The sequence below is a fragment of the Protopterus annectens genome, chromosome 12.part0 (assembly GCF_019279795.1).
Source record: "Protopterus annectens isolate FY-2018-M chromosome 12.part0, PAN1.0, whole genome shotgun sequence".
NCBI lineage: Eukaryota > Metazoa > Chordata > Ceratodontiformes > Protopteridae > Protopterus > Protopterus annectens.
Window position 1 is genome coordinate 973,367,069 of NC_056746.1, and position 72,089 is coordinate 973,439,157.

The 72,089-nt window shown below is 44.5% G+C and overlaps 1 protein-coding gene across 1 annotated transcript; it reads left to right on the forward strand.

The window, feature by feature from the left end:
* Positions 1 to 9,770: 9,770 nt before the first annotated feature.
* Positions 9,771 to 57,906, forward strand: LOC122816915 (14-3-3 protein beta/alpha-1-like). Its single transcript, XM_044089996.1, has 2 exons — positions 9,771 to 10,080; positions 57,775 to 57,906. Exons 1-2 carry the CDS (start codon positions 9,787 to 9,789, stop codon positions 57,904 to 57,906), a joined length of 426 nt encoding a protein of 141 aa, XP_043945931.1. The 5' UTR covers positions 9,771 to 9,786.
* The last annotated feature ends 14,183 nt before the right edge of the window (positions 57,907 to 72,089 follow it).

Below are 72,089 nucleotides of genomic sequence, written 5' to 3' on the forward strand. Positions count from 1 at the left end.
AGATGGGTTCTCCAACTGTGGGGGACTATGACCGCGACGATTGTTAGTTCCTGTAGCAAGGTTACATATGAGACTCCTTCAGTGGCTTCTCTTTGCCTAGTGGTCTCCAACGTCTTCCTCTCTCACCCTATTCTACTTATGGACAGGTGCAAACAGGATCTCAGTTGGTGGCTTCGCACCAACAATCTGGACACAGGAAAGCCCTTCGTTTTGGCGCCCCCAATTGCCACGATTACCACGGATGCCTCCCAGATGGGGTGGGGGGACATTATTTAGGCAGGACACAGTCCAAGGCACGTGGCAAGAGCACAAGATGCATCTGCATATCAATGTCCTGGAGATGAGAGCTGTGCTACTTGCATTGCAGGGACTTCAGAGCTTTCTTCCTCTCGGGACTATTGCAATCCACTCTGACAATGTCAGTGGTGGGATATCTGAACAAGCAGGGAGGAACCAAGTCGTATCCCCTGTGCAGTGAGGCCATGCGAGTGTGGCAGTGGGCAGTGTCTTCCCCGGAATGTGCATTGCCACAACGTTGCGAAGTCCAATGTGATCGCAGGCAGGCTAAGCAGAGCTATTCTGATGCCTTATGAGTGGTCCCTGAACTGTCAAGTTGGGGAACGGATCTTCTGCAGGTGGGGTCAGCCTTGTTTTGACCTTTTTGCCAGCCCCTTCAATGCCAAATGCAGCAGTTACTTCACGTTGATCCCCCCTCAGGGGGAGACACCCAGGGACGCTGTAGTCCATGACTGGCCCTCCAGTCTACTATATGCCTTCCTTCCGGTCCCCTTGCTGTCAAAGATTATTCAGAAAGCGCAATCCTTGGGAAGCAGAATGATTCTGATTGCCCCACACTGGCCTCATCAGATTTAGTTCCCTTTTCTCCATCCGTACATCATGGGCACTCTTTGGATTCTGGACCCACAACCAGACTTACTGACGCATGTCAGGACAGCTCCATTCCTCTCTGCGGACCCTCCGGTTGACAGCCTGGCTACTCCACTTCCGTCATTAGCTAGGCTTCATTTCTTGCCGGAGGTAGTTCATATTTTATTTTACTCTCATAAGCCCTTGACCAGGAAGATTTATTATTTTCAGTTTGGGCTCATGCCCAAAGGATTGACCCCTTACATGGCTCCAATTTCATTTGTTTTGGAGTTCTTGTCTATGCTTTTTCACCAGGGCTCTGTGGCTGCCATAATTAAAGCCCATTTGGTGGCGATTTCTACCTTTCATGTCGCAAATGAGCCTAGTCTGATGGCTCTCACTCTGTAAGGCTTTCCAGAAGGGCACTCTGTTATTTCGTCCTCCGATATCGGAACCTGTCATGCCTTGGGATTTTAACTTTGTTCTACAGGCTCTTACTTCATCCCCCTTTGAACCTGCAGCTACTTGTGATTTAAAATTCTTGACCTGGAAGACTGTCTTTCTAGTAGCCATCACGTCCGCCAGATGCATTTCAGAGATTCTAGTAGCCATCATGTCAGCCAGATGCATTTCAGAGATTCAAGCTCTGTCAATCAAACCCCCATACTTGATTTTTCATAAGGACAGGGTTTCTCTTGGACCGAACCCCTCTTCTCCCCAAAGTGGCATCAGTCAGTAACCTTAATCAATCCATTGAATTGCCAGTGTTTTTTCCCCAGTTCTGAAACAAGGCAGAATCCAAATTCCATCAATTGGATCTACACAGAAGTACGTTTTTATCTGCATAGAACGAAAAACCTCAAATCTCAATTGTTTTCCTTTTCGGAAAACTGAATGGGGTCTCCTGTTTCCCAAGCCACTCTGTGCAGGTGGATCTCCAGCTGTATTTCCTTTGTTTATTCCTCTGGGGGTAAAGATTTACCATTTCCGGTGAAGGCTATCTACATCTACAGCCTGTCAGGCCAGATTGTCTCTGGATGATATTTGTGCTGCGGCTACTTGGGCATCTCCTCATGCCTTTGTTACTCCTTAAAAGTTGGATGTGGTATCCAGGGGCAGGTCTTCCTTTGGTTCCACAGTGCTCAGGAGTATTTTCCACTGAGCCTCCCAGGATTTAGGTGCTAGGGACGCTGTCCCACGGGTAAGAATGTAGGCGAGATTGGACTACATAACGTCAAGTTATGTACTCACCATAACGTTCGATGTATGTAGTCCATCTCGCCTCACATTCTTTCTTACCCCCCCTCCTTCCCCCTTCCTGGAGGATCTGGAGGTTAGGTCTGGTTTCAGAGATCCCGTCATTCTTGGTTTGTACCTTTCTTTGGGTGTTATGTATGGAGAATGAGTGCTGTGTTCGCAGCAAACTAGATCTGGGGATATAGAGCAGTGCAGCATGGGATACCATCTTAGCCCAGCCAATAAGACTTCGTGCTAGAAACATTTTGGCAGAGTCTGAGCAGACATTCTGCTCCGAACCCATGAGGTGAGATGGACTACACACATCGAACGTTATGGTGAGTACATAACTTGTTCTATTCTTAATTCCTGTTCTATTTTGGTTGCTCGTAGATGTTCATGTTTCTGTTGCAATCCTGACTTGTGGGATTTCCTGCCGTGGAAGCTCTTGGTCATCCCAACTACCAGAGACTTTTTTCCTCCTTCAGGAGCCAGCAGATGCCCTATCTTATGTCACTATGGGTGTTAGTCTGCTGGCACCGTGATCTCCATTAGTTCTTGCCATTGGAGCCCAAAGCAGAGTACCAGTCATTGCGGTAGTCTGTCCACACCAACAAAGTATCCCATAGGGAACCTTTAATGTGCCTGAGTAATGTTGGAGAATCCCCCTTGGCAAGCAGATACCACACTGGGACTTGCACACTGTTACTTGTTTGTGGCTGGTACACAATGTCCCCAACTGTCAATTTTGTGTTGGCTTTAATATCGGAACTGGAAAGCATATGGTCCAGGTTCTGGTAGACATTTTGAGGGGTAAGGTATTCGCACACTGTGCTGGTCAACCTGAAGTTGATCTCCCTAGGCAGAAAAAGTGCTTCATATTTAAGTCCTCAGATGACACTTGCTTGCCATTTGTCAGGCCTTCTAGGCTTGTCATTGTTGAAGGTAAGGTGCCTCGCAGCTTTCTGTCAAGACCCGTCCAGAGTCAGATATGCCTTTGGGTCCCTCATCTTTCAAGCTCACGGACACAGTTCATTGGTTGGGTCTGGAACTACTATGCAGGCTGTGGTTTCCAGCCCTTCCGCCAAATTTCATCACGCTTGCTGTTGGGAGTCTGGGTGAGAAGGCTGGGCTTAAACCAAAACCGAAGGGCACTCTCAAAGCTATTCCTGCCTTGTCTCAGCATAAGCCTACCAGCTCCCACTTACAGGCCTGCCCACAAGACCTTGAGGCTCTCTGAGGATTTGATCTTTGTTAGATCCAGATGCTTTCCTAGAGTCCTCCCCAGCTAAAAAAAAAAGGGACATCCATCCATATCCAGAAGTTTTCTGATTTTTTGGACTTTGACTAATGTGATCATGAGGAATCTACCTTTTGAATAGTGGTCATCCATTGATTCCCATTGGGGATTCGGATTGAGAGAACTTTTCTCAGCACCCCCCCCCGCACCCCCCCCTCAACAGTATTTCCTTTTGGGGAACTTTGTGTACCTTGAGGGAACACTTCAAATGAGAAGCCCATGACTATCCCCAAAGCGCAAGCCCGTAGCCATACCCTCTTATCTTAGAGGTGGTAGACTGGTTGCAAGGAAGAATCCAATAAGACAGTGCCCCATACCCCTCAAACTTGATAAATTTTTACAGGGTTCTAGATTCCTACAAGCACCTAAAGAACCCTATGGCAGACTCTGAAGTTGCGACTACAAACCCCAAGGGAGTAAAAGCTAGCTCTACCAAAAATCCCTTGCCTACTGACAAAGCAAATCCAAAGGTCTTCACCTGCTGCCCTCACCATGAGGGCTTTGAACTGCCAGTTTCATTTTGTTGGGTACTAAACTGTTCTTGAGCAAGTGAAACAAATGAGGGTATTGAAAACAAGGGTCTGTCAATGGAATGAATGGATCTATGCAACTCCTGCTCCCAGATGCTAAAAACTGTCCACTGCAACTATGATGCCTTGAAAACAGCCACAGGACCAGTCATCAGAAGACCTGTTTGGCTAAGGGAGCAGTCCCTTCCAGAACATGTCCAATCTAGTCATCTTTACCCCATTAGCCAAAGGTTTTTCTCTTTGGTACTAAGGCTGAAGCTGTCCTTAAAAAAAAAAAAAAAAAAAAAAAAAAAAAAATGGAAGTCAAGACTAAATACATGCAGGTCCAAACTCCTCCTTTTAGCAGAAATTGCCCTGCCAAGCATTGGTCCTTTAACTCCCACCCCCAGTCCAAGACTAGACAAAGGAAAACCTGTAGGGAAAAGAGCCAGAGACAGCATTAATGCCCCAAACAATGGCTAGCCTACTCCAACAGAGCCGAAGGATAGTGTTCCCAGTGGGGAAAAACCCTGACTTTTGCATGGCACTCCCTTTCCCATCCCCCACATGGGCTGGGGGAGACTCGCTATCCTGCAGGAACTGGGCTGTCGTCACCAGGGACCAGTGGCTGCTAAACATCATTCTAAAGGGTTACAAACTCAACTTTAAACAATCCTTGGTTCACTCAGGCCTCCCAAATATTCCTACAAACTAACGATCCAAGGCCTTGACCCAAATAGACCTACTGTGTGCTCAAGGTTAGGTGGAGCCTGTACCAGTACACTTGCAAGGAAAAGGTTTTTACTCCAGGCTCTTGTGCCTAGAAAAGAAGGTACCTGGAAACCAGCTGTGAACCCATTTGTGTTCAACCAGTTCTTGTAGGTTCTGAAATTCAAGATGCTTACTCTTCAAAAACCTCTTCCTGTGATTTCCCTCAATTCCTTCATGGTTGCCCTGCACCTCAAATATGCTTATTATCCATATTCCCATAGAGAATTCGCACAGAAGCTTTCTAAGCTTCAGAGGAGGTGTCTGGCACTAGCACTTGTGTGCTCTGCCTTTGGCTTGGTTACTAATCCTATGGTCTTCACAAAATGCCTAGCCCCAGTGGTAGCCTTCTACAGGACAAAGAATTCATATTTACCATTTTCCTCTTTAAGGTAGCAAGCTTGGAAAAACTGAGTGGACTTGCCTTTCATACAAAATATTCTAATCGCTGTGGGGTTCACAATCAGTACACAAATCTCAGACCCCATAAGTAGGATTGCATTTCTGGGGCCCTTGCTGGACTTTGACAGGTCCTGGATATTCTAAGAGGCCAGGAGACCAAGCAGTAAGTTTTCCCTTCCCCAATTGGAAAACATTTTGGTACAGATGAAAGGGACCAAATCCTCTAATTCCCTTCATCCTGTCATTTGTCCATCCTTTTTGAAAAAAAGGTCTCATCCTCCTTGCAAATCCATGCTTCAGCTGCATCGGTCTCCTCTTTTTCACACACCCTCATAAAACAGTTTGAGAGGAGTTGTCCATATTAGACCTCCCAAAAAGCCTGTGGTCCTTCCCTGGGTCCTCACTTTCGTTCTGGAGAAACTTTCCCTTCCACCCTTTGAACCAGCGGCTTCCACTTGGATGAAAATTTTGACCTGGAAGTCTGCCTTACTATTGGCCATTACCTCAGTGAGAAGGGTGTCTTGACCTTCAGGTACTTGTGTGGAGCCATTTATCATCCACCCAGTGTCACTCGAGACGAACCCTTTATGCCCAGAGTGGTGAGAAACCTCTTTTTAAATCAAACTTTACACTTGTCTACTTTCTTCCATAACCCCCAAAACAAGGGCAAAAGGATCCTTCATTTATTTGGACATGTATAGACAACTGCACCACTACTAGGATAAAACCAGCAGTGTCAAAGTCAGACCAACTGTTTGTGGCTTTTGCTAATTCCTCTGAGGGGAAACCAGTTTGCAAGTAAGCCATCTCCAAATGGATCTCTCTGCATCTCCTTTTGCTGCAGCCATCATGGTAAGAAGCCTCCCAGTGCTGTAAGGACACATTCAAGTAGGGCCACTGCTACCTTTGCTACCTTTCTTAAAGGGGTGGCCACTAAGGACATTTTGGAAGTGGCTACTTTTGTCCGCTGTGCATATCTTGAGAAAACAGTACCATATTCCTATCTCCAAAATCCAGAACACTATTTGCTAGTGCTATTTTGCAGGGCATCCTTACCTCTCCCTAATTCTTCCATTTTTTTCTGTTTTGGGAATTGTCCCACAAGTGAGTACTGCAACAGTTGTGTACACTTAACATAAATGTAGATGTTTATGCATTCACTGTTGCTGTATTTCTTCCCCCCTCCTCCTCTACTGGATGGGTTAGGATACTGTAATACTGTAAGTCTGGGTAATCCCTTCAACTATTCTAGAATCCAGGGTCTCTGACCCCTGACCTTGGAGACATGCTGGGGGGGGGGGAGAAAGTACCGAGGTCATGGCACCAGTCTACTCCCTTTTATACCTAAACTTAGTGATACCTGATGGGGCGTATGACGTCTGGCTATATCCCCTGGACTTCCAACAATTTAAATGACATCCCTTAAAAGTAATATTTCACAATTTTCCCCGAAGAGCACAATAGGGACACTCATTTTCCTGGGACTGGACTATATATACCTCTGTCCACTCAAATGTTTTTTTCTTGTACACTTCAGAGCAGTGTGTCCCAGTTTAAGACCTCTGATACTCGCACTCAAATTTAAATCTCGCACATACAAACACTTCTGGAAATCTGTCAGGCTTTTCCGGATGTGTCCTTTCCCCAGGATAATATGGTAACGCTGCCACCAATCAATGTGTCTTCATGCCCTTCTAAAGGGGTGTCCAATTATGAAAATATCAAAATAAATGATGGCTATGACCATAAGCGACCAGGCCTTCAAGGTGACCTGGGGAGTATCAAATGGGTATAAACACACACTAAAGAAAAACAGGTTTCCAGCCACAATGTAAAGTAGTAAAAGAACATGTAATAATGGGTAAACTGAATGTAAATCAGTAGCTTTTAATAAACACTATAGACTTCACTCAGCAGAAATGTAAAATGAAACTGTAAGATAAGGAGTCTGATATTCTAGTAAAACTCTTAATATCAAAGGTTTCCTAATTTAACTAAAGAGTACTGTCTGTATCTAATCTAACACACAACAGCAAGGCAAAAGGCAAGCTTGCAGTTTTTTGGGGGAGTTCTTTCATTAGTGTCCACTGACTGCACAGCACTGTAACTGACAGTACTTCAACTGCTCAGCACTTGACAAACTGCAGTCTTTTTTGTCTTATTTTAAAAAAAGTCAGCTGTTTGAAAAAGTTTTGGTCAATCTGTGTAAATAATCACTTGGCAACCAGGAATATTCTAATGATGCCACTCACTGTTCTGATTCTCCACAGTACTTTAGAATGTCTCTCTCTACCATGCACAGTTAGAAATGGATCAAAACACTGACAGATTCTTAATGTTGAGTATTCCCCCGTATAAACAGTGTTTAAAGACTTAAATTTGTACAGGCATGCGCTGGCCTCAAGTACAGTTAGGCATGCGCTGGTAGTTGGGCCTGCCAACAGCTTCCACGGTGGGAAATCCCACGAGTCAGGATTGTAACACTGAATACACCGTTAACCTCTACATTTGTGGTAATTGTATGCAACTACTTTTTCTTGGGGCAGTTTGAGAGTTTGGCACTGGTACGTCACTTATGGACCCTTCTGCCTCAGATGTAGGACATGCACTTGAAGGGGCCTAAGGCTTTGTTATGCTAACCAGATGTATGATTATCCTCTGCAGGACATTCTTTTGTAAGGAATACTGCAGCAACAAAAAGTAGGACGACTGCTGTGTAAGTCCTTCCATAAATGTACATTTTCATTTGACCATCTTCTAGTGAATCCCAGCCTACATATAAAGGTCAACCCTCTACGGTCCCCCTCCCCTGACAGGCCTTAAAATGTAGGCTGGGGCTGGCTGAGAGGGCAGTGGACCTTGCTGGTTTCCCAATATTTATTATCCTTTGACCTTTCTTACTACTCCAAGGTTAATTTTATCTGCCATTTCAGCCTTTATGCCCATAGATTCTACTTTTTCAGTGCTTTTGTCATGTCAATGTTTTTGAAAAGGGTTTTGAGCAATGGGTCTCCCAGTAAACCAGTAGCCCCTCCTTAATCTTAATTTTGTTTTGGAGAACCTAATTGCTCCATTTGAACCAGCTCATCTGGCTGACTTGATTTTTCTCTGCAGTAAGAGTATACATTGGGTTGAACCACCATAAGGGTTTCCAATCTCATTTTGCACATACAAGGTTTCCTTGAACTAATTTTATGCCTAAATTGGTATTCAAGTTTACTTTAAACCAGGTTATCCATCTTCCTGTTTTCCCCCCTCATTCTTGGGTTAAAGAAAGTAAGGATACTGTATACCTTGGATATCCCTCTTTCTTCACACCATCGGATCAATTATTAATATCTTGGGAAGGTAAGAGGGCTAAACCTGTGCCAAAACAAGCTATTTCCAAATGGTTTTCTTGGGCTGTTAGTTTTCTTGTGGTGGGCATAATAAAAGGTATTTCAGGTAGGGTCAAGGCCCACTCTACTAGAGCCTTAGATCATATATGGCTTTTTGGAAAGGGTTGGATTCTGGAAGTATTCTAGAAGCAGCAACTTGGTTCTCTATACTTGCGTTTACATATGTACATACAGATCTAGCTCAACTAGGACTGTTCTCCAGAGGCTTCTCATTTCCACCTGTAGCAGCAGTTGTCAATATGACTAATGTAGACCAGCTGTATGTTAGTAGTAGTAGATGCTTAATTGCTGCTGCAGGAGCCACTCCCTCCCTCCATCCTTCCTTGTTTTTTGGTGTGCGGATTGTGTTAGGGTGTGGACACTTTCTATGACATGTTTTTTTGCTCCTAGCATTGTTCTATCCAGCCTCATTCTCTTGGTATGAAAAAAACTGAAGGGCTTTGTGCTCAAAGCTCAGCTCTGTTTGAGCTGACTAATGGTTTGGGCATGTGCAAGATGCCTTGAAGCTTTGGAAGCTAGACGGCTGTTGTATCGTTGGCAGGGTATAATCCGTATAGCTAAGCTGTTCATTAGCGCATCTACTGCTGCAGTTTTGAGCATTTATTGTAGCAGTAATCTTTCAGGTGTCTAGTATGGTAAGCTTACTTGCACTGCTTTACTTTCCCTTTCATATGGGTGTCTGTAGGTTGAGATGGGTACAGTCACCCCTATACTTTGGCTAGTACCCTGAACATTTGCCTACCATTTGCCGAGTTGTCCTGTATCCTGATGTGTTGGTGTTAAGGTTTTCAGGTTGGGTTTACTTATGATCTTTTTCTTCAGGGCAGTTTAATGGGTTTGCCTTCCCTTTGGATTGTGTGTGGGTTGGGGGGGGGGGTGCACAAAAGAAAGATTGTATGGGTTGATCTCTTATAACACTTATATTTGGTAGAGAGCCCATCTGGCCTGAAGGGAGAGCGCTCTGGTAGCCTGTCCAGTTGTAGGTTCTTTAGTGACTGAAGTCCCAAGTTTTTTCTTACTGCAATAGTTAACATGTCTACAGTTGCGATAAGTTATTGCATAACTACTTTCTTGCTTTATTTTTATCGAGTTTGTGGTTGAGAAGGGTCTCTCTCTGCCAGTTCTAAATTAAAGGAAAAATTCTAGACAAGGGTGATGGCTACCCTTCCAGTTCAATTACAAATTTTAATTTCCAGTTTGTGGTGTGTTTAAGTACTTTGCCAGTTTTGTTTTCACTTTAATTTTTAAAAGGTGAACTGTAGTGAATTGTCATCTATTTTGACTTTTCATTCTGTAGGCTTAAAATATGGATAAGAACGAGCTGGTACAGAAAGCTAAACTGGCAGAGCAGGCTGAGCGATATGATGACATGGCAAATGCTATGAAAGCAGTCACTGAAGATGGGAATGAGCTGTCTAATGAAGAGCGAAACCTACTTTCTGTGGCATACAAAAATGTGGTGGGCGCCCGACGCTCCTCCTGGCGTGTCATATCTAGCATCGAACAGAAAACTGAGAGCAATGAAAAGAAACGACAGCTGGCTCGTGAATATCGTGAGAAAATAGAGGGTGAATTGCATGACATCTGCAAAGATGTTCTGGTATATTTGGTTTTGATTTCATTAACATAAAATGATGCACTTCATTGAGAGAGTTTTCATGTCGGTGTTCGTTTGCTGTATTTGCATAGAAATTTCAAAATTTAGTAGTAGCAGTTGATCACTAGTCCGTACAATTTGTAGTGTGGCCAGTATTTCTATCCATTGTGCACCAATTTCCACCATAAAAGCCAAGTGCTGTTGGTAGCAGTTGCTGTTAGAGCTGCTAGTACAGCAGGAATGCAGCTTACTACTGAGCAACTTGCATAGTTTTTTACCTTTTTCCCAAATTCTTTACTTTGTATATACTGAACTGGATTTTTAGTTACCTAATTTTAAGAAGTTGGGTTGACTTGCACAATGGGAGCCTTTTATCAGCCAGAGACTTAAATGTGAGCAGCCACATTCTTTTAATATTTTTGTTTCACATTATAAATGTGAGTAGTGGTCTTTAAGCCAGGAGAGTTATGTAAGGAATCTGCTCACGCAACAGTTTTGAGCAAAATATTTGTGTAGTAGGCAGTCAAGTTCATGTACAAGATTAACAGATATTGGTGTAATGCAGCAAGAGAAATCACTACGTTAGACTTCTCTTTTCCCCTTTAGTACAGGACAACACCAAAAGGGAAGCTAATGCAGCAAGAGAAATCACTACGTTAGACTTCTCTTTTCCCCTTTAGTACAGGACAACACCAAAAGGGAAGCCAATGAAAGTTTGGCATAAACAATGCGTACCATACCTCTCAACCTCTTAGAGCAAGAAATCTGGACAAGGCCATACAAAAAGGGGGGGGACAAAGGCCCAAAAAATAGACTTAAGTATTCCAAACTTAGGAAGTTGATAGAATAACGCGTTGCATTAGCATGGATTTTCTGAAGGGTATCAAGTCTGAATCCGCAAATGTCTGTCATTGTTTTGCAACTGCAGTACTCAGATTTGGCACTGATTTGCCAGAAAAACCACAATTTTGAGTAACAGGCCAAAAATGAGGTGGAAATCTGGACATTCTTGAAAAAATCATGGTTGAGTGGTATGGTGAGTAATGACCAAGTGTCTGTTGTACAAACAGATGTGTTTAAGGTAAAAAACTTGTTAAGACTTTAAGAAAACCCCAGTCAAATCACTAAATGTCTCTGATAGTAAATGGAGGCTTATTTTTAGCACAGAAATCAAAACCTGTCCGAGACCAGGGAATATGCAGCACTCATTCAAAAAATTGTGCTACGTGTGTAGCTCCTGAGTAACATATTGCACTTGCCTCTGTCTAAAGAATTAGCATTTTGGTTTTACACACAATGCAGGAGACTTTTTTTCATATGGAAAAATGTTGTGGCATGTAGTGTTTTTTACAGGTGGCATTTTGGCTGTACATAGCTTCATTTCATTGGAAATGTTTGAGAAATTAGTTGACCTGGTAGCTGAAGTAGATTGTGAGCCAAAGTTGGCTTACTGACATAATGGCACATTAAAGGATTTTACTGTGCACAGTTTTGGTCATTGCAGTACTGAATGTGTTGGAGCAGGAAATCTTCCTTTTTGGAAGATGGAGAAAACTAAGCAGGACCAAGGTCATTGTGTAGAGTTAGAATGCTGAATGAGTGCATTAAATTGAAATCTTTGGTTTGAGTTGAGCAGATATGCGTAACAGGCTTATATTTGGAAGGCATATCACAAAATTTGTTGAATGCAATGTCTCCCCTGACTTAAGTGAGAGGCTGGCTTTCCTATTTTGAAATGCAAACTGCTTATTTAATTACCAGCTTCAGGTTAATTTATGGGCATCATTAAAGTACTACACAAGTCCTTTTTATTTGTACTTTTGTTTTACCTGAAGTGCACCATTTTCTTGTGCACAATGTACGTTTTTTAGAAGGAACATAGAAAAGTACAAACATTACAAGAAAACTGATTAAAAAGGAAATTGTTTCACCACTAAGACTAAGGTGGATAAAGAGTTTAGTTCGGTTGGGTACGTTTGTAAGCTTGATTTGCTAGCTGCTGCAGCTTCACTGAAGTAGTGAACAGATGGAGAATTGTTTTGCTATCTGCTGGAATGTTGGGGCCTTAGCTTTTCTACCAGATTTGAGGAAAGAATAATTGGGTTTTGGGACTCTACACTAATGGAGCAAGCATTTTGGAGAACTGTGTCAATCTAGAAGGTTTTGTTCATATTGATCACTGCCACAGTAGCCTAAGCTATATGGGTTATATTTTGTAAGGCTATACCAGCTGGCCAGCTTCCAAAGTGTCAGGGCACCTTTCAGCCACCCAAGCCATTGGTCGACGCAAGCTGCACGGATTGAAAAGGAAGGTTTGGGTACCAAGCCCTCCAGAGCTTTCATACTGAAGTACACTCCTCTGAGCAGGGGAGCCCGCAGGATTTTTTGCAGGGGGGTGCAAACCCAAACCCTTCCCATGTGGCCCCCCCACACAGCCATTCCAGTGTCTCATTACTTGGCTGTTACTCCCTAGTTGCCATAAACACTGTTCAGTTTAGTTTGCATACTGTTTTATGCTTTACTTCTACAATGATTACAGATGTTTGGGTTTAACTTATAACCTTTGAAAATTTTATAGCACAAACACAGAGACATTTTGTAAACAAAGAAATAGTCTTACAATGAAAACAGACTATGCATTAAAACATCTACCTTTTGAAACTCAAATTCACTGAAACGGTATTCAAAGAAAATGCATCTGGCCATTGGCGGGTTAAGTTTACCTTTAGGCTGTTTTCAAATCAAATGCCCCTTGCGCACATTTTTAAGACCATGCAAAAATTCTTTTCACCTTCCTGATTGTATTAATTATAATATATAATTGAATTATATTCCTTGTATAATACAGCACCACTAGTGTGTTTTTAAATTTATAGGTTTGAACATTTTTCCAGTAGCAATGAAACAACATGTGAACCATTAATGACAAACAACCCAATTCAGAACTTTTCAACCATAAGGCCACTCAGACTTCTGTCATTACAATCCACCAGTGTCAGTATGCATAATCTCTGCAGAAGTCATCTGAATAATTCCACATTTAGAGATCTGAAACTAATGAGGTTGTTAGACAACTTTATATTTCAGTGTTTAATCTACAAATTCAGTGCCTGCTGCCCTTGAATAAATTGCCCATGTTACGTTAAAATGGTAAGCTGGTATATTGCAATAGGGAATGGGTGGCAAGCTGAAAAACAGGTTCACAATTACTTGGAATCTCAAAGGAGGACATAATCAGGACTGCAGGACCCCACCCCCTTGAAATACGAATCTACATGCTGTGGGAGTAGAACCTACAGCTCTCTGCATCAAGATGCGAGTATGCTACCTGCTGTGCACTAACACTGCTGTTAAAATTCTGTACAGTAGTAGTGATACCATTTGCTAAACAAAACAGTTGCACATTTGAAGCAGACTTGGCATGAGCTGCAGTAAACTTTGCTTCCCTTGAAGCTCACACTTCCTTGAAAATGCACTTGAAAGTAAATTCCACCTGCTAACTCTCCCTCGAATATCTGGCAAAAATGTGGACATTCTGCAAAAACCTGGACAGCTGAGGTGCATGCTACCTCCCTCTTTTACATACGTGTACACCCCACGTACATCTGTCTCTTAGCGCAAGAAATATGAACAAAGCCTGTGAAATGTTTGGGACAAAGGCCTAAAACAAGGGACACATTTAGAAAGTTGCTAGAATAGCAAAATGTCCTCCTATTCTGATGTTGCAGTATTCATAACAGTAGGCGAGATGCTACTTGCAGTGCTACTGTCCAGCTAATATACCAAAGTCTCTAGTCCAGGAGGGTATGTGTGACATCTGTTACCAGGGCTGTAAACTGACATTGGGTATAAAAGTGACGTCTGCACGTACCCTCATCAGAATTTTTCTGCTGCAGTGATCGGATGCCCGTTTGCCAGTTCCACTTCTGCATCACACTTCAGACTACCACATTCCAGATCGTTAAAGACCAAACTACCATTTTTGACACTTACAGATAAGTGTCCAGTGGGGTTTTATTTCTTATTTTGCTTACTGTTTAGACCTGCATATCAGCTAGGAAAGGGAAGTGTGCTTGTGGGAGACAGATTCCTCACAAGGACACACACGATAAGTGTGTTTTTTTTTTTTTTTTTTTTGTCTAGGCGAGACCCATGACCATACATCCTGTTCAGTCTGTAAGTCGTTAGTCCCCAAGACCCTACGTAGCCTGTTAGCAGCTTTGAATCTTTATCTTGAGAGCCAAGGACACTTGGCATTAGGCATGGAGGGAGGAGTAGGCCCTTCTGACTAGCAGTCTTGGAACAATGTGAAAAAAGTTGGGCCCGAATCCCAGGCTGCACCTCAGGCATCCGAACAGGCTCTAGAGGCGATTGGAAGACCTGGAGTCCGTTCAGACTACTGTTACCAAAGCAATCCTGAGAACCTTAATGAAGTCCCAGGGTGCGGGATACAAAAGGTACGTCCGCTGACGTAATTCAGCCATCGGAGTCTGATGGCGTCGGGAACCACAGCTCGTGTTCTCTGAAGCCCCTGCTCCTCCTGTTTATGCTAGACCGACGTCTGCTTCTCTTCAGACTGCTCCTGCAACCCCCTTGAAAAGGAAACTAATCCAAGCATTCTGAACCCCCACAGAGGTGCCTGGCTGGGAATCCCTCTCTCAAAGCCTGATGTTCATCGTGTTTCACTGTTGCAGTCCTTACTCTTGGGTTATCCTGCTGGCTGGCAGGCTACCGTCAGTCGGCCAGAATTCCAAAGTCTAGGTCCGGTGTTGGTTGCTGTTGCCTCTTCCCTGACATCAGTGCACCAGGGGTATAAAAGATGCAGCAGACGCCATTTTCTTCAGTCTTTTGCTGTGCGGTGCCCGAAGCAAAAGCAGTTAGTGCCGGTTGGCCGACTTCTGAGATATTCAAATCCGAATTTCAGAACCGAAGTCTTCATTAAAGCCAAGCACCCCGTTGGGGAAACTTTTTTTTTCTTGCTCCAGACCGATGTCAGAAAGTTAACAATTCGTATTTCTTGTGGGAAGCAAATACCTCATAAGGATTTTCACTTACTGTATTCCTTGCCTAGGCCCTGATCACAACGTTGCTAGCTGTCTGTTTTGTGCTAGATTTAACCATCGCACTATTAAGCATCGGTTCGATTTTGCTTTTCATTACTTTGGCTGAAGATTTAATTATATAATGCCGTCGGACCAGCTGACAACTGCAGTTTACAAAAAAACGCAAGGAAAAGGATTGGCATCTGAGGTCCAAAACAGACTATGCCTCTGCTAGGCCAGTCGCCGGATCTCAGTAAGGTGCTTTTGCAGCCCCTGATGCCTGCTACCTCAGAGCCACAGGCCGCTTCCGACTCCCACGTGGAGCCTACTGTGCCTCTGGATACTCAAGGTATTGGACACTCTGAAATCATTCCCTCAGATGGGTCCGGAGCCGCTGAGCAGGCATCTGCTTCTGAGGGGGTCTTCAGACCTACACAACTATATATTAAGCCATCTTCAGCTTCAAAGACTAAAGCAGCTCTAAAGCCAAAGAAATAAGTACAGCATTCTCCTGCTCAGACTTCCATGCCTAAAAAACAGATGCTCAAAATGTCCGAAGACCTAATTACTTTGATCAGGGGCTCCCATCCCCCTCCTGATAAGAGGCCTAGGCAAGAGTATTTTTCTTCTGATCAGGTTTCTGTTTCCTCTGATTCCTCTTCTGAACAGGATTACTCCATGCTTCCCTATGAGGATTCTGATGCTGAAGAATCCATTCCTTCAGCCTCCCCTCCTGAGGATTATTCTTTTGGGGGAAACCCTGCATACCATGAGGGAGCATTTCCACTGGGAGAGCCAAGATTATTCGGAATCTAAGAAAAGGCTCAGACTTTCTGCTACTTCCTCAGCACAGACCCCTTGCTATTCCACCTGTTCTAGACATTGTATATGTATTTTCAGAGTCCGGCCTGTCCCCTGACTCTACCATGTCCCCTCTCTACCCCCTTGCACCTGCTATGCCAGACTGATACTACAGGGTCCCGGATTCTCCTAAATTTCTATATAAAAACCCCGCTGCTGACCCAGAAACTATCTCAGGGTCCCAAAGGGGTCAAAGCTTCCACTGCAAAAAACCCTGTCCCCTCTGATGGGGATTCTAGGGCTCTAGACAGATGGGGGGAAAAAAGTGCTACTCTGGCTGTAAGGGCTTTAAATTGTCAGTTTCATATGCTTAAATATCAGCAATAGTTAATGTCACTGTTTAAGCAGAAATTGTTGACAAATACTGAATGTTCAGAGAAAAAGGAATTGCAGGAGTTATTGCATGCAGCTGTAAAGTATGCTTCCCTACTTGTTCAATGTGGTTGATTCACTGGAGGCCTCTTGCAGGGCCACTGTTTATTAGAAAGCATGCTTGGTTAAAGGAACAGAATCTGCCTGATCATGTTAAAGCAAAATTACTAGATGCACCAATTCAGCATGATACTTTGTTTGGTACTAAAGCAGCAGAGGTGTTTGAAAAAAATGGAGGATAAAGCAAAATCCATGCAGACTATCAAGGATTTCTTACAGGTACAGCTACCCAGGTTCAGCAGGAACTGGCCTAAAAATTGGTCCTTTCCAGTGTCAGGCCACAAAGAGGCAGATGCAGGCGCCCCAGAGGCGGATCTCGGCCCCAAGGCTCATACAGGCCTAAACAATGGGGTGCTCCTACCTCCAAAAGCGGAGAAGGCAAATCACAGATTTACAGGAAACGGACCCAGTGACTTTCCTCTACCAGATCCAAGCACTTTTTTCTTTTGGCAGCCCCCTTAGGAGGAAAACTAGCACTTTTTTCATGAAATTGGCGAATGGTTACCCAAGACAAATGGGTCCTGAACATTGTGTCCCAAGGCTACAGGTTCCACTTTCGCACTACCAAGGTCAAAAGGTATGCCAGACCTGCCACACAATCAATGGGCAGAGGCACAAACAAATTACAGCCCTCATGGACATGAGGGCCATTCAGCAAGTACCACAACAAGAGCAGGGGCAAGGATTTTACACCAGACTTTTCCTAGTACCCAGAAAGGACAAAACCTGGAGACCAATACTGGACCTGTCTATACTAAATGCGTTTCTGGAAGTTCCAAAATTCAAGATGTTAACTCTACAGCAGCTACTGCCCATGCAGGGCAAGAAGGCTTGGCTCGTAACTTTGGACCTAAGGGAGGCATACCGGCATGTCCCAATCGGACAATCTTGCAGAAGATACCTCAGATTCATAGCTGGTTCAATGCATTACCAATTCTCTGCACTGCCCTTTGGCTTATCTACTGCGCTCAGGGTCTTTACAAAATGCCTTGCACCAGTGATGGTGTTTTGCAGACAAAAAGGAATTCAAATATATCCCTACTTGGACAAATGCTTTGTTCTCTGCTTGAATTAGGATGTTCTTCTACAGCATCTGGCGTTTGTAAAAGGATTACTAATTGGCCTAGGGTACACGGTAAACGAAAAGAAATCAAAACTAGTGCTCTCTCAAGAGATAATATTCCTGGGTGCAAGCTTAAATACAACTGCCCATATGGCTCATCTCACGCCAGACAAGCATCTGACTACTTCAAGAAATTGGCAACAAAAACCCACTTATCTGCAAGGAAAATCCTGTAGGCCTTGGGTTTCATGGCATCCTGCATTCTACTAATTCCATATGCCAGACTGCATATGAGGAAACTACAATGGTATCTAAAAAGTGTTTGGACTCAGCATTGCCACAGCCTGGAGACAGTAATTGCACTCATTCCCTGCCTGCAACAAGAGTTTCGATGGTGGGCAGAAGCCTGTCACCACAACGAGGGTCTGCCATTCAGTCTACCCACAGCCAGACGGACACTGACAACGGATGCATCAGATTATGCTTGGGGGGGCCCCATATGGCAGGAAAATGTATTCAGGGAGCATGGCCTGCAAACCAGATGCATCTTCACATCAATCAAAAAGAGATGCTAGCTGCTCAAAATGCCCTGACAGCTTTCAAGGACTTGCTTCTTCCAGGACAGTTACTGATAGATGATACTATGGGCATGTGGTACACAAACAGGGAGGTACACATTCCTACCCCCTCTGCAGACAAACCGTGACCTTGTGGGACACAGCAGTGGCTTTTCAAGTTCACCTGCAAGCACAATTCCTGCCAGGAAAAACAAGTACGCTGGCAGACTAAGCAGAAACCTCATGGATCCTCACGAATGGAAACTGGATCCACAAGTCTTCAGCATGATAATAAGGAAATGGGGATGCCCAGACATAGATCTATTTGCCTCCCCACACAACTACCAATTGCAGAGATTTTGCACAAGGATTTATCACAAGCAAGCATGGGAAGTGGACGCCCTGTTCTTCAGCTGGAAAAATCTAACAGTATATGCCTTTCCTCCACTGCCTCACCTTCCCAGGGTACTCCTAAAGGTCAGACAAGAGAAGCCAAAAATGATATTGATTGCACCAGACTGGCCATGCCAGCACTGGTACCCAATCCTAAAGAGCTTGTCTCTAGGTCCAGCATGGATATTGCCTCAATCTTCCCACTTGCTGACCCAACAAAACAATGGGATCCTGCACAGCCAACTTAGGACCCTAAATCTGGCAGCGTGGCGGATAATGTAGCCATTCAGAACCACCCCTCTTTCAAAAGCTGTTTTGGATGTTATCTTGGTGGCCAGGAGGCCCAGTACCAGAATTTCGTATGCAGAGAAATGGAAGAGATTCTGTGCTTGGAACCAGGAACCAAGGCATTGACACGCGTATACAAACTATCCCTCAGATTTTACAATACCTAACTGAGATGCTGAACAAAGGTCTTTCTCATAAATTAAGATGCATGCCTCTACCATTTCAGCCGATTACAATGCAGAACCACCTATCTTTTCTAATCCTTTAATAAGGCAGTACCTCAGAGGGGCCAAGAACATTAGGCCTCCAAGGAGAGCACCAGTTCCGGCCTGGGACTTTAATTATGTTTTGGAAAAACTCGCACTGCCTCCTTTCAAGCCAGCATCAACAGCAGATATAAAATTCTTATCCTGGAAAACAGTTCTGCTCCTAGCAATAACCTCTGCAAGGCAAGTCTGAGTTACAAGCACTCATGGCTGTGGAACCTTTCCTCGTTTTTCATCCAGACAGGGTTTCTCCGAGAACAAACCCTACATTTATGCCTAAGGTGATGTCCAGTGTGGCCCTCAACCAAACCATTCACTTGCCTACCTTTTATCCAAATCCACAGAACAAGGGTGAGAAAATTCTGCATTCTTTGGACATACACAGGCAGCTACGCTTCTACTTGGACAGAACTAAAGCTTTCAGAAAGACTGAGCAACTTTAGTGTTATATGCTGTGGGATCAACTTTAGTGTTAGCCTTGCCTTGGGATCCCGCAGCATATATCTCAAAACAGACCATTTCTAAATGGATAGGCCATTGCATCCGTTTCTGCTATTCTCAGCATGGCAAATCAGTGCCTAAGGGCGTTAGGCCTCATTCCACCAGAGCAGCAGCCACTTCAGCAGCCTTCCTGAGGAGGCTCCAGAGGAGTACCAACCAAAGATATCTTAGAGGCTGCAACCTGGAGTTCAGTGCACACCTTCTCAAAGCACTACCACTTACCTCTTTAAGTCCAGAGCAGGCTTTGCCACTGCAGTTCTGCAGGGCCTCATAGCCTCTCCTAATCCTATTTAGCCCAGCCACCCATCCTCTGCTTTGGGATTCAACGTGAGTAATGACTGCAACAGTGTAACACTATGAACATAGTACAGTTGTGTACCTACCATAAATGTAGATGTTAGTGTATTCACTGTTGCAATCCAGGTTACCCACCCACCATCCCCTTTTTCTTCGCTGCGTCTATTTGCACTACTCTATCCTATACAACCTATTTGGTGTATTTGCTTGTAGATGAAGGAAATGCTATTTTTGTGCATGCATTTTTATTGGCATATTTTTTTTCAGCCTACTAATTTGGGGGCACTTGCCATCTGGGGCAAGAAAAACTGAAGAAAATGGCATCTGCTGCATCTTTTTATACCCCTGGCGCACTGACGTCGGGGAAGAGGTGACAGCAACAGATGCCGGACCTAGACTTTGGAATTCTGGCCGACTGAGGGTAGCCTGCCAGCAGGCTAACCCAAGAGTAATGACTGCAACATTGAATACACTACTAGGAATAAACTATGTAGCTAAATGGCTTAATTCTCCAACTGGTGTCACATAAATAACCAGGACCCCCTAACTATATTCATTCCAAGGGTCCTATCCTACTTTTGTGAGCTACTCCAAACAGAACTAACATATATTCCTCAAAGTCCATTTATCTGCCATTTTTGCCTGTCTGCCCATTTCACCACCCCTGGGATCCAGACAGGAAGTCAAACATTTTCTAAAGGGAGTCCTCTATATCAAATCCCCATGGAAAACCCATCCCTCCACCGTGGGACCTAAACTTGTGTATTAGAAAAACTAACCTTGCCCCCCTTTGAGCCAGCACATTCTGTTCCCTTAACTTTGCACATTAAAAACAGTACTGCTAGTTGCCCTCACCTCTGCCAGAGTTTCAGAGATCCAAGCCCTTATGGCCACATCCCCCTACCTTGTTTTACACAAGGACAGAGTTGTCCTCTGGACCAACCCTTCATTCATGCCCAAGGTAGTTAATTAACTCATTTAATCAATCCATTAACCTACCTGTTCTGTCCTAATCCACAAAATGCCTCAAAGGACCCTACCTTCACTGGATGTACACAGACTACTTCAATACTACTTAGACAAAACCAGAGAGATCGGGAAGTTAGGTCAGTTTTTTCCTTCCATCCCAGAGCCCTAGGGAAAGCTGTATCTAAGCAGACCATTGCCTCCTGGATCTGTTCATTTCTTTGTGCTACTCTCACCATGGAAAATGCTTACAAGGTAATATTAAACCCCACTCCACCAGAGCAGCTGCTTCCTCCACTGCCTTCTTCAAAGGTATAGACTCCTCTTCTGTTTTGGAAGCAGCTACTTGGACCTCAGTACACACCTTCACCAAACACTACAGGCTGGACATAGCATCATGTGCTAGAGCAGGACTATCCTACAGGGTCTCCTTGACCGAAGGAATCCTGCCTCCTCCCAGGTTCATGCTTAAAGCTCTGGTACTCTCACTACTGTTATGAATACTGCAACCTCCAGAATAGAAGGACATAGTTGTGTAAGCACTTACCATAACCTTAGATGTCCTTCTCGTCTACGTTTCAGTATTCAGTCCCACCCCCTGTATCTTTCTAACTGCTACCCCAGGTATCTCCTAATGGCACATTGCCATCATCCCCCCTGGTCTCTACCTACACAGCCATCCTACTGCCCTAGGACTGGCCTACATGCAAGTCTAAGGGTCTCTGATTAGGATCGTCCTGGTCAAACCTCATGGGCACTAATTTATGCAGCAAAACCATTCCTTTTCAAGAATCCTACTGCGGATCCAGAGACCATTTCCCAAGGACCAAAAAGCATTTAGGCTACTGCTGCCAAAAATTCTACCCCTTCTGATAGGAGATGGGGTAAGAAGGTATATACTTCTGCTACTCTGGTATTAGGGCTTTAAATTGCCAGTTTCGTATGTTAAAGTAGCAGCAGCATATTAGATTAATTAAAACAGAAGATTTACAAGAGTTAATGCATTCTGCTGACCAAGTAGGTAAACATACTTTACAATGTGGTTTTGATGCTTCAGAAGCATCTTGCAGGGCTGTTGGAACTGAGTCTATACTTTGAAGGCATGCTTGGCTTGAGGAACAAAATTTGCCAGATCGTGTTAAACCTAAATTACTGGATGCACCCTTATACCACGAGCGCCTTTTTGGCAACAAAGCAGAAGTAGTCCTCAAAAGGGTGGAGGAAAAAGCTAAATTATGCAAACTGTTGGATTTTTTAAAAGTAATGCCACCTAGATTCAGTAGGCATTGGCCTTCAAAGAACTGGTCCTTTCCAGTCCAAACCCAGGAGCAGCAGACCACCAAGACTTCAGTCTCAAGCTATGCACAGATCTAAGCAGTGAGGGGCCCCCACTTCCAAAACAGGGAGTAGTAAGCCGCCCCTCTCAGGCTATGCACAGATCTAAGCAGTGAGGGGCCCCCACTTCCAAAGTAGGGAGTAGTAAGCCACCCCCCTATGGAAAAATGGCACAATGAGTTATCCTTAACTCTACCAAGCCTTGCTCAACTACTTGCTCCCTTGGGAGGAAAGCTCACCCTGCATGCTAAAAAACTGGGAACTCATTATCCAAGACAAGTGGGTTTTTAAACAGTTACCCTAGGATACAGATTCCACTTCAGCTCGCTCCCAACCACAAGTGGATGGCCAGACCTCCCCCCAAACCAGTGGGTGGAGGCCCAAAAACAAGTGCTTTGTCTCCTCAGTATCGGAGCTATTCAACCTGTCCCAGCAGAACAAAGGGGACAAGGCTTTTATTCAAGACTGTTCCTGGTTCCCAGAAAAGAAAACTCCTGGCATCCTATCCTGGACCTTTCTATTCTCATCACCTTTCTGGTACTTTCAAAATGCTAACTCTTCAGCAGTTTCTTCCTATTCTAGCCAGAGATGCCTGGCTGGCAACTCTCCAGACTTAAAAGAAGCTTACCTGCACATCCCAATAAGGGAATCCTTCAGAAAATACCTACTCTTCAGGACAGGCTCTGCAATATCAGTTCTCTGCACTTCCCTTTGACTTATCTACTGCGCCTAGGCTATTTACAAAGTGCCTAGCTCCAGCCATTGCATTTTGCAGGCAGAGAAATGTTCAGCTTTACCCATACTTGGACGATTGCCTGATTTCAGGCAGAGATTCTGGACTTGCTATTACAGCACCTGGCATTTGTAGAGAGACTTAACTTCACTGGGGTACACCATCAATGAGAAGAAATCACACCTATTATCCTGCCAACAGATTGTATTCCTGAGAGCAAGCTTAAACGCAACTTCCCTGATGGCATTACTCACTCCAGAGAAACAAGCTCATATGACAACCTACTTCAAACTACTGGCCACAAAAACCCAGCTATCTGCAAGGAAAATCCTGCAAGCCCTGGGGTCCATGGCCTCTTGCATTCTGTTAATTCCATATGCAAGACTGCATATAAGGAAACTTCAATGGTATCTAATAAGTCTATAGTGTCAACATGCTCAGGACCTGGAAACAATGATTCCTGTCATTCCTTGTCTAAGGGCAGAGTTCCTTTGGTTGGCAGAGGCCTGCTACCACAACAAGGGACTCCCTTTCACATTACCCTCTACTACCCAAACCCTAACAGACACATCAGACTATGCATAGGGAGTTCACATGGCAGGGCAAATGGAACCCAAAGCAGATGCACCTGCATATCAATCAAAAAGAAATGTTAGCTGTACAGAATGCTCTGGCAGCCTTCAAAGACCTTATTCTTCCAGGACAACTATTGGTAAAGGCAGACAACACCACAGTTGTGTGGTACAGAATCGAGCAGGGGGGAACCCCATTCCTACCGACTCTGCAGACTAGCCATGGCTCTGTGGAACACAGCCTTGAGCTACCAAGTGAACCTACAAGTTCATTTCCTGCCAGGCAAACTAAATTCACTGGCAGACAACTTAAGCAGAAATCTCATGGACCCACAGGAATGGAAACTGGAGCCCAAAATATTCAAGCTCTTTAGGAGCAAGTGGGGGACACCAGAGGGAAGACCAATTGGTAGATCTGAGGGGAGGAAAATAGAACAAATTCCGCACCAGAACTCCCCACAGTCAAGCTTGGAAAGTGGATGCCGTGTCCTTTACCTGGGAAAGCCTCTCAGTTTATGCCTTCCCCCTCTGCTTCTCTCGAAGGTTCTACTAAAAGTCAAACAGGACAAGCCAAGGATAATACTGATTGGGAGTGGCCACACCAGCACTGATACCCCCTTTTGCGCAGTCTGACAGTGCTACAACCTTGGCACCTGCTTCAGACCCCTTACTTGCTGTCCCAGCAGGTGGGCCAGATTCTGCACACTCCGCTTCAAGTCCTGAACCTTGCAGCTTGGCTAATTCCCTAAGCTCACCTCCAGCAACCCTCAGTAAGCAGGTGCTGGATGTCATTCTTGAGGCAAGGAGGCCTAGTACTAGAAGGTCCTATTCAGAAAAGTGGAAGATAATGTTCTGGAGCCAGTCTCAGAGAATGGGCACAACTATGCCCAGCTTACCTCGTATTCTAGATTATTTAACAAATGCTCCACAAGGGGCTATCAGCACTATAATACTGAGCCACCCTTCTATCATCCCCTGCTAAAACAATTCCTTAGAGGGGCCAAAAATTTAAGACCCCCAGCCTGGGACCTTAAATTTGTATTGGAAAAACTCACTTCCCCCTTTTGAACCAGCTGCTACAGCAGAGTTGCAATTCCTTTCTTGGAAAACAACTTTACTTCTAGCCATCACTTCAGCAAGAAGAGTGTCTGAACTGCAGGTCTTCATGTCAGTGGAACCCTTCATTATCTTCCATGTGGACAGGGTTTCCCTCGGGACTAATACATCCTTTATGTCCAAGGTGGTGTCTAGTGTGGCTCTAAACCAGTCCATTCATTTGCCTACCTTTTTCCCCTAATCCTCAGAGTAAAGGGGAAAGGGTACTGCATTCTCTGGACGTACACAGAGCTTTGGTTCTATTTGGACAGGGCTAAGCCACTCAGAAAATCTGACCAGCTGCTAGTTAGCTTTGCTGCAGGGCAGAGGGGAAGGCCATTTCAAAGCAAACCATTTCTAAATGGATAGCACATTGCATTAATTTCTGCTACAAACACCATGGAAAACCTACCCCACAGGGGATAAGAACACATTCCCACCAGGGCTGCATCTACCTGTACTGCATTTCTCAGAGGAGTCCCTACCAGGGACATCGTGGAGGCTGCAACCTGGAGCTCTGTACATACTTTCACCAAGCATTACCACCTGCCTAGCTTTTCTAAATCCAGAGCTGGATTTGCCACAGCAGTCTTACAGGGCCTTATTGTTGGTCCTAATGCTCTTACTACCTCCACCCTTCCTTAGCTTTGGGAATCCACCCAAATGGGATGACTAACAGTGAAACACTAAACCTAGTACAGTTGTGTGCACTTAACCATAAATGTGGATGTTAGAGTTTATTCACTGTTGCAGTCCTGGTTACCCTCCCCGCAGCCCCCTGACTTTTCTTGACTGTTGCCTTTCCTCCTTGTTTGGCATATATTTATATCATGTGGATTTGCTTTTTGCTGGGAGTGTTCCATACCATATAATTGCTTCCTATTGTGGGGGCACCTGACATTTGGGGCAAAAAAAACTGATGTAATGGCATCGGCTGCATGTTTTCTACCCCTGACAACCTGAAGTCATGGAAGTGACAGCATCCGACAGATAAATCCGAAGACGGTATTCAGGCCGGCTGAGGGCTTACCTGCAGGCAGATAACCCAAATGTGATGACTGCAACAGTGAATACACTCAACATCTACATTTATGGTAAGTGTACACAACTGTACTTTCAAGACCAACACTGACAACATAAATGTCACTAAAATTAAGTTTTGGTTCTAGATTGGCACTGTTCATGTGACACCCCAACCCCACGTGCAAAAAGGAGATATAGGGGTTTTGGATGGTTGAATTTATACATAGTAATAACACAGTAAGCAGGAACAGTAAATGGGGTTATGTTTAAAGAAAATAGACACTTTTATTTACCTTTTCTTTCTGTAAGAGACTTGCAAATTAGGTAACTGCACACACAGTCCTACTTAAAGTATAGCTGAAAGTAAGATTTATAACCGAAATGACTACACTTGTGACTTTACAGAAATCATTTGGCAGGCCATTCTACAACCTGAATCTAGCTGTTGCAAAGGAAGAGCCCTTGTGGTGATGGGCTAGTGGTATGGTGACAAGTTGCAGCAAACAGCCTCAAATTGATAGTTGGATGAATGTAAACAGAGCACACTGCCTCAGACACCCCAGGGAGAAAGGAAGTGGAGAGACTAAGTTAAGAGAAGAGATTTCCAGAATGAAGGAACCTTGGGGAAGCATTGCACAGAAACGGGCACCTCAGATATGTAAATGGTTCCCAGAAAGATAGCCATAAAAGACCAGCATGGCACTCATATTCTACAACCCAAAATCACAACAGGCGAGGATGATAAGTATGCTGAAAAGATTCTAAGCAACCATGTATCATGAGCAACTGCCAAGCAGTTGCTGCCTCCCAGTTATCTGGAAAGATGTTGCAGCTACTGATGAGGTGCTCCCCATTCCCATTAGTGAGAATAACACACCTCACATCCCTCACATACACACATGCATGGTGTTTGTGCACAGAAACATAAATACACTTGTATGCACGCTTGTGCAGTTTTGCACTGTTGCGCAGTCTTGCATGCACTACTGCATGGGTCAGGAAAGTAAGTATACAGGGATCCATGAGAGCATACTTTCAACAAGTCAAACAAATCTCAACAGAATCCGCGACAAATCCAGAAGTCAGGGACACTTGAAAATATTAGTACTATTAACTTGAGATATTGACAGAATAAGTGTGTGAATTGGTATACATTTTCTGAAGTGATTGTAATCCATAACTCTAAATGTCATAGTGTATTTCACTACCTTTTCTGCAAAAGTCAAGTTTTAGGAGAGATTAAGTGGGACAAAGTTAAAAATTTGCGTTAAAATGGGGGACAAAGGACAGGTGCAGTGGATATAAAAAGTGTACACACTCCCTGTTAAAATGCCACGTTTTTGTGATATAAAAAATGACCACAAAAAATTTCAACTTTTCCCACCTTTAATGTGACCTATAACCTGCACAATTCAGTTGAAAAACATATCTGTTGGGAGAAAATATTAAAGTACAATAAGCTGGTTGCATAAGTGTGCACACCCTTAAACTAATACTTTGTTGAAGCACCTTTTGATTTAATTACAGCATGGCACATATTGACTTGTCAAGGTTTGCCCACTCTTGAAAAAGCGCTCCAAATCTTTCGGGTTGCAAGGGCATCTCTTGTGCACAGCCCTCTTCAGGTCACCCCACAGATTTTCTGTTGGATTTGGGTCTGGGCTCTGGCTGGGCCATTCCAAAACTTTAATTTTCTTCTGATCTATTCATTTGCTTATTTGGATGTATGCTTGGGGTCATTGTCTTGTTGAAATGTGAAATTCCTCTATCTTCAGCTTTCTAGCAGATGCCTGAAGATTTTGGGCCGAAAGTGACTGGTATTTGGAAATGTTCGTAATTGCCTCCACCTTGAATAAAGCCCCAGTTCCAGCTGAAGAAAACCAACCCTAAAGCATGATACTGCCATCACCATGCTTCACCATGGGGATGGTGTTCTTTTGGTGATGCAAAATGTTTTTTCACCAAACGTACCTTTTGGAATTGTGGCCAAAAAGTTCAACCTTGATCTCATCAGGCCAGAACACGTTTTCCCACATGCTTTTGGGAGACTTTATGTATTGTCTTGAAAATTTTAGCCGGGCAAGGATGTTTTTCTGTGTAAGTAAAGGCTTCCATCTTGCAACACTACCCCATAGTCCAGACATATGGAGATACGGGAGATTGTCACATGTAGTACACAACCAGTACTTGCCAGAAATTCCTGCAGCTCCTTCAGTGTTGCTGTAGGTCTCTTGGCAGCCTCCCTGACCAGTTTGTCTAGTCTTTTAATCAGTTTTGGAGGGACGTCCAGTTCTTTGCAAAATCACTGTTGTCCCATATTTTCTCCACGTTTTGATGACCGTCTTCACTGTGCTTCATGGTATATCCAATGATGTGGACACTTTGTACCCTTCTCCTGAATGATACCTTTTATTAATGAATCTCTGATGCTTTGTAAGCTCTTTCCGAACCATGGCTTTTGCTGTAGCAGGCAACTGAGTAAATGTCAGGAAAATGCTACTAGGACAGCTGAACTTTATTTGGGGTTAATCCGTCTCTTTAATTGATGGCAGGTGTGTACCCAAGAGGACCAAATGCTGTAATTAAATCAAAAGTTGTTTGAAGTGTTTAAGGGTGTACACACTTGTGCAACCAGCTTATTGTATGTTTTTTATATCCCCCCCCCCCCCAACAGATTTGTTTTTCAATTGAATTGTACAGGTTATAGGTCACATTAAAGGTGGGAAAATTTTTGAAATTTACTGTGGTCTCATTTTTTTATATCACAAACGCCTTGCATTTTAACATGGATGTGTACACTTATCCACTGTATGTGTGAGAATAGAGGGTAGATGGCCATGTGAATGTGGGGTCAAAATGTGTGATGTTAGCCATACCCCACAGCCTAATCTGTATATACTAACTTTCTGAACTAACTTGGTTGTCTAGATTTGCTTTACACTCTGACTTCACACGGCTACATAATATGTATTTTCACTTTCACTCATTGAATATATTGACACTCTTGTTAAAGCAAGTATTTTATTTTTTTTTGCTAGTCTGTCAATTCGTTCACTAAGAATGTCTCGTGTGTTTTTTTATGAACAGTTAAGTAAACAGAAGTGTATATCTCTGACGTAAAGCTTCCTTTTACTCCTCCCACAGCCCACAAGTGTCACTAGTCAGCCAGGGGAAAGCCCTTATTTATGTAAGTAGTTAAGTCCACACATCTCTATCTCAGCAGTGAGCAATGACTGCTTTATCTCTGCAGCAGTCACATCACCAGTATATAGTCACATCACCAGTATATAAAGATAAACCTGATGTTTGTGTTTCACTGTTGCAGTCATTACATTTGGGTTATCTGTTTGCAGTAGCCCTCATTCAGCCTGATTAACAAAGTCTTGGGTCTTGTGTCAGTTGCTGTCCCTTCATGTCGTCAGGGGTATAAAACATGCAGCCGACACCATTACACCAGTCTTCCTTGCCGTGTGGTGCCCAAAGCAGAAGCAGTTCGCAAGTGCCAGTCAGCCGACTCCTGAAATTTTAGTTTGAGTTTCAGAACCGAAGTTTAGAACTAAAGCTAAGTATCCCGTTGGGGAAACTTTTTCTTGCTCCTTACCGATGTCCATAAGTTAATTGCATTACTTGTGGAAAGCAAATACCTCGATTTTTATTCGTACTGTATTCCTTGCTTAGGCCCTGACCACAAAGTGCCTTGCTGTCGATTTTGTGCTTTATTTAAACAGTGCAGTATCCGTCTGTATATTTTCGCTTCTAAACATTTCGGTTTAATTATCCAGAAATGTCGTCTGTTAGCCTTCCGACTACCGGGATTCTGAAAAAAGGCAAAGACAGACACAGGCTGCCGAGGTCCAAAGCTGGTGAAGACGCTTCTCCTAAGCCAGTCGCCAGTTCACTGGTACTCAGTGAGGCATTTTGGCAGCCCCTGATACCTGCTACTTCCGACTCGCAGGCCTCTACTGAGACCCATTCGGAGTCCGGTATGCCGTGAGATGCTTCAACTGTGGAACCTGCGGATGTCTCTACCTTGGATGGGTCCGGAGCCGCTGTGCAGGCACCAGCTTCTGAGGGTGTATTCAGGCCTACAGACTTGCATATTAAACCGCTTCCTTCATTTAGGCCAAAATCTCGAACCATGACTAAGACACCCAGGCCGCATGCTCAGGCCTCTATGCCTAAAAAGCAAATAATAAGAATGGCTGACTATCTTATAACTCTAATTAGGGGAAGCCAGCCTCCCCCCTCCTCTCCTAAGAGACCTAGGATTGAAGTTATGAATCTTCTGAACAGGATTCTGATTTTTCGGATTCTTCTGATTATCTGGATTTGCCCTCATCTACTTATGAGGATTCTGATGCAGAGGATTCTATTCAGTCTGCTTCCCTTCCAGAGGACTTTTCTTTTGGTGAAACCTTACGTACTCTACGGGAGCATTTCCACTGGGTAAGCCAGGATTTTTCTGATTCAAAAAAGAGGCTTGGGGATTTCTTACTCCTGCCTCAGCATAGGCCTTTAGCTATTTCTCCTGTACTAGACATTGTTGATGCCTTTTTGGAATCTAGTTTGGCCCCTGATTCTTTGCCTCCTGCTCCCAGAAAACCTGACCGATATTACAGGGTTCCTGATTCTCACAAGTTCCTTTTTAAAAATCCTATTGTGGATCCAGAGACTATTTCAGAGGGATCCAAAGGCATTAAGGCTTCTGCTGCTAAAAATCCTACGCCCTCAGATAGAGACTCCAGGGCGCTGGATAGATGGAGGTAAGAGAGATTACACTTCTGCAGCCTTGGCTATTAGGGCTTTAAACTGCCAGTTTCTATGTTAAAGTAACAACATGTTGCTGGATTGCTTAAACAGAAAAATGATAATTCCTGACTGCGCTGAAAATAAACAATTACAGGATTTGATGCATTCTGCTGACCAGGTTGGATTTGATTCATTAGAGGCCTCTTGCAGGGCTGTTACTGGGTCTGTGCTCAGAAGCATGTTTGGCTTAAGGAGCAATCTTTGCCTGACCATGTTGAAGCTAAATTGTTAGATGCTCCCTTAAGTCGGGACTGCCTGTTTGGCAACAAGGCTGAGGAAGTTCTTAAAAAGGTGGAAGATGAAGCTAAATCTATGCAGACTGTTAAGGATTTCTTACAAGTTCAGCCTCCTAGATTTAGTAGGCACTGGCCCTCTAAAAATGGTCCTTTCCAGCCCTCTCCAGGTCTTCTCAAGCCAAACCAAGACACAGCAGAAACCCCAGGTTTCAGTCCCAAGGGACACACAGGACTAGGCAGTGGGGTGTTTCTGCACCCATACCTGGGAGCAGCAAGACTCCCCCCTATGGAAAACCATCTCAATTACTTGCTTTTAAGACTTCCAAGCACTTCCCAACTGAGTGCTCCTTTAGGTGGAAAGATTGGTCTGCGGGCCAAAAACAGGGAACTCATTACCCAGGACAAATGGGTGTCCCAAGGATGCAGATTTCATTTCCACACTGTACCAACACCAAGCGGGTGGCCAGATCTACCCCCAAATCAGTGGGCAGAGGCCCAAAATCAGGTACTCTCTCTTAAACATGGGGGCTATTCAGTTGGTACCAGAGCTATTCAGTTGGTACCAGAAGAGGAAAAGGGGCAAGGTTTCTATTGGAGACTTTTCCTGGTACCCAGAAAAGGCAATACATGGCATCCTGTCTTGTACCTTTCTATTCTAAACACCTTTCTGGTGATTCCAAAATTCAAAATGCTGACTTCACCAGCTACTTCCTGTGCTAGGCAAGGATGCGTGGTTGGCAACACTGGACTTGGGGATGTGCAGGTATGCTTCTTTTATCAGGGAGTCTTGCAGAAGATACCTACTCTTCAAAGCAGGCTACATGCACCATCAGTTCTCTACACTGCCCTTTGTGAATACCCTGGGCGCAGCAGATAAGCTAAAGTGCCTAGCTCCAGTCCTTTCATTTTGCAGGCAAAGAAATATTCAAATATACCCATACCTGGACGATTGTCCTTTCTTTCTGCCTGAATTGGACATTCTCCAATCATCTGGCCTTTGTTCAAAGGGTACAGACTTGTCTGGGGTTCACCGTAAACTAAATGAAATCTTACTTGGTACCCTGTCAACAAATTATATTCCTGGGAGCAAGCTTGAATACAACTTCCCCGATGGCTTTCATCACGCCAGAGAAATGGATACATTTGACAACTTACTTCAAACAAGTGGCCACAAAAACCCAGCTATCTGCAAGGCAAATACTGCAAGCCTTGGGGTTCATGGCCTTCTGCATTCTTCTAATTCCATGTTCAAGCCTTCATATGAGGAAACTACAAATGGTATCAACACTACGCCTAGAGTTCCTTTGGTGGGCAGAGGACTGCCACCAAAACGGGGGACCGCCATTCACAATTACCCCTGCCAAACAATTCTTAACCGACCCATCAGACTATGCATGGGGGGCTCACCTGGCAGGGAAGTGCATTCAGGGCAAATGGAACCCAAATCAAATGCACCTGCACATAAATCAATAGGAAATGTTAGCTGCACAGAATGCTCTGACAGCCTTCAAGGACCACATTCTTCTAGGACAACCAATGGTAGATGGAAAGCACCACTGTCATGTAATACATAAGCAGGGGGGGTACATTCTTACCCCTTCTGCAGACTAGCCATGGCATTGTGGAACACAGCCTTGAGCTACCAAGTGAATCTACAATCTCAATTCCTGCCAGGAAAAATAGACTGGCAGACGGACTGAGCAGAAACCTCAAGGACCCACACGAGTGGAAACTGGAACAAAGGATTTTCAACATTTTGACAAGCAAATGGGGGAGTCCAGATATAGACCTGTTTGTCTCCCCCCAGAACCATCAACTGGACAAATTTTGCACAAGGACTCACCACAAGCAAGTGTGGAAAGTGGATGCTCTATCCTTCAGCTGGAAAAAAACTATCAGTTTATGCCTTTCCTCCTCTGCCTCTGCTCTCCAAGGTACTACTAAAGATGAAACGGGAAAAGCCAAGAACGATTTTAATTGCACCAGACTGGCCTCTCCAACGCTGGTACCCACTATTGCGCAGTGTCACGCTTGGCTCCATGGCACCTGCCTCAGATTCCTTCCCTGTTCTCTCAGCAGGAGAACATGATTCTGCACCCCCTGCTGCAAACCCTGAACCTAGCAGCCTGGCTAATTACCTAATCTCTCCTTTACCATCCCTCAGTAAATCAATGATGGATATAATTCTAGAGGCAAGGAGGCATAGTACTAGAAAATCTTATGCTGCAAAATGGAAAAAATTCTGTGCTTGGAACCAATCTCAAGGAATGAACGCAGCCATGCCCAGTTTACCTCAGATTCTACAATACTTAACTGAGATGCTTCATAAGGGCTTGTCTTTATTCCTCCCATCAAAATTCATGCCTCAGCCATTTCAGCTCATTATAGCACAAAGCCTCCCCCTCTTCTCTCACCCACTGCTCAAGCAGTTCCTCAGAGGTGCCGAACGTCTAAGGCCACCCAGGAGAGCTCCGACTCCAGCCTGGGATCTTAACTTTGTCTTTGAGAAACTCGCTCTTCCTACTTTTGAGCCAGCTGCTACTGCAGATTTAAAAATTTTTTTCCTGGAAAACAGCTTTCCTTTTGGCAATCATTTCTGCAAGAAGGGTATCTGAATTACAGGTCGTTATGGCAGTGGAACCTTTCATCGTCTTTCATGCGGACAGGGTGTCCCTCAGAACCAATCCCTCCTTCATGCCCAAGGTGGTATTCAGTGTGGCTGTTAACCAGTCCATTCATTTGTCTTACCTTTTTCCTAACCCACAGAACAAAGGGGAATGGTTACTGCACTCTTTAGATGTGCACAGACAGCTTAGATTCTACTTGAACAGGACTAAACCTCAAAGGAAGTCTGAAAAACTACTGGTGGCATTTACTGCAGGGACAGAGGGGAAAGCTATTTCAAAACAAACCATTTCAAAATGGATAGGCCACTGCATTCATTTCTGCTGTAAACACCATGGAAAACCTATCCCACAGGGCATCAGTCCCTTTCAACCAGGGCTGCATATACCTCTGCAGCCTTTCTCAGGGGCGTCCCCACTAGAGATATCTTAGAAGCTGCTACCTGGAGTTCTGTACATACTTTCACCAAGCATTACAGTTTGCCAATTTTCTCTAAATCCAGGGCTTATTTTGCCACTGCAGTCTTGCAGGGCCTTATAGCTGGTCCTAATTTTATTTAAATTTCTCCTCCCCACCTTAGCTTTGGGAATCTACCAAAATGTAATGGCCAACAGTGAAACACAAAGGAACATCTGTACTATGTTATCGTGTTTCACTGTTGCAGTCATTACTCTTGGGTTATCCTGCTGACAGGTGGCCTGCAGTCGGCCAGAATTCCAAAGTCTAGGTCCGGCGTCTGTTGACGTCGCCTCTTCCCTGACATCAGAGCACCAGGGGAATAAAAGATGCAACCAATGCCATTTTCTTCAGTCTTTCTTGCCGCGCGGTGCTCGAAGCAGTTAGCAAGTGCTGGTCGGCCAACTCCTGAGATTTTCGAATGCAAATTGCAGAACCAAAGTCTTCATTAAAGCCAAGTACCCCGTTGGGGAAACTTTTTTTTTTTTTTTCTTGCTCCAGTCCGATGTCAGAAAAGTTAACAATTGTATTTCTTGTGGGAAGCAAATACCTTATAAGGATTTTCACTCTTACTGTATTCCTTGCCTAGGCCCTGACCACGACATTGCTAGCTGTCTGTTTTGCGCTAGATTCAACCAGCGCACTAAGCGTATGTTTGATTTTGCATTTCATTACTTTGGCCGAAGATTTAATTATACAATGCAGTCGGATCAGCCGACAACCGGAGTTTTCAAAAAACGCAAGGACAAGGAAAAGGATAGGCATCAGAGGTCCAAAACAGACTACGAAGCCTCTACTAGGCCAGTCGCCGGTTCTCGTTGAGGTGCTTTCGCAGCCCCTGGCGCCCGCTACCTCAGAGCCACAGGCTGCATCGGACTCCCACGTGGAGCCGACCGGTCTTCTGGATACTCAAGGTATTGGACACTGAAATCATTCCCTCAGATGGGTCGAGCTGCTGAGCAGGCATCGGCGGCTTGTCCTCAGACCTACACAACTATATATTAAGCCATCTTCAGCTTCAAAGACTAAAGCAGCTCTAAAGACAAACAAGTGCAGCACTCTCCTGCTCAAACTTCTATGCCTAAAAAAACAGATGCTCAAAATGGCCGAAGACCTAATTACTTTGATCAGGGTTTCTCATCCCCCTCCTGATAAGAGGCCTAGGCAAGAGACAGGAGTACCTTTCTTCTGATCAGGTTTCTGTTTCCCCTGATTCCTCTTCTGAACAGGATTACTCCATGCCTCCTTATGAGGATTCTGATGCTGAAGAATCCATTCCTTAAGCCTCTCTTGAGGATTATTCTTTTGGGGAAACCCTGCATACCATGAGGGAGCTTTTCCACTGGGAAAGCCAGGATTATTCTGAAGCTAAGAAAAGGCTCAGGGACTTTCTGCTACTTCCTCAGCACAGACACTTGCTATTCCTCCTGTTTTAGACTTTGTAGATGTATTTTCAGAGTCCGACCTGTCCCCTCACTCTACCCCCTGCACCTCCCAAGCCAGACAGATACTACAGGGTCCCAGATTCCCATAAATTTCTATACAAAAACCCTGCCGCTGACCCAGAAACTATATCTCGGGGTCCCAAAGGGGTCAAAGTCTCCACTGCAAAAAAAAACCCTGTCCCCTCTGATAGGGATTCTAGGTCTCTAGACAGATTGGGGGGGGGGGACTCTACACCTCTGCTACCCTGGCTGTAAGGGCTTTAAATTCAGTTTCATATGCTTAAATATCAGCAATATTTTAATGTCGCTGCTTAAACAGAAATTGTCAACAGATACTGAAAGTACAGAAAACAAGGAATTGTTCAGTTGCATGCAATAAATCCAAGTGGGAAGGCATACATTGCAATGTGGTTATGATTCACTGGAGGCGTCTTGCAGGGCTGCTGTTACAGGTAGAAGGCATGCTTGGTTAAAAGAACAGAATCTGCCTGATCATGTTAAAGCAAATTTACTAGATGCACCTTTACAGCATGATACTTTGTTTGGCACTAAAGCAGAACAGGTGTTGAAAAAAATGGAGGATAAAGCCAAATCCATGCAGACAGTCAAGGATTTCTTACAGGTACAGCCACCCAGGTTTAGCAGAAACTGGCCTTCAAAAAATTGGTCCTTTCCAGTGTTAGACAGGCCGCAAAGAGGCAGATACAGGCATCCCAGAGGCAGATCTCAACCCCAAAGCACATACAGGCCGAAACAATGGGGTGCTCCGTGAGAAGACTAATCACAGCCTTACAGGAAACGCTCTCAATGACTTTCCTCTACCAGACCCAAGCACTTCTCTTTTGGCAGCCCCCTTAGGGGGAAAACTAGCACTTTTTTCATCAAATTGGCAAATGGTTACCCAAGACAAATGGGTCCTGAACAGTGTCCCAAGGCTACAGGTTCCACTTTCACACACTACCAAGGTCACAAAGTATGCCAGATCTGCCACACAATCAATGGGCAGAGGCACAAAAACAAATTGCAGCCCTCAGTGGACATGAGGGCCATTCAGCAAGTACCACAACACGAGCAGGGCAAGGATTTTACTCCAGACTTTTCCTAGTACCCCAAAAGGACAAAACCTGGAGACCAGTACTGGACCTGTCTATTCTGAATACGTTTCTGGAAGTTCCAAAATTCAAGATGTTGACTCTACAGCAGTTACTGTCCTTGCTGGGCAAGAAGGCTTGGCTCGTAACTTTGGACCTAAAGGAGGCATACCTGCATGTCCCAATCACAGTCTTGCAGAAGATTCCTCAGATTCATAGCTGGCTCAATGCATTACCAATTCTCTGCACTGCCGTTTGGCTTATCTACTGCGCCCAGGGTCTTTACAAAATGCCTGGCACCAGTAATTGTGTTATGCCGACAAAAAGGAATTCAAATATATTAATATATCCCTACTTTGACTGCCTAATTCAAGCAGAGAACAAAGATGTTCTTCTACAGCATCTGGTGTTTGTAAAAAGATTACTAATTGGCCTGTAGGGTACACGGTAAACGAAAAGAAATCAAACCTAATACCCTCTCAAGAGATAATATTCCTGGGTGCAAGCTTAAATACAACTGCCCAGATGGCTTATCTCACACCAGACGAGCAAAAACATCTAACTACTTGCTTCAAAACATTGGCAACAAAAACCCACTTATCTGCAAGGAAGATCCTGCAGACCTTGGGTTTCATGGCATCCTGCATTCTACTAATTCCATATGCCAGACTACATATGAGGAAACTACAATGGTATCTAAAAAGTGTTTGGACTCAGCATTGCCACAGCCTGGAGACAGTAATTCATTCCCTGCCTACAACAGGAATTTTGATGGTGGTCAGAAGCCTGTCGCCCCAACAGGGATCTACCATTCAGTCTACCCACAGCCAAGCAAACACCGACAACGGATGCATCAGATTATGCCTGGGGGGCCCATATGGCAGGAAAATGTATTCAGGGCACATGGCCTGCAAACCAGATGCATCTTCACATCAATCAGAGATTCTAGCTGTTCAAAACGCCCTGACAGCTTTCAAGGACATGCTTCAAGACAGTTGCTGATAAAGACGGACAATACTACGGTCATGTGGTACATAAACTGGGAGGTACACATTCCTACCCCCTCTGCAGACGAGCAATGACTTTATGGGACACAGCATTGGCTTTCAAAGTTCACCTGCAAGCACAATTCCTGCCAGGAAAAACACATACTCTGGCAGACTATCTAAGCAGAAACCTCATGGATCCCCACAAATGGAAACTGGATCCACAAGTCTTCAGCATGATAAGGAAATGGGGATGCCCAGACCTAGATCTATTTGCCTCCCCACACAGCTACCAATTGCAGAGATTTTGCACAAGGATTTATCACAAGCAAGCATGGAAAGTGGACGCCCTGTTCTTCAGCTGGAAAAATCTAGCAGTATATGCCTTTCCTCCACTGCCTCTCCTTCCCAGGGTACTCCTAAAGGTCAGACAAGAGAAGCCAAAAATGATACTGATTGCACCAGACTGGCCGTGCCAGCACTGGTACCCAATCCTAAAGAGCTTGTCTCAAGGTCCAGCATGGATATTGCCTCACACCTCTCACCTGCTGACCCAACAAAACAATCAACTCCTGCACAGCTATCTCAGGACCCTAAATCTGGCAGCATGGCAGATATTGTAGCCATTCAGAACACTCCTCTTTCAAAAGCTGTCTTGGATGTTATCTTGGAGGCCCAGTACTAGAAAATCTTATGCAGAAAAATTGAAAAGATTCTGTGCTTGAAACCAGAAACAAGGCATTGATGACACATCCATACCCAATATTCCTCAGATTTTACAATACTTAACTGAGATGCTGAACAAAGGCCTTTCTTTCTCATCAATTAAGATTCATGCCTCTGCCACTTCAGCCCATTACAATACGGAACCACCTCTTTTCACATCCCTTAAGGTAGTACCTCAGAGGGGCCAAAAACATTAGGCCTCCAAGAAGAGCACCAATTCCAGCCTGGGACCTCAATTGTTTTGAAAAACTCACACTACCTCCTTTCGAGCCAGCATCAACAGCAGATATAAAATTCTTATCCTGGAAAACAGCCCTGCTCCTAGCATTAACCTCTGCGAGGCGAGTCTCGGTGTTACAAGCACTCATGGCTGTGGAACCTTTCCTCATTTTTCATCCAGACAGGGTTTCTCTGAGGACAAACCCTACATTTATGCCTAAGGTGGTGTCCAGTGTGGCCCCCAAACAAACCATTCACTGGCCTACCTTTTATCCAAATCCACAGAACAAGGGTGAGAAAATTCTGCATTCTTTGGACATACACAGACAGCTACGCTTCTACTTGGACAGGCCTTCAGGAAAACCTGAGCAACTTAGCCTTTCCGTGTGATGCCGTAGCATAAGACACTATCTCAAAACAGACTATTTCTAAATGGATAGGCCATTGCATCCGTTTCTGTTCTCAGCATGGCAAATCAGTGCCTAAGGACATCAAGCCTCATTCCACCAGAGCAGCCGCCCCTTCAGCAGCCTTCCTCAGAGGAGTACCAACCAAAGATGTCTTGGCGGCTGCAACCTGGAGTTTAGTGCACACCTTTACAAAGCACTACTACTTACCTCTATATAAGTCCAGAGCAGGCTTTGCCACTGCAGTCCTGCAGGGCCTCTTAGCCTCTCCTAATCCCATTTAGCCCAGCCACCCATCCTCAGCTTTGTGATTCAACCCAAGAGTAATGACTGCAACAGTGAAACATGAACATAGTACAGTTGTGTACCTACCATAAATGTAGATGTTCGTGTATTCACTGTTGCAGTCCAGGTTACCCACCCACCTTCCCCCTTTTTTCTTCACTGGGTCTATCTGCACTACTCTCTCCTATACAACCTATTGGGTGTATTTGCTTGTAGATGAAGGTAATGTAATTTCTGTGCATGCATTTTTATTGGCATATTTTTTCAGCGTACTAACTTGGGGGCACCTGACATCTGGGGCAAGAAATACTGAAGAAAATGGCGTCTGTTGCATCTTTTATTCCCCTGGCGTTCTGACGTCAGGGAACAGGCGACAACTGACGCCGGACCTAGACTTTGGAATTCTGGCAGACTGCAGGTTGTCTGCCAGCAGGATAACCCAACTGCAACAGTGAATACAAACATCTACATTTATGGTAAGTGTACACAACTGTACTTTTCACCACCACATGCAGCAAATTCCCTAGAAGGGTTAAGGTTAGGTACAGTAGTACACAGTGCTAAGTAAGAGGGAGTGACTTGTGATGGAAGCCGGTCAAACAATTTTCGAATTTAGAAGCTCTGAACTCACCAACAGCTCAGACATCACCATTGCGGAATGCCACGCAAAAATACTTGAACACGCGCACACCTACCTCTCGCGTGTGCATACGTCCACAGTCCAAACTTCTTCTGAAATTCAAATTCTGCTCATGCGCAGATGTTGAAGATTTAAACCATCGATCACACAGATGCAGAAGATGTAAACCGGTCGCAAACACCTGTGCGACTGGATGGGGTGCAAAGGGTGTTCGAACCCCCCTTTAAAAAAAAAAAAAAAAAAATTGTTGCAATTAAAAGAAAATTAACTTCCTAGCCAGCCAGTTCTGGGGAGGCATGCAAGTACACCCCACTTGCACCTGCTTGCAGGCACCCTTGCCGCTGAGGCTTTCTAAGATCGACTGTTTGCTTCTGTTTCTTTGAGCAGATAAGTCCCCTCAGGGGGGGATGGGGTGATACCTTAAAAAAAAAAAAAAAAAAAACTCCTGGACAGAAGTTTCATTTTAAACTTAGGAGTTTGTATTTTAACTTACTGTCACAAGACTGTATTGAAACACACCACCTGTGGAGAAATTGTTTGATCAAATGTCCTTTTCATTCGTTCCTCAATGACTGGAAATCTGATTCGACCTAGCTGTATAGTCAAAACTCATGGATCAAACTAGATCTCCTCCCTCTACCCATAATGCCCCAGTCATCCTGCTATACCTCCAATCTTGTTTGCCTCCATCTCTGTAGATGCGGCTCCATCTCTGAGAACTTTTCAGGTGTGTTTTCTAACTTTAAATGTAATATTTTACTTTTTAAAACCTTCTCTCCTACACACTTAATACTTGCACCACCTTCCTCAACTAATGATTTGAATTGGTTATTACTGTACATCAGTTTCCTTCTACCTGAGATAGTGGCCTACCATTGTTGGTACTTTTCCCTTCTATTCCCTTTCTCCTTTTTCGCTCGAGGGCATTTTTCTTTTCTGCCATAGTTGGTAGTTTCAGGTAGTTTTATTTTTTTTAAACATTTTATCTTGTTTTGTTTGCTAGCCTTTGAGTTGTCAATACTGTCATGGCAGACAGACCAACAGACTTTAAAAATGCACTTTGGGCATAAGATTCCTAACTTTGCCCACAGGAAGTGTCTATTGCCTTGGAGCTTCTCATTTCAGCACAGACTGCTCTATTTCCATAGCCTGTGACTGCAGGGCCCTTGGTGATTTCAGAAACATGATTTCAGAAACCAGTTCTAAAAGAACTGCTATCACTCATCTGCTTCAGGGCCCCCCCCCCCCAAATCATCCAAAGCCTCTTTGGAGACGAGAGAATCATAAAATCAGTCTCCAACCTGCTTTCCTAAAACTGTTCCATCTTCAGAGCCTCCACAAAATATTCAGAAGTATGATCTAACCTCTTTGGATCTAAAATTGAAGGTGTCTGATCCCATGCCTTTGAATACGACAGCTAGTCTTACCAAGTCGTCAAAGAGCCCACTCCCTAGGGTTCACTGTAGAGGTGGTTTCTCTGCTCCATTCCCTTTTCCTTCAGGGTACCAAAGAGAAGTCTTTGCCTCTGTCCACTGTTTCTTCCATCAAGTCCTCCCGGAGCCTTTTAGATGACAAAGGTGAATAGCACATGGATGTTCCTTAGATCTGTTCATCGTGTTACCCTGCTGCAGTCATTACACTTGGGTTATCCTGTCGTCAGGCGGTAATGCAGTCGACCAGATTTCCAAAGTCTTGGTCCGACGTCAGTTGCAGTCGCCTCATCCCTGACGTCAGTGCGCCAGGGGTACATATATTGCAACAGACGCCATTTTCTTCAATCTTTCCTGCCGCGCGGTGCCCGAAGCAGAAGCAGTTCGCAAGTGCCGGTCGGCCGACTCCTGAGATTTTCGAATTTCAGACCGAAGTCTTCTATAAAGCGAAGTACCCCGTTGGGGAAACTTTTCTTGCCTCTGACCGATGTCAGAAAAAGTTAACAAATGTATTCCTTGTGGGACGCAAATACCTCAAGGATTTTCATTCTTATTGCATACCTTGCCTAGGCCCTGACCACGACGTCACTTGTCGTTTGTGCTAGATTTGATAAACGTACTATTAAGACTATTTGATTTCGCACTACACTTTTTTGGCAGAAAATTTAATTATAACATGCCGTCGGAGCTTCCGACTACCTGCGTGCACAAAAAGCGCAGGGATAAGGATCGACGGCCCAGGTCTAAGCCCGATTCCGAGGCCTCGGTTGACCCGGTCTCCGGTTCTCCAGTTATCAGTGAGGCTCCGACGCAGCCGCTGACTACCGCAGTTCAAGAAACCGAGACCGCTACAGATATTTTGACGGAATGTACTAGGCCAATGCAGCCTTTTACTTCAGGCCCTACCGACTATTTACTTTCCTAGGACGTCGGTGCTTCTGAAATGCCATCTGTTTCTGAAGGCGTTTTCAGACTACTCTTTAGTCAAAGCGTTTTCCAAGTCGAAGACTCATTCCAAACCGAAAAAGGCTTCACTTCAGTCTCCTGTTCAAGGCCCTATGCCTAAGAAACAGATGCTCAAGATGGACTTTATTTCTCTTATCAGGGGTTCTCAGCCTCCTCCTGACAAAAGGCCTAGACTAGAGGAAGAATCTGCTTCCTCTGATCAGCTGTCTTCGGATTCCTCTGAGGACCAAGACTATTCCTTCTCTCCTTAAGATTCTGATGCTGAGGACTCTATTTCCACAGCTTCCCCTCCAGAAGATTACTCTTTTGGGGAAACTTTACACACTGAGGGAAGATTTTCACTGGGAAGGTCAGTATTACTCTGATTCCATGAAAAGGCTCAGTTTTTTTTACTCCCCCAACAGACCTCTAGCCATCCCTCCTGTTTTGGACATTGTGGATGATGTCAATTTAGAATCCAGTTTCAACCCTGACTCTCTGCCTCCTGCTCCGGCCAAGCCTGACAGATACTACAGAGTACCTGATTCCCACAAATTTCTTTACAAAAGCCCAGTAGCTGATCCAGAGACTATCTCCCAGGGTCCCAAGGGGGCTAAGGTTTCCATGGCTAAAAATCCGGTACCTTCTGAAAGGGATTCAATAGCACTAGACAGATGGGGGGGGGGGGGTTACACCTCAGCCACTTTAGCTATGAGAGCTCTCAACTGTCAGTTTCATAAGTATCAGCAATTTCTGATCTCAGTTAAAACAAAAGATAACCACCCTCCCTCAACAATCTGAATTGAAAGAAGTACAGGATTTGTTGCACGCCACCGAGCAGGTAGGGAAACGTACCTTGCAGTGTGGGTTTGATTCTTTAGAGGCCTCCTGCAGAGCAGCTGTCTCTGGATCGGTTATACGTAGGCATGCCTGGTTAAAGGAACACAGTCTGCCTGATCATGTTAAAGCAAAACTACTAGATGCTCCCTTACAGCAGGATGTTCTTTTTGGTGTTAAAGCAGAAGAAGTTTTAAAGAAAATGGAAGAAGGCAAAATCGATGCAGACAGTCAAAGATTTCCTACAAGTACAACCCCCTCACTTCAGCAGAAACTGGCCAACAAAAAATTGGTCCTTTCCAGCCACTGACTGGCCTCAGAGGGGTAAATACAGGTGCCCAAGGGGCAGAGGACAACCACAAGCTCCGTATAAACCTCACCAATGGGGCACTCCAACCCAGAAGGGAGGAAAAGACAGGTCTCAACCCACCAGAAGACAGACTCAATGACTTGCACCTCAGCTGGCCAAACAAAACTCTTTTGTCAGCCCCCCTGGGGGGAAAGCTAGCACTATTTGCAGACAACTGGCACATGGTCACAAAGGACATGGGTACTAGACATAATTTTACGAGGATACAGATTCCACTTTCACACCTTGCCAATAAAGAGGAATGCCACACCTGCCACAAAATCAAAGGGCAGAGGCTCAAAAACAAATTACAGCTCTCATGGCCATGAGAGCCATTCAAAGGGTACTAACTCAAGAGCAAAGGATTTTACTCAAGACTCTTCCTAGTACCCAGAAAAGAAAATGCTTGGAGACAAATTCTGGACCTTTCAATTCTAAACACAAGTTCCCAAATTCAAGATGCTAACACTAGAGCAGCTAATTCCCATGTTGGGCAAGGAAGCATGGCTGGTAACGGACCTCAAGGAGGCATACCTGCATGTCCCTATCAGACAAAGTTGCAGAATATACCTCCATTTCATCGCAGGTTCAACTCATTATCAATTCTCTGCACTGCCCTTTGGCTTATCTACTGCACCCAGAGTATTCACAAAATGCCTGGCACCAGTAATTGCATACTGCAGACAGAGGAATTCAAATATATCCATACCTGGACTGCCTCATTCAAGCAGAAAGATCTGGCTTTTGTGAAGCAACTACTGAATTGTCTGGGGTACACAGTAAACGAAAAGTCAAAACTAGTACCCCTCACAAAAAATGACATTCCTGGGTGCCAGCTTGGACACAACGGCCCAGAAGGCTTATCTTACACCAGACAAGCAATTACTACTGACTCTATTTCAAAACAATGGCAACAAAGACCCAATTAACTGCAAGAAAAAATCTGCAGGCTTTGGGCTTCATGGCATCTTGCATTCTGATACCATTTGCAAAACTGCATATGAGGAAATTACAGTGGTACCTAAAAAGCATATGGTCTCAACATTTGGTTAACAGCAATACCCCAGTTGTACATCAAGGGGGAATGGCCGTTGGTGCAGGAATTGATTTGGGACAAGAGACAGTGCACCTCGATAATCCTATTATGGTGGAGGACAATTCTGTATCTGGGGCACGGCCCAAATTTAGACCCTCTCGTGACCATTTTTTGGACATGCTGCCTGTGCAGGTGAGGAAGAAGGGGCCATGGAAACGTTCGCTCAGCGACGACAGAGATTTCCAAAAGAAAAGGCGGACTCTAGATTGACTTCCATTGATTATGGTGATGTTGTATTTAATTTATCTTCACATTGTTTGACTGAGCATGAGATGAGTGTGCTGAATAAGGGGTTAACTTTCGTCCCCAGTAAGCAATGTGACTACCAAGATGTTATTCTTGACATTATGTCGTTTTGTCGTAATCTTATGCTTAGCAAGCAATTTGGCAATAATGCTAATGTTCGAACTGGTTTAAAAAAGCCTAGTAGCTTTGTACCGGCTTTAACACCAGACTTACAGTTATTTATTAATCAATGTGACCATGACCTGTTACGCTTTTTTCAGCAAAGTAATAGGGATAAGTTTTATAATCTAACTCCTGAACAAAGACAGGCTTTGGCTGATCTTAGTAGCTATACAGATATTACTATTAAAAAAGCTGATAAGGGAGGGTCGATTGTTGTGCTTGATACTGTTTGGTATATCAACAAGATTAAATGCATGCTATCTGATGTGCAGACTTATATTTTAATTAATCCAGTAGAAGTTAGAAGAACTATTGACAGAGTCCATAGCAAGTTACAGGGGTTATGTGATAGAATGTTGATTACGTCACAACAATTTGATTTCCTATTTATAGATAAACCACTAACACCGGTTTTTAAGGCTCTACCCAAGGTGCATAAGTGTTTATCAGACCCACCCCTTAGACCGATAGTTTCAGGCAGGGGGTGGGTGACTGAGAATATATCCATTTGGTTAGAGGTTACGTTAAGACCCTTTGTTGAGAAAATGGATCACGTCTTGATTGACACAGGACATTTTTTGACTTTAATAGGCAACATTAAAGCAGGAGATATAACAGGGGATTACTTGATGGTAACCTTAGATATTAATAACCTGTTTACAGTTATTAATAATGACTATGGTCTTTCAGCGGTTAAAGCACTTTTAAACAGTTTGGATGTACAAAATACTAAGGTGGAGTTGATACTAGAAATGTTGGGCTTAGTCCTAGAAAATAATATATTTCTTGGGGCAGATTGCATATATAGACAGGCACAGGGGATAGCCATGGGTACCCCCTGTGCCAACACATATGCAAACCTTGTTCTAGCACAATGGGAGAAACAACATGTATTTAATGACCATGCTTGGAAAAAACAGTTATTTATATATCTACGTTTTGTAGATGTTTTTATTTTATGGAAGGGGGTCGAGGATGATCTATGTAATTTTATAAATTACCTCCACTCCACAACTAGCTTTTTTAGATTTAGTATGAAGACATCAAGTGAAGTCATAGATTTCTTGGATGTCAGCCTGTGTCAAGACAAGGATGGTTTCTCTTCAAATTTGTTCCGAAAAGAGTGCTGGAGAAACACTCTGCTATCGTTTGATAGCATGCACCCAAGGCATACTTTTCCGAATGTGGTGCAAGGCCAGATAAGTAGGATTTCTAGGATTGTTACTGATAATACATTGTTTGACAAGGAGATCCAACAACTTGGTGACTGCTTCTCTAATAGGGGCTACAATGAGAAGTTGGTCAATGATATTATGATGAAGAATAAACCCCTTAGAAGTAATAAATATAAGCCATGGTTACATCAGAAAGATTATGCCAGTAATAGAAATACAGACAACACCTTTAGACGTGATGGTCATAAGGTGACACTCACTTATGGTAGTGATATGAGAGGGATCTGTGACATTATAAGTAATAACTGGAATATAATTGCCAGTGATGAAGGGTTGAGAGAAATGGTTTGTGAACGCCCCATGTTTACATATAAAAGGAATAAAAACCTTAAAGATATGTTATGTAAGGAGAAGAAATTGGTTAAGGACTTGAGACCAATAGGAGGAGTGGGTACTGTTCCGTGTGCGTCCTGCAAGGCCTGTGGACTCATAAAAAAGGGAATTGAATTTAGGCATCCGGTTAATGGGAAAGTGTTTTTATTCAAAGGCAGGGCTACTTGTAGGACTACTGATCTAGTGTATATAGCTGAGTGCAGCTCTTGTCCATGTTTTTATGTAGGGAAGACCAATCAAATGTTAAAGGTTAGGATCCTACAGCATATGTCTAGTATTAGGAATAGTGATGAGCATAACGCCTTGTATAGGCATGTGAGGGATTACCCTACGCATAAGTTTTTATTTAGGGTTATTGTAAATTTAAGGTTGACTAATAGGGGGGGTGACATTAAATTAAATACTGAATTAGCCGAATCCAGATGGATACTAGAGCTAATAGCACACAGGGATCCAGGCTTGAATGATGTGGTCCCCCTTAAGCCCACCTTAAGTAAAAGGCGGGTTTTTTATTGAATTTGATTGGTCAAACATATATTTAAATAGAAGTTTTATTAGAAAAGTTTTTATCTGAAGAAGGGCTATTGCCCGAAAGCGCTCATCTTGTACTGTTTGTTTGTTGGAATTAAATCTTTTTTCTACTGAACTGAGCAGTATCCAGCTTCGTTATTTTGCTTGCGGTCTCAACACAGCCACAGCTTGGACACAGTGATAGCTCTCATTCCCTGCCTTCAACAGGAATTTATATGGTGGGCACAGGCATGTCACCTCAACAAGGGTCAGCCTTTCACCTTGCCCCCACCCAGGCAAACTATCACAACAGATGCTTCAGACTATGCCTGGGGGGCACACATGGCAGGGCAATGCATTCAAGGCCTATGGACTGCAGAACAAAGAAAACTGCACATAAACCAAAAAGAGATGCTAGCTGTACAGAAAGCTGACAGCCTTCAAGGATCTACTACAGCCTGGACAACTTGCAATAAAGACGGACAACACCACAGTAATGTGGTACAACAAGGGGGCACACATTCCTACCCTCTTTGCAGGCAAGCAATAATCTTATGGAACACAGCTCTGGCCTACCAAGTCCAGTTACAAGCTCAATTCCTGCCAGGACAGAAAAACACATTGGCAGATGATCTAAGCAGAAACATCAAAGATCCTCACGAGTGGAAGCTAGACCCACAAATGGAAGCTAGACCCACAAATATTTACAATGATAACTCAAAGGTGGGGCCTAGCAAATATAGACCTGTTTGCCAGTCCTCAAAACTACCAGCTGACAAAATTTTGTACAAGGACATTCCACCATCAAGCTTGGAAAGTGGACGCTCTCTCCTTCAGTTGGAAAAACCTGACAGCATATGCCTTTCCTCCATTACCTCTTTCACAAAGGTTCTTTTGAAGGTCAAAAAGGAGAAACCTCGAATGATTCTCATAGCCCCAGACTGGCCATGCCAGCACTGGTACCTGCTATTGAAGAATATGGCTCACAGCCCACCATGGATATTGCCTCAAATACCTCATTTGCTCACTCAGCAAGACAAGCAGATTCTACACAGCCAGATCAAAACCTTAAAGCTGGCTGTATGGCAAATCAATTAAGCATCCAACCAGCCCCTCTTTCACAAGCAGTGCTGGATGTTCTAGAAGCCAGGAGGCCAAGCACCAGGAAGGCTTACTCGGACAAATGGAAAAGGTTTTCTGCTTGGAACCAAGCTAAAGGCCAAGACACAACTCATCCTCATATGCCTCACATTCTGCAGTATTTAGCTGAGGTGTTGCATAAAGGACTTTCCTTCTCCAATTAAAATCCATGCTTCAACTATTTCAGCTCACTACGACACGAGTCCACCTTTATTTTCAAATCCTCTCCTAAGGCAGTTCCTCAGAGGAGCAAAAAACATTAGACCACCTAGAAGAGCTCCTACACCAACATGGGACCTCAATTTTGTTCTGGAAAAACTAACGTTACCTCCCTTTGAACCAGCTTTTTCTGCAGACCTTCAGTTCCTATCTTGGAAGACTGCCCTGCTCCTGGCAATAACAAGTTTCAGAATTGCAGGCACTTATGGCAGTGGAACCTTTCCTCATTTTTCATCAAGACAGTTTCTCTACGAACAAATCCTTCCTTCATGACTAAGGTGGTTTCCAGTGTAGCTCTAAATCAAACCATCCACCTACCCACTTTCCACCCCAATCCACAGAACAAAGGTGAGAGACTCCTGCATTCCTTGGACATTCATAGGCAGCTTCGTTACTACTTGGACAAAACTAAGGCTTTCAGAAAAACTGACCAGCTCTTTCCTATGCTACAGCCTCTCGAGGGAAGGCCATATCCAAGCAAACCATTTCTAAATGGATAGGCCATTGCATCCGATTCTGCTACACCCATCATGGGAAACCAGTTCCTTCTACCATTAGATCCCACTCTACCAGGGCAACAGCTACCTCTACAGCCTTTCTCAGGGGGGTTCCTACCAAGGAAATCTTAGAAGCTGCAACTTGGAGTTCAGTGCACACCTTCACCAAACACTATCACTTACCTCTTTATTCTAAGTCCAGGGCAGGCTTCGCCACTGCAGTTTTGCAGGGCCTCATTGCCTCCATTAACCCTCTATGATGCCTCCACCCTACCTTAGCTTTGGGACTCAACCCAAGTGTAATGACTGCAGCAGGGTAACACGATGAACATAGTACAGTTTTGTACCTACCATAAATGTTCGAGTGTTCACCCTGCTGCAGTCCAGGTTACCCTCCCTCCAACCTCTCTGATCTACTGGCTAATCCTCTGCTATGTCTTACTGATGTATTTGCTTATAGCTGAAGGGATTTTGTGTTGGTACAGTGTTCACACCATTTGGTACTGATTTGGATCACCTTTTTGGGGGCACCTGACATCTGGGGCAAGAAAAACTGAAGAAAATGGCGTCTTTTGCAATATATGTACCCCTGGCACACTGACGTCGGGGATGAGGCAACTGCAACAGACGTCGGACCAAGACTTTGGAAATCCGGCTGACTGGGACTGCCTGACAGGATAACCCAAGTGTAATGACTGCAGCAGGGTGAACACTCTAATATCTACATTTATGGTAGGTACAAAACTGTACTTTATCCTGGCTCAAGTCTTCCATTGAATCCATGAGTCTCCCTTCTACTTCTCATGCAGTCCTTCTCTAATCTGACCTTTTTTTTTATTTTGGAGCCCTGTGATCCGAGAGACCTGAGATGGTTGACTGCTGATCCAAAGACCACTAGATCTTCATCTAAGACTATTTCCCTGACTTGGTTGCCCTAATTCCCTTAGGCTGTGGGACTCATCCAGGTGCAAGTATCAGCACTGGGTTTCGGCGGGGGGGGGGTGCTAGGTCCCACTCTGATGTTGGAGCTGTTCCTGCCCCTTGGATCCTCAGCATTGGACAGCTCTGGTCCAACTCCCCCTTTGAGACACTGGTCTGGGCAGGGTTGTGGAGTGGCAGGAGCTGCAACCTTGGCTCTGGTGCAACCCCCTACAACTACTTGCTTCAAGGTAATGGAGAGGGCTTTGTCATCTGAGACTACTACTCTATCCTCTTCAGTTCCTACAGCCTACTGCGTTCAGGTCCGAGCTCTGATCCTATCAGGCGTATTCCACAGGGAGTGTGGGTAGTCCTCGGATACCTCCTCCCAAGAGGAGTCTTGCCAGACGCTTTTGGGTCTGGCCCATCTATTTCTTGGACTCCCCCTGGCAGAGAGCTTATTGAATGTAGTCTTTTTTGTTGGACATGGAACCAGATACTGTAGGACTCCTCCCCCATCACCCTGACAAATTTCTGGGACCACCTAGAGACAAGTCGCACTGGAGCAAGGTAGTCCCTATTGATGTGGTGGTGGCCACAAAGGAGCTGGCAGAGCAAGCTCAACTGTCCATTCACCTAACAGTCTAGGGCATTGGAAAGGTTTGGAAAGTGCACCTTTGCCTTATGGAGTTTAAATTGCTTGGCACATTTCATAGGTTCATACTAGGCTATCTGCCCTAGGGCATTTATAAGCCTAGCCAGAGTGTGTGTGGCTTTCACCACCCCTTAGGATGAGAATACTATACCCATTAGTTTGCTGTGCCTCTGTCCAGCAGTGACACAGAGATGATTCCTGGGGTAAACCTACGATCTCCCATCCACTCGTCAAGATTTCTCTTGAACAGTCGGTGAGGGGCTCTGCCTCACATGGACTGGGATTCTGTTCCATAGTGTAGGGAGTCTCTGGGTGATGAATCTGTCCCTCCAGCACGGCCTATTTATATCCGTGTTGAGGTTTGTCTCTTGCTCTCGTGGCTCTGGTGGATTTGGATTTTTTGAGGTGGAGCATGTCCATTAATTCCGGGTTGGACATGGCCTTGTATGTCAGGCATAGATCACCTCTGAGCAGACTGTATGCGACTGAATAGAGCTGGAGTTTCTTCAGTCGGGCAGCGTATGACATATGTTTGAGACCCTTTATCCTTTTGGTGAGGAACGTTTGGGGTCTTTCCAACTGCTGCAGGTGTCGGGTAAGGTACATTCCGAATGGGGCGACTGAACAGAGCTGGAGTTTCTTCAGTCGGGCAGTGTATGACATATGCTTGAGCCCCCTTATCCTTTTGGTGAGGAACTTTTGGGGTCTTTCCAACTGCTGCAGGTGTCGGGTAAGGTACATTCCGAATGGGGCGTTTTACTCAATCATTGGTCTGATAAGTGAAGAGTACAGGGGTACAATGACCTCTCCTGATCTGGATGTGAATCCCTTCATGATCAGGTGGGCAATGTAGAAGGTCTTACTAACCACTTTGGCAATGTGAGTGTCAAAAGAGAGGTTACTGTCAACTTGGGTCCCCAGGTCCCTGATAACTTCTTCCGTGTTTAATGGATCACCACCTATGTGGCAATTAGGGGTTACCTTGTTTTTCTCAAAGGGTATGACTATACATTTTTTGGCCTTTAGCTTAAGGCCATGGCTCTGGCACCAGTTGTCCATTTCTTTGAGACCTCTCTGGAGGATGTCTGTGATGGAGTGTCAATTATGGTGCCCAGTTTGCAGTCATCTGCAAATCAGCCACAATCCCCCTATGTTTGCCTGCACTTCAGAAAAATAAATGCCGAACAAGAGGGGGCCCAGTGGGACACCGCTCGTGACCGGCTTAGTCTGACATGGCACCAGCAACTCTAACCCTGTGGGTTCTGTCCTTGAGCCAGTTTGCAACCCATCTTGTGACATGTGGGTTTACATCCAAGCTGGTGAGCTTTTCTATGATGCCAGAGTGGGGTATTCCTTGGTCAAACCCCACTAATTCCATGTCCCTCTGAGTCTGTGTCAGTGGAATACTTCAAGAAGTCATAGTCACGACTTGCCACTGTCCGTCTCTAATGCATCCATGAGGCTAACCATCCATGCTGTGGAAGGTACCTCACAGCTGCGGTTTCGGGTATAGCCATTAGACAGGCCTGGATGCACTGGTGACTTTGCGGACCCTTTCAAGTCATTTTTCATCAGTGCTCTTCATAGAACTTTTTTGGTCCTACTGTAGAGGAAATGCTTTCCCAGAGTAAATGGGACAGAAATCTGTCTAGTGTAGGGATACACTTTTTTTTTTCTACACCTCAATGATCCTTTCCTAGGAATTGGAGGAGGCAAGAAAATGTGGTTGTCCCAGGATCCTTCCCAAGATTTATATGGGGATAAATCCCTCTGGCAGAAAGTGGAGTTCAGATGGAAGAGAGAAGGCCTGCAAAACCAAGGTTTGAGACATTTTCAGATGAACCCTTCTTGCTCTTCTGAAACATTGCATTGCCTGACTGTTCAGCTCAGGAGGCATTTGGAGGAGCAATTGTCTCTGCACCCAGATGCCTGGGCACTGATAAGGTTCTTGGGTTCCCCAGCGAAAAAGGCTCCCAGTCATCCCACCCAGTCAGAAGGAGGTAGCGGCTCAAATTTGAAAGCTGCTAGACAAGTCATCCACGAGGCCCCACCAGACCAGAAAGGATTTGGAACTTATTCGAGATTCTTTTAGTACCAAAGAAAATTAGGACCGGAGACCAATTTTGGATCCGAGCGAACAAAATCAGTTTCTGAAGTCCAAGTTCTGAATGGTCAGGGTTCAGTCAGTTCTGCAATTTCTACACAAGGACAATTGGTACACATCCTGAAGATGGATGGAGCACATACTTCACATCAAGGTGAACCGGTCTGATATCCTTCCCATTTTTCCTCAACATATGGGTTACAGATCCAACCTCTGATCTCACTCTGCTGCCCTTCTTAGACTTGTGGTTCCAACGGTCAATGTCCTCCCTCTGTCCATAATGCCCCAGGTAGCCTACAATATCTCTGATCTCTTTTGTTGCAATCTTGCACAGATGCAAATTTCTCTAAGCCTTTTGTAAAATGCTTCAAGCATTTGCAAGTTTTTTTTCTTTAGTTTTAAATTAAACCTCTCTACAGCCTCCCTCTCCATTTGGTGTTCAGAGTTTCTACCAGTCTGTAATCTCCTTTTTCTACCTTGTTGGGTACCTTCTTGTTGCATACAATTGGTACTTCCTCTTTACTTATTTCCTACTTTTTTTTTTTGTTTAAATAGCAAAGAAACTCCATGTTTTGTTGTCAATCTCGCCTTCATTCTTGCTGGATGGGTTCTGAGCCGAACCTCTGCTCCGACTCGGCCTATACTAAAGCTCGGGAGCTAATCGAGGCAACCCTATATCCCATGATGCTAGGTGGTAACTACCCAGATCTCGTTTGCCGCTTTCTCTAGCGAGGTGCTCTTTTTACCAGCTCACAGGTTAGTGAATAATTTTCAGAAAAATCTTAGTTTTCTACTTACAATTCTAGGGGAAAACTAATATATTTTTTTCTAAATGGGCTAGTTTGTCGGTTTTTAAATTTTTAGTTCCTATTTTTATCCCTTATCCCAGTCATACTCCCCACCCTAGGTTAGGCCTTGGGCCCTTCCGTTTTATTCTTTAGTTCCCTCGCAGGGATTCTTAGCTCTGAGTGTACCTTTAGTATCCCTGTATCCCTGTCTGTCTTTTTTTTTTTTTTTTTTTTTTTTTTTAACAATTGTTTTCCTTTCGACAGCAATATGTCGAAGGAGACTAAGGTCTCGGGCTTCAAGAAGTGTGACTCGTGCTGTCAGAAGATGTCTGACGGTCACACTTGTGTTTATTGCCTGGGACCCCTGCACCTGCAGGACTCTTGCTCTGTGTGCCATACATTCAGCCCAAGAGTCTTGCAGGAGCGCAGGAATAAGTTGATCCTGAGGGGCTTATTAAAGCCCGAAGGTTCCCCGGCTAAGTCCGTGCTGGGGAAGCCTTCGAAGCCACCTAAAACGTCGGCTCCATGCTCTAAGCCTTCGGATGGTGGCTCACCTTCTGCGACACTATCTGCTCCGGCCAAAGCCGATACCTTTGTATCGCAGCTGCCTGCATCGGCTTCGGCCAGAGTCGATGCCTCTAAGACTCAATCTTCAGTGTCTGCTCCGGCTGGAGCTGACATGTCTACGGCTCCATCGGCTCCATCAACCTCGATGCCCTCCACACGCAAGAGGTCCAGATCCCCATCTCTGGAATCTATTCATTCGGCTCAGAGGTCACCTTTACTCTGAGCGGAGCCGTCGGAGCCATTCCTCTGTCTTCCAGGCTTTCCGACCATGACCTTGAGAGGGTGGTAAGCAGACTATTAAAGTTTCAGGCACTGGCCCAAATGCTTCACGGCCTGTCTCATCAGACAGCAGCTACGTCCATACAACCTACTATTCCTCCTTCGACTCTGCCCCAGTGTTCGAAGCCGGAGCACCTCGGAGCTGTGACAGTTGTGACATCGGAGCAGATACCTCCCCCTTCGGCTCAGTCTTCTGCTCTGATCTCGTCCATGGTGCCATCCTTGGAGGGATCCAGGCACTTGGACTCTCTCGCCAGCTCCGAGGGGGCGAGTGGCATCTGACCCTTGTCCGACCCCATTCTCCCTCTCTGAGCATCGGCATTGGTGAGTTCGGCCCAGACATCGGCTTCGGAGCCGTCCCTGTCTGTGCCAGCTGGGGTTCCTAGCTCTTCGGAGCAGGAGCTCTCTAGCCTGCCTGATAGGGGCGCCTTCGAGGTCATGAGGAGCGTACTGGCCTCAGTGCCTGCTCTACGGTCAGCTCAATCAGCTCCTCCCACTGTAGTGCCTGCTGAGGTCTCTTCCCACTCTCTCGCCCCCGGCCAGAGAGATCCAACTCCTCAGGTTTCCCCATTGGAAATATCCTCCTCTTCCGAGGTTTCTCCTGATCCATCAGGTGAACCCCCGCGTAAGAGGACATGTAAGAGGAAGCATGTGGACTCCCCTGAGTCTCACATCTGATACAGACTTGGATGAGTCGGAAGGATCCCCAAGGTCCCCCTCTGAGTCTGTCTCCTTCTGACATCCTTGGAATCCTTAAACAGAGGGGAAACTGGTCTTCCCTTAATCCATCTGAGGGCGAGTCTGTTTACCTGGAGGCTTTTGGTTCTCGACCCTCCACCTCCTGGGTGTCTCCGCCTTTCGACCCCCTTATGGAAGTGGTGACACGTGAGGCGTGGACGGCCCCTGATTCGATGGAACCCACCCCACGGAGGCCTTCCAAATTTATAACAGCCCCTTCTGATAAGCAATTTTTATCTAAAGGTGTCCCAGTTGATGCCATGGTGGTGGCGGCAGCCACCAAGAAGGAACTGGCTGATCCTTCAGTGCCTATTCATCCGCCTAACAAGGAATCTAGGACCATGGATAGGTACGGCAAGCGGATGTTCTCGTCAGCGACCTTTGCCATGCGGTCGCTGAATTACTTATGCCACTTCACCCGTCTTCAAAGAGACATTCTTAAAGAACTGGGTGAGGTCCTACAGGATCCGTCAGCTGCTGGGTCGCAGGACAAAATTAACTCGCAGCTAGGAACCCTGAATTCCATTGTCAACTCCTCCATGCGGCTTAATTCCTGTGCAGCCGATGGAGCGAGTAGGGCCGCAGGCACAGGTGTGGCTTTGAGGCGTTACGCCTGGATGTGGCTTTGCAACTTGGCAGACCCCTTCAAGGCATCTTTCACTAACTTCCCCCTTTGATGGTTCAGCGTTGTTTGGACCTCAAGTGAAAGATACTTTGACCAGATGCGAACAAGATGGCAAGACTCTTTCTGCCGTAGGAGTCCGTTTTTCAACCCCATCTAGACCGTATCCTAAGGGTCAAAAGGGTGGAAAAATGTGGTTCCGCAAATCACAAGGAGTCATGCCTGACGCAAGAGGTCATTTCACCCCTAGAGGCAGAGGGGGGGAACAACAACAGACGCCGTCCAAGAGGCAGAGTGGGTCTGCAGAATCAGGGTAGCAGAGAAACCCTCTCTGACAAACCCTTCAAGCATCCCTGAGGTGCTGCCAGACTGTCAACCTTCGGAGGCAGTCATTGGAAGATTATCGCTGTACCCACAAGCCTGGCTCTCCCTCACTCAAGACAAATGGGTGCAGTCTATCATATGCGAGGGTTACAAAATCCCCTTTATCCAAACCCCAACGATTCAAATGGGGTCTCTTCCAGACGTTCCACCCAGTCTAAGGGAACAAGCAGCACTAGAAATATCAAAGCTGCTAAGAGCCATCCAGCCAGTCCCAGCAGACCAGCTAGGATCCGGAGTCTACTCAAAGTTCTTTTTGGTACCAAAAAAAAACGGGGGACTGGAGGCCAATATTGGATCTCAGCAAACTAAAGTTTGTAAAAAGAACGAGGTTCTGGATGGTCACACTACAGTCCATTTTACACCTTCTGGGCAAGGACAATTGGATGTGCTCAGTGGACCTTCAGGATGCATACAATCACATCAAAATGCACAGGCGCTCCAGAAGGTTTCTCCACTTCCGGCTGGGAGCCAGTCACTACCAGTTCAGAGCCCTGCCCTTTGGTCACACTTCAGCCCCCCCGAGTGTTCACCAAATGTATGGCAGCGGTTACGGCTCACCTGAGACGTCAAGGATTCCAGGTGTTTCCATATCTAGACGACTGGCTCCTCACTGCCACCACCAGGCGTCAACTTCTAGCCAGAGATTACACCATTCACATTTGCAAAGAGCTAGGTATCTCTCTAAATTTCGAAAAGTCTGCCTTGTCGCCTTGTCAGTCTATTACCTTCATAGGCGCCACCTTGGGCACACCGTTCAGCTCTCAGCAAAGTTAACAGAGCAAGAGGGTCTTAGATATTCAAACTCATGTTCACGTCCTCCTTCAGAGCAACAAAATTCAGGCCAGGTATGTTCTGAAAGTATTAGGTCTCGTGGCGGCAGCCATCGCGCTTCTTCCCCTTGCCCGCTTTTACATGCGGCTTCAATGGATGCTTTTCTCCCAGTGGTCCTTCCAATAGCTCCCTATGACACACAAGATCTTAATAACTCTGTCTTGCAGAAAACATCTATCTTGGTGGATGGTCTCCCCTCAAGTCCATCAAGGCAGACCATTTACTCCCCCCCCCCCCCCGGTCGCCACAGTCACAACGGACGCCTCCCTGATTGGGTGGGGGGGGGGATTTTTCAGGGCAGGACAGTCCATGGCACATGGCAACCCGTCGAATGCCACTTGCACATAAACGTCCTGGATATGAGAGCAGTGCTTTTGACATTGCAAGCCCTCCAAGACCCTCTTCCCCTGGGGACTATTGCAATTCAGACGGACAATATGTCCGTAGTATGGTTTATCAACAAGCAGGGCCGAACCAAGTCCTATCCCCTGTCGCACTCAGACTTTGGCAATGGGTGGTCTCTTCTCCGCGGTTTCTGATAGCAAAGCACATCCCCGGGAAGTCCAACGTCATAGCGGAAATGCCTTCTGTTGCCCCAAGCTTTTGTGTTGCTTCATTTAACATGCTCCTTGGCATTGTCTTGTTTCCTCAACTACTTTACTAAGTATCTTGGTGTCTCATTACAGTTCTAGTCTGTTTTGTTTGCAAGCTGCTTGGTGTCTGCCTTACAAGTAGTGGTACTACACCTTGTCAGCAATTCCTTTTTGCAGTAAATTGCCACGTCTAAAATGATGGTAGTTCATGGCAGCCTCACTTTGTGCTTCTAAAACCATTTTTCTTCTGATTAGGTTCTCTATTTTACTTAATACCAGTATTGCATTGGATATGTGCTGTGTCGTATGTGTTGTGCAGAAGAATTTGTGCTAATCAGGTTTGTACTTGATGATTAAGCTTGGGAATGGTGGTAAAGAAGCTGAAATTGCATTTAGGTTTCCCCCTTTTTAAATACCTTGTTAGTATGGTTGCGTCTTAAGAGTGCTTAGTGTAATTTGGTCCAAGTTCTAGTTAAGCAGTCTTAACTTTGTTTGCAAAAACGTTGACAAAACCAGACAGTAGTTTAGAAATTGGTCTGATAAAGCACTGAATCAGCATTGGGAAACAAAGGGCTGATACAAATTTTGCATTACGAGGTCAGGATGTCACATCAACAACGTTAAACAGTAATTCCTCTACATTTTCTCAGTTTTAATTATGCAGCCTGAATGCCTGCTACTTTACACCATGTTAGAAGAGCTGAAACAGTTTAATTCAATTAAATGCAATTCTGAATAGGTATTTGTGCATTAGTCAGGTTGTCAGGCCAGTATAAACTGACTTTATTGCAAACTGTTTTTTTCTTTTCCTTACATAAAATGATCAAAGTGAACTTCAGTAAATACTCAATTACATTTTTTCTTTTACAGAAACTTTTGGAAGATCACCTCATTGACAAAGCCTCACCTGCAGAAAGTAAGGTTTTCTACCTGAAAATGAAGGGTGATTACTACAGGTATCTGTCTGAGGTGGCATCTGGAGAAAAGAAGCAAGGTAAATAACTGTTGCATATCATTTGTAATGTTAGTTTTCTTTTAATGCTTTTGTAAGTGGGAGCAGGCCAACCATTGCCGTGGATGCTTTATCACATGCACATAGTTTACATTTTCAGTGTTTGCGGTAGTGGAAAAATGTTACTAGTTTAATCTTATTTGGAAGCCCCAACTCATTAGGGTTAGAAATGTATCCATATGTGACCAACCATGGCCTAGTCTCTATTGTGGAGTTGGCCGTTTAATTTAAAATAAAAATTGAACATCAGGAAACCACATTTTGTGGGTATATAGCATGACAGCAAAATCATTGAAGCACAGCAACTTTTGCCTCTGTAAACACTTAGCCTAATGTCTTACCTTGGAGATAAGTAGTCTTACCATGGAGATAAGTACGTAATACAGTGCTAACAAATCACAAGTCCTGTGTTGAAACCAATCTAATCACATGATCAACCATCATGGGGTGGGTGGCACATTTACTGTCGCTGCCTTTGCTTTTCTTTTTGGTTCTTTCTCTGTAGACTCTGCATACTCACATCATGCTTTTTGTGTGCTGCTCCAGTTTCTTTTCATGTGCAGAAGACTTGCTCTACACAAATTGGCCATTCTCCAAATTGCCCGTGGATGGGAGTTTTACATTGAACTGGCATCTCATTCTCTACTCTACCTTGCACTGCCAGCTTAGGATGTTCCTCTTTCACTGTTGCAGTCATTACATTTGAGTAATCTGCTGGTAGGTTGCCCTCAGTCGGAAGTCTTGGGTCCTGCGTCGGTTGCCGTCCCTTCTTCCATGACGTCAGATAGTCAGGGGTATAAAACATGCAGCCGACGCCATTACATCAGTCTTTCTTGCCGCGCAGTGCCAGAAGCAGTTCACAAGTGCCAGTCAGCAGACTCCTGAAATTTTGTTTTTTCGGTTTCAGAACCAAAGTCTTCAACTAAAAAGTGAAGTATCCCATTGGGGAAACTTTTTCTTGCTCCTTACTGTTTAGTAAAAGTTAATAATTGCATTACTTGTGGGAAGCAAATACCTCGTAAGGATTTTCACTGGTACTGTATTCCTTGCCTAGGCCCTGACCACAACGTACCTTGCTGTCGGTTTTGTGCTTTAATCAATGCACTATTAAACGTCTGTATATTTTTGCTTCTAAATATTTTGGCTCTCGCTTTAATTATCCAGAAATGTCGTCTGTTAGCAATCTGACTACCGGAATACCTAAAAAATGCAAAGAAAGACAGGCCGTCGAGGTCCAAAATTGACGATGATGCTTCTAAGCCAGTTCGCCGGTACTCAGTGAGGCGCTTTTGCATCCCCTGATACCCGCAACTTCTGATTAGCAGGCCTCTACTGAGACCCATTCGGAGTCCAGTATGCCGCGAGATGCTTCAATTATGGAACCCGCGGATGTGTCTACCTTAGATGGTTCCGGAGCTGCTGTGCAGGCACCGGCTTCTGAGGGTGTTTTCAGGCCTACAGATTTGTATATTAGACCGACGCCATCTTCAAAACTAAGGCCAAAATGTAAACCTATGTCTAAAAAAACTAATGCCTGGGCCACATGTGCAGGCCCCTATGCCTAAAAAAACAAATTATCAAAATGGCTGAAGATTTAATTACTCTGATCAGGGGTAGTCAACCCCCCCCCCCCTTCTAAGAGGCCTAGGCAAGACATTGATTATGAATCTTCTGAACAGGATTCTATTTCTTCTGACTCTTCTAAAGAACAGGATTTGTCTATACCTACTTATGAGCACTCTGAAGCAGAAGATTCCATTCCTTCTGCTTCTTCACCTGATAATTTTTCTTTTGGGGAAACTTTACATACCTTAAAGGAACATTTCCACTGGGAAAGTCAGGATTTCTCTGAATCTAAAGAGAGACTTGGAGATTTTCTTCTTCCTCCGCATAGGCCTTTGGCTCTACCTCCTGTTCTAGACATTGTTGCTTTTTCAGAATCTAGTATGGCTCCTGGTTCTCTGCCATCTCCTTGTAAGCCAGACAGATACTACAAGGTTCCTGACTCCCACAAATTCCTTTTCAAAAATCCTATTGCAGATCCTGAAACCATTTCTCAGGGTCCCAAGGGTATTAAGGCTTCTACTGTCAAAAATCCTACCCCTTCTGATAGAGATTCTAGGGTGCTGGATAGATGGGGTAAGAAGGTTTACACTTCTGCAACCTTGTCAATCGGGGCTTTAAACTGTCAATTTCATATGCTTAAATATCAATAGCATATCATGGGACTGCTTAAACAAAATTATAATTTCTGACTGTGTGGAAAATAAAGATTTATAGGATCTGTTGCATTTAGCTGAACAAGTTGGAAAACATACTTTGCAATGTGGTTTTGATTCTTTGGAGGCCTCTTGCAGGGCTGCTGTAACTGGGTCTGTGCTATAATGCATGCATGGCTCAAAGAGCAAACTCTGCCTGATCATGTTAAAGCAAAATTGTTGGATTTACAACAGGACAGTCTCTTTGGTAATAAGGCTGAAGAAGTTTTAAAAATAGATGGAAGATAAAGCTAAATCTATGCAAACTGTGAAAGATTTCTTACAAGTGCAACCTCTTAGATTTAGTAGGCACTGGCCTACTAAGAACTGGTCCTTTCCAGTTCCTTTGAGAGCCACTCAAGTCAAACCCAGACATTCCAAAGGCTCCAGGTTTCAGTCACAAGGGACTTTTAGAACAAAACAATGGGGTGCCGCCGCCTCAAAGTCTGGAAACAACAAGACATCTCCCTATGGTAAGCCATCTCAATGACTTCTCTCTACACTTACCAAGCACTTAACTTTTAGCCGCCCCTCTGGGGGGAAAACTGGCACTTTATGCAAGAAACTGGCAACTTATAACCCATATAACAAATGGGTTTTAAATATAGTATCCCAGGGATACAAATTTCATTTCCACATGTTGCCAATCCCAAACAGATGGCCAGACCTGCCCCCAAATCAGTGGGCAGAGGCCCAGAAACAAGTACTGTCCCTCATGAACATGGGGGGCTATTCAACCAGTACCAGAAGAGGAAAAGGGACAAGGTTTCTATTCATGACTTTTCCTGGTACACAGAAAAGACTAAACATGGCGTCCAATTCTGGACTTATCTACTCTAAATACCTTTCTGGACATTCCAAAATTCAAGATGCTCTCTCCAACAGTTTATTTATTCTATTTATTTATTGCATTTGTTGACCGGGAAAGTCCACTGGGCCAAGAAGAGCCCATTTTCAGTGGAGGCCCGTGGAGAAAAGCTCCACAGAATTATATAATTACAATTCAATAGTAATACAGAAGTAAAATAAACAATCTTGATAGAATGAGTAGAAAATTTGAAAAGAAAAAAATTGGACATTGTCTTTGCTATGATTACATGCTAGGCAAAGATGCCTGGTTGGTAACTCTAGACTTAAGAGGCTTACCTGCATATCCCAATCAGGGAATCTTGTAGAAGATACCTCTGCTTCAAAGCAGGCTACTTGCATTACCAGTTCTCTGCACTGCCTGGCTCCAGTAATTGATTTTGCAGGCAAAGAAATATTCAAATATATCCATACCTGGACGATTGTCTAATTCAGGCAGAAAACAGGGACATTTTTCTAAACCATCTGTCATTTGTAAAAAGGGTCCTAACTTGTCTAGGGTGCACTATAAACAAAAAGAAATCACAACTGGTACCCTCTCAAAAAATTACATTCCTGGGCGCAAGCTTTAATACAGCTGCCCAGATGGCTTACCTTATGCCAGAAAAGCAACTTCAGTTGGTAACTTACTTCAAAACAGGTGGCCACAAAAACCCTGCTATCTGCAACCCTTGGGGTTCATGGCCTCCTGCATTCTTTTAATTCCATATGCACGACTGCATATGAGGAAACTTCAGTGGTACTTGAAAAGTTTATGGAATCAACGTTGTCACAGCCTGGAAACAATGATTCCTATTATACCTTGCCTGCAACCTAGAGTTCCTATGATGGGCAGAGGCCTACCACCAAAACAATGGACTGCCATTCACTCCACCCCCTGCCACCCAAACCCTAACTAGAGACTCATCAGACTATGCTTGGGTGGCTCATCTGGCAGGGAAGTGCATTCAGGGCAAATGGAGCCCAAATCAAATGCACCTTCAGATCAATCAAAAAGAAATGCTAGCTGTACAGAATGCACGGACAGCATTCAAAGGACTACCTTCATCCAGGACAATTAATGATGGACAACACCACAGTTGTGGTACATAAACAAGCAGGGGGGGGTACACACTCCTACCTCCTTTGCAGACTAGCCATGACATTGTGGAATACTGCCATGACCTATCAAATACAACTACGAGCTCAATTCCTGCCAGGAAAGCTGAATACTCTGGCAGATGAACTAAGCAGAAATCTCATGGACCCACATGATTGGAAACTGGAACCACGGATTTTCAACATGTTGACACGCAAATGGGGGAGTCCACACACAGATCTTTTTGCCTCACCCCAGAACTATCAGTTGGACAATTTCTGCAGAAGAACTCATCACAAAAAAGCCTGGAAAGTGGACACAATCCTTCAGCTGGAAAGACCTAGTAGTCTATGCCTTCCCCCTCTGCCTCTGCTCTCCAGAGTTCTAAAAGTCACAGAACAAACCAAGAATGATTGCTCCCGACTCCTCTCCAACACTGGTGCCCACTCCTGCGCAGTGTCACACCTTCCACTTTGGCACCTGCCTCAAGACACGTTACTGTCTCAGCAGAACAACCAAATTCTGCACACAACTTCAAACTTTGAATCTTGCAGCATGGCTAATCACCTAGATGCACCCATGGCATCCCTCAGCAAACCTGTGCTGGATGTCATTTTGGAGACTAGAAGGCCTAGTGCTAGAAAATCTTATGCTGACAAATGGAAAATATGTGCCTGGAATTGATCACAAGGAGGGATAAGCACAGCAGTACCCAATATTCCTCAGATTTTACAATACTTAATTGAGATGCTTCACAAGGACCTGTCCTTTTCTTCCATAAAAATCCATGCCTCTGCTATTTCAGCTCATTACAACACAGAACCTCCCCTCTCTTCTCTCATCCTCTGCTAAAGCAGTATCTCAGAGGGGCCAAAAACTTAAGACCACCCAGGAGATCTCCAACCCCTGCTTGGGACCTCAGTTTTGCATTGGAAAAACTGGCTCTACCTCCTTTCGAGCCAGATGCTACTGCAGACTTAAAATTTCTATCCTGGAAAACAGCTTTGCTTTTAGCAGTCACTTCAGGATTTCCAAATTACAGGCTTTCGGCAGTGGAGCCTTTCATCATTTTTCATGCGAACAGGGTGTCTCGGGACCAATCCATCCTTCATGCCTAAGGTGGTATCCAGTGTGGCTCTTAATCAGACCATTCATTTGCTAACTTTCTTTTCCAATCCACAGAACAAGGGGGAACGGATTCTGCATTCATTGGATGTACACAGACTACTTCGATTTTACTTAAACAGGACAAAATCTTAAAGAAAATCTGAACTACTGGTGGCATTTGCTGCAGGGGCCGAGGGAAAGGCTATTTCAAAGCAGTCAGTTTCCAAATGGATAAGCCATTGTATTAGTTTATGCTATATGCACTATGGTAAAACTATCCCCCAGGGGTTCAGATCTCATTCCACCAGGGCTGCATCTACTTCTACAGCCTTTCTCAGAGGTGTTCCTACCAGAGACTTTCTAGAAGCTGCTACCTGGAGCTCAGTTCATATGTTCACCAAACATTACCATTTACATTTCTTTAAATCCAGAGCTGGCTTTGCCACTGCTGTCCTATAGGGCCTTATAGCTGGTCCTAATGCTGTATAATTTCCTCCACCCTACCATAGCTTTGGGACTCTACCCAAATATGACTGCAACAGTGAAACATGAACATAGTACAGTTGTGTACACTTACCATAAATGTAGATGTTGGAGTGTATTCACTTTTGCAGTCTTGGTTACTCTCCCTCCAGCCTCCTATTTTTCTCTGACTATACCTATACTTTCTTTCACTATGCTTATAAACCTTTTGGGATTGGAGGTATATTTTGTGTTTTTATTTGCTCCCCATTTGGGGGGCACCTGACATCTGGGGCAAGAAAACTGATGTAATGGCGTCGGCTGCTTGTTTTATACTCCTGACGTCATTGAAGTGACAGCAACTGATGCAGGACCCAAGATTTTGTTAATCAGGTCGACTGAGGGCAACCTGACAGCAGATTACACAAATGTAATGACTGCAACAGTGAATACACTCATCTACATTTATGGTAAGTATACACAACTGTACTTTTTGTCTCCGTGACCTTGAGTTGGATTAAGCTGTAATTTGATGATTTGATGCGGGAGTAGAGCAGTCTGGCAGTTGATGTAGAGGTTAAGGTTGCAAGATTTAGTTCAGAAGTAGTTTATTCCCTCAGCCCTCATTTGCCTCCCATGTGACCTTGAGTAAGTCACTTGATCAGACATTGCTCCTGAATCACCCCTGAAAGGGGGTAGTCTCCAGTGGGGCCTACCTGGTTGGCATATGGGATTATTGGGGTGATAGTGGTGCTGCGTTTAGCATTGTCACTCCACAGCAAGAGGATCTCCGGTTCAGTTTGCAGATGGTGTGCTTTCTGTGTGGAGTCTTTGTCCTCCCTGTGTTAGCATGGGTGTTTTCAGGTTCCTTTCACATTTCCAGAGGCATGCATTAGGTAGATTAAACCTAGAATTGGCCATAGATGTGAGTGTGGGGTATTGAACAGCCATGGCAGGGATAGACACCTGGCAGAGTGAACCTTTGTTTTGTGTTGTCACAAGTGACACCCTGACCCCAATTGCAGAAATGAGAAAAGGGATTGTAAATGGATGGGAGAGTAGAAAATTGTATTTGAACAAGTCCAGGTTTCCTGTAAGCAAATTCTTTGCTCTCAAAATATGCTTATTTCTATGAAAAGTGCACTTAGTGCTTTGTCTCTTCTGGACAGAAATGTGATTTTTTCTCAAATGGACAGAACAGTTTTCTCTTCAATATCCTGTCTGTTTACTTTAGCTGGCCAGGGTAATCACACAAGGCCTATGGTCTTGTTTTTTTTTGGGAAGATCTGAGGTGTTGGTATACATACTGGCTAGTCATATGACACCATGGGAATTCTCCTACTGCTAGGATACTTCCTGGGGAGTATCAAGGTATTGGTGAGGAAGTGGAAGACCTACTATTAAGGCCATTGTTTTGCACTGTAAAGGTCTGGGCACTCTGCATATTGAATCTGTTATGTCACTAACAGAAGGAGATATGCTGTGGGCTGCTACTGTTACCAGTACTTGAAAGAAATATTGATTACTGATGCTGAAGAGCATTCTGCAGATTACACTGCAATTAAATACTTTTCAGTGGTGCCAGAGCTACTATGACCAGTTCTGAATAATCTGGTAGTTTCTCAGAAGCTATGTAAATTACTCTGGTCTGCTGGTGGTAAATTGAGTGGCAATGGTAATGGTCAAACATGGGTCAATTGAGTTTTTCTTGGACTCTTATTTATTATTTTTTTTTGTTTGGGAGGGGTTAGCCATGGGCAGATGCTGTTTTTGGGATGAGGAAATTGTGCTGTTAGGAGTAATAGTGCAAGCACATGAGTGAGTTTCTGACCATTTTATGAGTTTAGGAATTGGAACAATGTTGTAAAATGTTACTAGGAAACTGGCGAATTTGCAATTTACGATCACTTAAAATGCATCCCTCAGTGCCCTAGGGTACACAGCAAAACAGTTTTTGTAAAAATGGGATAAAGTTCTTCATAGCCTAATCATTAAGTATCATAAACAACCAACTTTGGGCTGGGGCTTGGAAAGAAACATTGCCTTACAAGCAATGGATGTTCTTCATCTCACATTGCTGCAGTCCTTACATATGGGGGTAGTCCGGGCCGACAGAGGACAGCGAATACCAAAGTATTAGGCTGACGTCGGTCATGGGCGCTCAGATCTGACATCAGAGCGTCAGGGTATAAAAGCGCATGACCGACGTCCTATCCTCAGTCTTTTTTGCCGCATGGTCCGATGCAGAAGCAGCGTTGCAAGTGCCGTTCGGCGTTCTGAAATTTTCGTATTTGAGTTTCAGACCGAAACCAAGTTGGGCTAAGTACCCCGTTGGGAAATATTTTTGTTTTTTCTTGCCTCAGTTAATTCCGGATGTCAGAAAAAGTGAATAATTGTATTTCTTGTGGGAAACAGATACCGCATAGGGATTATCACTCTCTTTGCATTCCTTGTTTGGGACCGGACCACGGCGTGGTGGTGTCTGTTTTGTGCTAGGTTTAATAAGCGCACTATAAAAAGAAGGTTAGATTGTGCTAGATTAGTCTTTGGTAAGCGGTGTAATTATAATATGCCGTCGGATCCTCCGACGTCCGCTTCCACGAAGAAGCGCAAAGACAAATCCTTGAAACCTAGACAGGTTGATTCGTCCGTTTCGGACGCTGGTCCTGCAGAACCTACAGTGGAGCAGGTGGATCCGGCTGAAGTTTCTGTTGAGTCTCAGGGGGAAACTTTGATTTTGCAGGATGTGGTCTCACAGGAGTCAGGCCAAGCTGAAGGGGCCTCTCAGGTTACTGTTCTCCCTTCTATGCCTAAGGTGGTTAGGCCTTCTGCTACTATTTCTAAGGCTTCTTCTAAGGGCAGGTCTGTTTTGCCTTCCTCTGGTGTCCCTCCAGGTACTTCAGGGTCTGTGCCTGAAAAGCACATGCTTAAAATGGCAGAAGATTTGATTACTTTAATTAGAGGTTCCATGCCCCCTCCTGATAAGAGGCCTAGGGTGGAGCCAGAGTTGGAAAGTTTGGATCAGGCCTCCGATGACTCAGACTCTTCTGCTGAAGATATTCAAGATTTTCCCCCTTATTCGGATTCTGATGCAGAGGATTCCACTCCTTCTGCTTCTCCTCCAGAGGATTTTTCATTTTCAGAAACTCTGCATTCCATGAGGGAGCATTTTAAGTGGGAAGGACAGGATTTCTCTGATTCACGGAAGAGGCTTAGGGAATTCTTTTTACCACAGCATAGACCCTTGGCTATACCTCCTGTTTTGGATGTTGTTCAAGATGTTTTCTCGGAGGCTTCCCTTAATCCAGATTCTTTGCCTCCTGCGCCAGTTAAACCGGACAGGTATTACAGGGTGCCTGAGGCTCATAAATATCTGTATAAGAGTCCTAGGGCGGACCCAGAAACTATTAGTCAGGGGCCTAAGGGTGTTAGAGCTTCTGTTGTAAAGAATCCGGTTCCTCTAGATAAGGAAGCTAGAGCTTTGGATAGATGGGGTAAGAAGGTGTATACCTCTTCTACTTCAGCAATGAGGGCTTTAAATTGCCAGTTTTATATGTTGAAATATCAGAATTTCCTCCTTTCTCAGCTAAAATCTAAAGTGGATGCTTTGGCAGAGGGCATAGAGTGTAAAGAATTGCAAGATTTAGTACATGTCTCTGAACAGGTGGGTAAGCATTCTTTGCAATGTGGTTTTGATGCTGTACAGGCCTCTTCTAGGGTGGCTGCCACTGGTTCAGTTCTTCGTAGGCACGCCTGGCTTAAGGATCAGAATTTGTCCGAGCATGTTAAAACTAGAATTCTGGATGCCCCTTTACAGTCTGAAGTTTTGTTTGGTCCCCCTGTGGAGTCGGTTTTGAAGAAAATGGAAGACAAGGCTAAGTCCATGCAGACTGTTAAAGATTTTTTGCAGGTGCAGCCTCCAAAGTTTAGTAGAAATTGGCCTACTAAGGGGTGGACCTACCCTTCTTCTGATTCTCAGTCTAGGGGTGGATCTAGACGTGGCAGGGGCAGAGCTCACAGTACATTCAGGCCTAGAACTTGGAGTTCACCTGCACAATCTGCAGGTGAGGGCAGGGGCCAGTCCTTTCGTAAACAGGCATAATGACCTGCATTTTCAGCTGCCAGATTCTTCTTCCCTGGCAGCTCCTTTGGGAGGAAAGTTAGCTCTCTTCAAGCAAAACTGGCTTTTAGTCACCCAGGACAAATGGGTATTGGACATTATAAACAGAGGCTACAAGTTCTATTTCCATACATTGCCTCCTTTCAAAGGCATGCCAGACGTTCCTCCTCGGCAAAGGATAGAGGCTCACAAACAGATTTCTTTACTTCTTCAAATAGGAGCTATACAGCCAGTTCCTCTGTCAGAAGTGGGACTAGGATTTTATTCTCGCCTGTTTCTAGTACCAAAGAAAGGGAACACGTGGAGACCAATTTTGGATTTATCTATCCTCAACACTTATCTGGACATTCCAAAGTTCAAAATGCTGACGTTACAACAGCTTTTACCTCTGTTGGGAAAAGATCACTGGATGGTAACTCTGGATCTCAGAGGCTTATCTTCATGTTCCTATCAGGCCCAGTTGCAGGAGGTACCTGCGTTTTCGGGCTGGAAGTTTACATTATCAGTTCTCTGCATTGCCCTTTGGCTTATCTACTGCGCCCAGAGTGTTCACGAAGGTTCTGGCTCCAGTGATGGCCTTTTTCAGGTTAAGAGGAATACAGATTTATCCTTATTTGGACGATTGCCTGATTATTGCACAACACAAAGACAAACTTCTGCAGCATCTACAGTATGTGATGGTAGTGTTAAGATGCCTAGGGTATTCTGTGAACGAAATAAAGTCCAGTCTAGTACCCTCTCAGGACATGTGCTTTCTGGGTGTGAGACTGAATACAGCTTCCCAGATGGCCTTTTTGACCCCGGACAAACAAAGAAGCCTTTCTCTTTATTTCCATCAAATGTCTCTACAGTCCAGGCTGACTGCAAGGACAGTCCTTCAAGCCTTGGGGTTCACGGCATCTTGTATTCTGGTGCTTCCCAATGCCAAACTGCATATGAGGAAGCTTCAATGGTATCTCAAAAATGTATGGACACAACACTGCCAAGATCTAGACACTGTCATTCAGATAATACCTTGCATTCAGAAAGAATTTTTGTGGTGGGCTCAGGAATGTCACCTAAACAAGGGACTCTCTGTGACCCGACCAGAGGCGAGTCAGATTCTAACGACAGATGCCTCGGACAAGGCTTGGGGAGCACACCTCAATGGAAAATGGGTGCAAGACACGTGGCCTGTCAGACTTCAACATTTGCATACCAACTTGAAGGAGATGTTAGCAGTCCAATTTGCATTGATGGCTTTCAAAGATTTACTTCACCCAGGGCAGGTGTTGATTCAAACAGACAACACTACCGTCATGTATGTGGTACATCAACAAGCAAGGGGGAACCCATTCGTACCCTCTTTGCAGGCAAGCGATGATTTTGTGGGAGACTGCTCTCAGTTTACACCTCAATCTTCAGGCAAGGTTTCTACCAGGAGCACAGAACTCCTTAGCGGATGTGTTGAGCAGACAAATTGTGGATCCTCACGAGTGGAAACTGGATCCTCATGCGTTTCAAAAGTTGACAGTGTTATGGGGGACTCCAGACATAGATCTGTTCGCTTCTCCACTAAATTACCAGTTGCCAAAGTTTTGCACAAAAATGTTTCATCCCACAGCTTGGAAGGTGGATGCTCTATCATTCAGTTGGAGCAATCTTCATGTCTATGCCTTTCCACCTCTGCCTCTCATTCCCAAGGTACTCCTGAAGGCCAGAAAATACAAGCCATCCATGATTCTGATAGCGCCGGATTGGCCTCGACAGCACTGGTACCCACTACTGAGGAGTTTGGTAAGGGAGCCTCCATGGCCTCTGCCTTTGATTCCGCATCTTTTCTCAGGAGGGCAATCACTTCCTCAATGTCAAGATTCAGTCTCTGCATCTCACAGCCTGGCATATTCTGTTTTAGACCCTGGAGGGTCTCAGCTTCCACAACAAGTTTTGAATGTTATTTTGGAGGCCAGAAGGCCTAGTACAAGGAAAGTTTACGCTGATAAATGGAGGAGATTTTTTCTTTGGAGCAAAGCGAAGGACTTTGATGTTTCCAAGCCTGATTTAAGTGTTTCTCTTCAATATCTTACTGAGTTATTGGACAAGGGTTTGTCTTTCTCCTCGATAAAGGTTCATGCTGCAGCCATTTCTGCTCACTATGACTGTGACCTTCCTTTATTTTCCCATCCTTTGTTTAAGCAATTTCTTAGAGGTGCAAAGAACATAAGACCCCCACGTAGAGCTCCTACTCCTGCTTGGGATCTCAATTTTGTGTTGGAAAAGCTTACTCTACAACCTTTTGAGCCTGCAGCTACGGCCGAGTTAAAGTATTTATCATGGAAGACTGCTTTTTTGTTGGCCATTACCTCTGCAAGAAGGGTTTCTGAATTACAGGCCCTTATGGCAGTGGAACCTTTCCTGATTTTTCATAAGGATAGGGTATCTTTGCGTACTAATCCTTCCTTTATGCCTAAAGTGGTTTCTAGTGTGGCCTTGAACCAAACTATTCATTTGCCTACTTTTTCTGCAAACCCCAAAATAAAGGGAGAAGATTTTGCATACTTTGGATATTCACAGGCAGTTACGTTATTATTTGAGCAGAACCAAGGGGTTCAGGCAGTCTCAGCAGTTGTTTGTTTCTTTTGCTTTAGGTTCTCAGGGAAAACCTGTTTCAAAACAAACTATTTCTAAATGGATTGGGTTTTGTATTTCTTTCTGTTATTCCCATCATGGTAAGGAGATTCCGACTGGAATCAGACCTCATTCCACTAGAGCTACTGCCACTTCTACTGCCTTTCTAAGGGGGGTAGCTACAAAAGATATTTTGGAAGCAGCCACTTGGAGTTCAGTACATACTTTTTCCAAGCATTACCACCTTCCTCTTTATTTTAAGTCTAGGGCTGGATTTGCCACTGCAATATTACAGGGCATTTTAGCAGCCCCTAATGCTTTATGATTTTGCCATCCTCCCTTTACCTCTGCTTTGGGATTCTACCCATATGTAAGGACTGCAGCAATGTGAGATGAAGAACATAGTACAGTTTTGTACCTACCATAAATGTAGATGTTCAAGATCCACATTGCTGCAGTCAATTACCCTCCCTCCTTCCCCTCTGTAGTTTGGCATGGTTATATGGTTGGGGTGATGGTTGTTGTTGGGCATGTTTTTGGGAGGTATCCTGTTTTTGGGCTGTGGCCTTTCTTTTTAGGGCCTTCTGACATCTGGGGCAAGAAAAGACTGAGGATATGACGTCGGTCATGCGCTTTTATACCCTGACGCTCTGATGTCAGATCTGAGCGCCCATGACCGACGTCAGCCTAATACTTTGGTATTCGGGCCGACCGAGGACAGCTGACTACCCCCATATGTAAGGACTGCAGCAATGTGGATCTTCGAACATCTACATTTATGGTAGGTACAAAACTGTACTTTTCACACAATATTTGGGCAGTGAGTTTAGAATTAGGAAATGAGATGCATGCTGGCAAGTCTTTTTTGGGAGAGGATTAGGACATCTTAAACTTGGCGGATTAGTCATGACAGACTGCTGTGGTTAGTAAACAGGATGCAAGTGGATTATTAAAGAAATACTGAAATAGGACCAGTTCAGGTTATGCAGGAGATGCCGTTGAAGCTTGTTCTAAACTAGGTGTAGAGAAGCTTCTGTTCAGAATAACTTTTTGATGATCTTCGTGTTTCACTGTTGCAGTAATCACATTTCGGTTATCTTGCCTGCAGGTAGCCCTCAGCCGGCCTGAATACCAGAGTCTTTAGATTTCTGCATCGGATGCAGTCGCTTCTTCCATGACGTCAGGTCATCGGGGTATAAAACATGCAGCCAACGCCATTACATCAGTCTTTCTTGCCGTGCGATGCCCGAAGGAGAAGCAGTTCACAAGTGCCGGTCGGCCGACACCTGAAATTTTCGTTTTTGAGTTTCAGACCTGAAGTCTTCTAAAAGATAACTACCCGGTTGGGGATCCTTTTTTTATTGCTCTAACCGATGTAAAAAAAAATTAATAGTCTTGCCTGTGGAAAGCAAATACCTCAGATTTTTCATTCTTACTGCATCACCTGTTTAGGCCCAGACTAAGACATCCCTCACTGCCCGTTTTGTGCCTTCAACATCCGAACTATCCATAGTCAGGCAATTTTTGTAGCTAAATACTTTGACTGTCGGTCTCCATACTCCGAAATGGCATCAGCAAGCCGTCAAGACAACCGATATTCCGAAAAAAAACGCTAGGATAGACGGACAGCATAGGTCAAAAACTGCCAACGACGCTACCATTAAGCTAGTAGCC

Excerpts from the sequence above, each read along its gene's own strand:
- LOC122816915 (XM_044089996.1), top strand. The coding sequence starts at position 9,787 with ATGGATAAGAACGAGCTGGTACAGAAAGCTAAACTGGCAGAGCAGGCT. Across the intron at positions 10,081-57,774 it reads ACATCTGCAAAGATGTTCTG|AAACTTTTGGAAGATCACCT; the intron begins GTATATTTGGTT and ends TTTCTTTTACAG.